Below are 53,747 nucleotides of genomic sequence, written 5' to 3'. Positions count from 1 at the left end.
GATGTGTCTCAGGAAGGGAGAAAGTATTCCACTTTCTACAGCCACTTTCTGGCAGTCAATGCAGAATATTAAACTTGCAGCAAAAGGCATATTTACACAAGAACAACAGTAACAGGTGCAGGAGTCGGCTATCCGGCCCGTCGAGTCTGCTCCGCATTCAATAAGATCATGGCTGATCTGGCCGAGGTCTCGTCTCCACCTACTTGCCTTTTCCCCGTAACCCTTAATTCCCTGATTGTGCAAAAATCTTCCTAACTGTGTCTTAAATACATGAAATGAGGCGGCCTCGACTGCTTCCTTGGGCAGAGAATTCCACTGCTGTCAGGAAGAAGCAGCTCCTCCTCATCTCTCTCTTAAATCTACTCCCCTGAATCTTCACACCTTGTCTTTGACTTCCCGTCTCCCCTGGGAGTGGAAACCACTTACCCACCTTTATCTTATCCGATCCCTTCATAATTTTATATTTTTCTATAAGATCCCTTCTTATTCTTCTAAAGTCCTAGACGACTCAATCTCTCCTCCTCGGCTAACCCCCTCACCTGAAGAATCTATCAGGTGAAACTCCTCTGCACTGCCTCCAAAGCCAGTCTATCCTTTCTCCAGTAAGGAGACCAGAACTGTAAGCAGTACTCCAGGGGCAGCCTCTCCAGTCCCCTGTAGTGTTGCAGTAGAACCTCTCTGCTCTTAAATTCACTCCCTCCAGCAATGAAGGCCAATGTCCTAGTGCCTTCTGTGACACCTGCAAACCAACCTTTTGGAATTCTTGTGACCTTGTGATTTAATGAATTATGCTTGTTTAAACTTAGATCCAAGAATGGAAAAGATTTAATTTAAACATTATAATCATTTCCTTTACATTTTGAATTTGTACTTCAGTGAAACATGAAAAGCTGCAGATGCTGCGATTGTAGTAAAAATACAGAAATGCTGGAGGAACTCAGTTGGTCTTGCAGCGTCCATCGGAGGTAAAGGAGTGACACAGTAGTGTTGCTGTTAGCTCCCACAACCCTGTTTCAAATGCAGCCCTGGCTGTAAGGAGTCTGTACACTCCGTGACTGTGCGGGTTTCCTCCGGGTGCTCTGGTTTCCTACCACCCATTAAAACATATGGAGGACTCAGAGGAAACTCACGCTGACACGAGGAGAATGTACAGACTGGGGTCATTGGTGCTGTCATTAGGTATTTGGGCAACATGGGCTCGTGGGCCGGAAGGGCCTGTTACTGTGCTAGAGGTCTAAAAAGACGTGCATGCTATCATCTTTATTCAAATGTTCTGCAGCTATTTAAATTTAGACAAATAGCACAGTAACAGGTCCTTTCAGCCCGTGCCCCCCAACGACACCTAATTGACCTACAACCCCCGGTCCATTTTGAAGGGTGGGAGGAAACCCATGCAGACACTGGGAGAGTGTACAATCTCCCTACAGACAGCACCGGTCACTGGCTCTGTGACAACGTTGCACTATCCGCTACACCAGCTGTGTTGCTGATCGGTGGAGATTTAGGCTAAAAACAATTTGCATTTATGTATCATCGTTTAACGTGGCATTGGTTCCCAAGACCCGTGAAAGAAATTATAAAGCAGCATAAAGTCAGAGCCTTTTCCCCAAGAGTACAAGAAAGGTAAGAAGATGTAGGTTGAAGGTAAGAGGTGTGTCTGTGTGGAACAAGCTGCCAGAGGAAGTGGTTGAAGCGGGGCAATTGCAACATTCAGCCGACGTTAGGACTGGTCACATACAGGAAAGGTTGAGGGTCGAACGTGCACAAATGGAACTCGCTTGGCCAGCATGGATGCTGTACTGAAGGGCCTGCTTCCTGCTGGGCTGTGTTGCTGTGATCTGAGCTAATTACTGGGTGATGGATGAGTAGAGTGGTTTAAGTGCCAGCAATCCACAAACCTAATCACTTGCTTTGGGAGCCACAGAATTGCATAAGGTCTGTCTCACAGCCTGGAGGGTGTTTGATGTAGGGCAGTGATGATGCTCAGTCAGGTGGGAATGGAGCTGGTTTTGAGTGGTGATTGCCCCTAATACCAGTGGGACCTGTTACGGGATATATTAGTATAGTTATGGATAAAATATGACTTTAAAAGAGAGAGATTGTGGGGATTACAGGTCTGCGCATCAATGAACATTCAGAATAAAAAACGTGGCCAAATCGATCGTGCTTCTCCGTAACTTGGATCCACCACACCTGTACAATGGAACAAGACTGACTGTTAAGAAGCTTATGCCCTATGTTTTTGAGGTGGCAATACTTTCTGGATGTGGCAAGGGAGAAGATGTACTGATTCTGAGAATTCCATTCATTCCCACTGATATGCCATTTGAGCTCAAGAGACTTCAATTTCCCATGCGCCTGACCTTCGCCGTGCTCATCAACAAATCCCAAGGTGAGACATTGAAGGTAGCTGGACTACAATTGGAGAGCCGTGCTTTTCCCATGGGAATCTCTGTGTTGGATGCTCGCGTGTTGGAAGCCAGAACAGTCTTTATGTAAATGTTCCAGATGGAAAAACTGAGAACATTGTTTATTATGAAGCCCTGAGTTGAGAATGCTTTGTCTATTTTTTGCCAGGAGTCAACTTTGTTTGAACCGTCTATCTCTCTTACAAAGAATATAAGTGTTGTGTTTCAAAAAATATATTTACGCAGAATTACTGTTGCGCGATCGATGACCACTCGGAGACACGAAGCAAGAGTCAAAGGCTTTATTGATCAGGAGACTCATGCATGCCACTACATGTTGCTGGATCATGTCCAAGACAGGTATGAGAGAGGAGTCTAGGGCTTTATTAGGGGATCTTAAGGGGAGGGGCTATAGGTACAGAAGATGGGCCAGCCAGGCTGGCCCGGTGAGGACATGCCTGTAGAACCATGTTCCACCACAGTTACCATGAGGTTGTTTTTTGGTGTTTTGTTTCAACCATGTCGTCAACAACTGAGTGTTTTATTTCCTGGACAACGCCGGGGTATCCTGCTAGTTTAAAATAAATAAAATAGTGCAAGAAAAAGAAAAAGTGAAAGTAAGATAGTATCTGTGGTTCATTCAGAGGGGAAGAAGCTGTTTTTGTGCCGCTGGGTGCTCGGCTTCAGCCTCCTGGACCTTTTCCCCGATGGTAGCAGAGTGAGGAAGGAATTGTCTGGGTGGTGGGGGTCGTTGAGGATAGAGGCTGCTTTCTTAAGAAATCGCCTCTTGTAGATGTCCTCGATGGAGTGAAGTCTGGTGCCCATGATGTTGCAGGCTGAGTTCGCAACATTCAAGAGTAGGTCAGATTTGGCCCTTGTGGCGAAGGGGATCAGGGGGTCTGGGGAGAAGGCAGGAACTGGGTACTGATCAGCCATGATCATAATGAATGGTGGGGTAGACTTAAAGGGCCAAATGGCCCACTCCTGCACCTATTTTTCTATGTTTCAACCCTCTGGAGTTTTTTTTTACCAACTCTGGAGTTGGTAACACCTAGATTTTTATTCAAACTTAGAAGATACAGTGTTTTGGGTGATAGATTTGTTTGTATTGATGACAGGTGAAAGGACAAACCAAGGTAAGACATACATGGTAAATGGTTGGGCACTGAGGAGTGTGGTAGAATGGAGGGATCTGGGAATACAGATGCATAATTTCATGAAAGTGGCATTACAGGTGGATAGGGTTGTAAAAAGAGCTTTTGACATATTGGCCTTCAGGAGTTGGGATGTTATGTTAAAGTTGTATAAGACATTGGTGAAGCCACATTTGGAGTATTGTGTGAAGTTTTGGTCACCTAACTACAGGGAAGATATCAATAAGTTAGAAAGAGTGCAGAGAAGATTTACTAGGATGTTGCCCGGACTTCAGGAACTGAGTTACAGGGAAAGGTTAAACAAGTTGGGACTTTATTCTCTAGAGCATAGAAAAATTAGGGGAGATTTGAAAGAGGTATTTAAAATTACGAGGGGGACAGACAGAGTAAACGCAGGTTGGCTTTTTCCACTGAGAGTAGGTAAGATACAAACCAGAGGACATGAGTTAAGGGTGAAAGGGGAAAAGTTTTGGGGGGAACATGAGAGGGAACTTCTTCACACAGAGAGTGGTGGGAGTGTGGAACGAGCTGTCAGCTGAAGTGGTGAATGTGGGCCCAACTTAAACATTTAAGAAGAATTTGGCCAGGTACATGGATGAGAGGGGTATGGAGGGCTATTGACTGGGTGCAGGACAGTGGGACAAGGCAGAAAAATAGCTAATCCAACACAGACCAAGGATTAGGTGCTTCTGCACCATTTTCCAAGGCTCTGTGTCAGAAGAGAGGGTAGGCATTTTTATGAAAGTGGCATGGGTCTAAAAACTGTGCTCTTTACACGGGCGTATGAATGTTAGTCTGCTCGCAGAAGAACCCTTCTCAATATACTAGGTATAAGCTGACAAATAAACTTAAATGTAAGAACTTTAACAGTTTGATGCTGAGTTTCCTTATTACCACAAGATGGCAGGGCTTCTCTGTTTAGACACCGGAAACTTGATCACCGGGGAAACTAATAAATCAGAGTTTATTCTCATGAACGTGTGTCACAAAACTTGTGGTTTCGCGGCAGCATTACAGGTGCAAAGAATTTCTTTTTTCATTCTGTTTATTGAGTTATATTGCGGAGAATTACATTACATTCATGTATTTACAAGTGTATAAGATAAAGAACAGATTGCTGTTTAATAAACCCATAAGTTTCTTCTCCTCTTGTAAAGCCAAAAGAAAAAAGAGATAAAAAAATATTTTTTTTGTTGCAAGATCCCCTCTAACTTAAAAAAAAATTGCTATAAATTACATTTTTAAAAATTAGTGCAAAAGAAGAGAAAAAAGTGAGGGGGGGGGGTTCGTGGACCCTTCAGGAATCTGAAATCTATTTCTGTACCGTTGGGTGCTCGTCTTCTGGCCCCTGGACCTCATTCCCAATGGTAGCAGTGAGAAGAGGCCCTGGCCTGGGTGGTGAGGGTCCTTAAGGATAGAGGCTGCTTTCTTGAGACACCGCCTCTTGTAGATGTCTTTAATGAAGTGAATATTCATGACCATCTGTAGCCTATACAGAGCAAATGCTACAACTGATCTTGCTTGAGTTGTTTTGTGAACATGGATATTTGATGAATCGGCATGCCTCGTGACGTAACAAATCTATTAAACTTTGTTCGGTGGTTGGTCTCATCAACAACAACAATGAATTGCACTACAGAGAAGAGGTAGAAAATCTTCTGATATGGTGTGAGAGTGACAACCTGAATCTCAACTGGACAAGACAAAGGAGATGATCATACATTTCAGGAGGACCAGGAACGACCGCCCTCCATAACAGATCAACAACTCTGCGTGGAGACACCAAATTCCTTGGAGTTCACTGAACTAGTGACCTATCATGGACACTCAACATCTCTTCACTTATCAGGAAGGTGCAACAGCGACTGCACTTCTTGAGAAGACTGAAGCGGGCAAGGCTACTGGTCAACCTTCTACAGGAGCTCTATCGAGAGTGTCCAGGCCGCCTGCATCACAGTGCGGTGCATGGCTGCAGAGAATTGAATCGGAGGTCAATCCACAGGATCATAAGAGCGGCAGAGAGGATCACTGGAGTCTCCCTCCCCCACCAATGTGGTCCCACCAGGCTGAGGAACAGCTTCTTCCCACAGGCAGTGAGAACGCTGAACGACCAAAGGAACTGCTCACACTGACCCTCATAGTCCTGAAGCAAAATGTATTTATTCATTTATTTGTATAGATGAAATACTTATCCTGCATATGTATTAGTCTGTATGTGTGCCCAACCAACCAATTTTCCCTTGCAATCGCTGCAACCGTGCCTGCCTGTCCCCCATTGGACTTGTCAGCCACAAACGAGCCTGCAGCTGATGGTGGACATTACCCCTCCATTAATCTTCATCCGTGAAGCCAAGCCAAAGAAAGAAGAAGAAAAGATGTGTTACGTCTGGTTGTGTGTCTGCATGTTTGGCACTGAGGACCGGAGAACACTGTTTCATTGAGTTGTACTTGTATAATCAGATGACAATAAACTTGACTCAAACTCGTTGACAATTGGGAAATTATTTCTGTTATTCCTCGTCTTTTGGTTGGTTTTGTGTAGCTGCAACGCTGGTTAAATGTTTTCAAAGAGGGTGTCACGTGAGGCAGCACAATGAATGACTTGTAAATGTGACTTCCTGAGAGTGTCTCAATAGTTATCATTTTATTTTGCTATGTTATTGTTAAAACTGCATTCTTAAAATTTTCAGAACAAATTTAATTTGCTACTAGTCCAAGTCATGGTATCTTAGGAACAAGAAAGACATTTTATCGCCCAATGAAGAAACAACCAGACCGTTATATTTTGCAAAGATGGTAACCGGCTCTGGAAAAGGGGGGAGTTTTCCCTCGAAAGAATCATTTGGGAAAATGAGGAAGAAATATTAACACGAATCAACAGAAAATTAAGTTAATTAAGTAGAACTGCATTACCAACACTAGCAGGCCAAGCGAAGGAAATGGAGGGGCGGGTATTGGCTAACATAACAGAAATCACCACCCACGTGGAGGAACTGGAGAAAAGGTGCAGCTGTTGAGAGACAAGGTCGATGACTTGTAAAACAGGAGCAGGCAGAATAATATTCAGTTACATAACTCCCTGAGAAAGCTGAAGGTCGCAATGAAGCTGGATTTTTGGAACAAAATCTTTGGTGTTGAAAACTTTCCTGCTCCCATTACCTGCGAGAGAACCCACTGCTTGGGAAAACCCCTCAACGGTGGTGACAACTCACAGAGCCCAAGACCTATAACCGTGAAGCTCCTCAACTTTAAGAACAAGGAGAAGATTATTTGCCTGGTCAGGCAAAAAGATACAGGTTCCATTATCGAGACATAATACTACATTCAGAATGTAACATACATGAAATTCTTGAACCTTAGTCTACTGTAAGAGTCGCCACTTTGTCCAGTGCCCCTCACAGAAACCTACAGCACCTGGTGTTCCTAAGCAGTCTCCCCTCCAAGTACTGAGCAGTCCTGAGCTTGCTCAGCTTCTGAGATCAAACAATCTCAGGCATTTTCAGGCTATTAAGTGCTGGAGAGATTCACTCTGAAAATAACAGTTTAATTTCCTGACTGTAGTCCGAGATTGTAGCACCTTAAGGACACCTTAAGGACACATATCCCAGATGTTAGTATCCATGGTTACTGAATGGTTCTATTTACTGCCTATACTTTCTGACCATAATCTCATGAAGATGACTTGGAGGAGGGATATTACACAATCAGCCATCTTGTAGTTGGAGATTTAAAACATGTATCTTAATGATCCCGAATTTCTCAGATTTATGAACACCACATTGATTTATTTATGGAATCTGTTACAGGCCCAGAGGACCCCAAGACCCAGTAGCAATAGAAATTCACCAAGACAAATGGTTACTTAAACAAAAGTAGTTTTTAATTTTCTTTAAGCATATAAAGAGGATCAAACTTTAACTTATTACTATTAACTTAAACCCCTTCTACTTCTAAGCCCACATGTATGTAATGTGTATAAGTTCAGAAAAGTTTTTTGATTCACAGTCCAATCTCACTTCTCACTCCTCCAAGTTCACCGATATCAACCAATTCTTATACTCCGCACAGAGTTTAACATTTATGAATTTTCACCAAGCTCTAGTGTTTAAAGGTAAGGTTCTTGTCAGTTTCAGAGAGAGATTCGTTGCTCTTGGACATCACACAAACTGATTCCCTCTGATCAGCCACTTCAGTTTCTTACCAAATGATAACCTCTACTTCTGCAGGTCACCACAGAGTTCCTTTTTGTTTCCCTTATTTCAGGTGAAACACTCTAGCCAGCCATTTCCTCTTGTATGGACCACAAGGGTTTTCAACAGGGTGAACTCAGAACTCACAACCCGTCTTCAAAATGGGGTTTCAATGAGCTGTCAACTTGCCATGCTGCAGAAACCAGTTCTCTCTTAGAGAAATTCTGCTTGGTCTCCTCTCCCTCTCTGCTTTTTTTCTTTTTATGTCTATCTGTTTATAACAATATGGCTATGTTGCTTCAATAAATATATCTATAAAAAATCCTTGTAGATGCTGGATACGAGGGGTTTTATCATAGATTGCTCATATTTTGACCTCACTACCAACTCTGACCCCACACAGATTGCTGTTTTAATCTGAGATATGCCCTATCCTTTCTGGGATTTTCTGTACCCCCACCCATCTGTGCCATTCTGCACTCCTCTACCCAACTAGTGATTATTTTAGTAACCCTGCACCTTTTGTACTCTCAGTGGCTTCACAGTTCTTTCTTTAACAAAAACTCCAAGCCCCTTGACATGCAGGGTTCATTCGACTTGGAGCCACGACATGGATACAGGAGCTCTGGTACTGACTTGTTGGCCTGACACTTCCTCGTGACGAAAAGTCACTGGGCGTGAACTCTCACTGTCCGTTCAAGTGCAGATTCCTGCAGGAAGCTGTTCCCATTCCAATTTTGTCAGGACTCTGCCCACTAGCCGATTTGCTCATTAACATTAATCCCATTTGACCATTTCAGGGCAGATCCTTCCATTCCTTGCTTATTCAAATCACCCATCAAAATACCTTTTAGAGGGTAGCGATTGTATCGAGTTCCACCAGCTGTCTGAGTTCCTGATATCAACCACTCTCTGTTTAAAAAAAACTTTTCCCCGCAACCCCTTTAAAACTTCTTCCTCTCACCCTAAACCTTTTGTCCTTTTTTTCCTGATATTCCTTCCGAGAGGGTAAACAGCCAACACCCTTTTCCTGGGGCAAGAGTAGCAAATACCAGAGGACATTTGTAAAAGGTGAGGAGAGGGAAATTTAGGGGAGATGACAGAGGCAAGTTTTTTTTTTTACACAGAGTAGTGGGTGCCTGGAATGCCTTGCCAGGGGTGGTGGAGGAGGCTGGAATAGAGACATTTGAAAGACTCTTAGGTAAGCACATGAAAAGAAAAGTATTTAGTTTGTGATATACTCTATCAATGACTCCAAAGTCAGTGAGTGATGAACGATAAGCTTTAATACACTTAGATTGGCCCAATTCCATATGCTTGAATGAAGGTCAGGGGGAGGTCGACCTTTATGGCTGCATCACAAGGAGAGGAGTTACTAGAGTCATCAGTGGGAGCTGGCCAGCTACCCATAAGGTCATATTTACATATCACCACAGTTTACTGAGTAGATTATATGGGTCGGCCAACATCATGGGATGAAGGACCTGTACTGTGCTGTAATGTTCTATATTTTACATTCCGAGTGAAAAAAAGTTCTGTTCATCTTTCTTAGTGATACTGCTCATAATTTTATAAACCTCAGTCAGTTCACCTGTCAGCCTCCTTCACTCCTGGGAAAATGAGACCATCCTTTCCCACCTCTTCCTGTAACTAAAGTCCGGGTGAGTCTCCTCTGGTTGCTCTTCAGCACCATCACATCCCTGCTCTAATGTGGCAACTGGAACTGTGCGCAATCGTCCCAAGGGCAGCCTAGCGCAGTTTTATAAAGTAGCTATGTGACTTCTCCATGTTTATGTTCTATGCTCTGACCTTTGAAGACAAACATGCCTGATGCCTCTTCACCACCTCATCCACAGTGTTACCACTTTCAGGTGACCCCGATGTCCCCCTGTTTAAGAACATCCCTCAGAGCTCTATCTTTTACTTTTTATGTCCTATAGAGTTTAAAAGAAGGTCAAACTTTTCTCTGTGTCCACCACACCACTAATTTTCGAGTTATCTGTAAATTCACTCATCAAAGCTGCATTCACATGGAAAAGCTATTACTGTATATCACAAATAACAAGAGTCTCAGCATCAATCCCTGCAGTACACTACACAGTGTTCCAATCAGAAAAACATCCTTCCCTGCCTCCAATTACCAGGACAATTCTAAATTTAAATTTACATTTAGACGTACAGCACAGTAACAGGCCCTTTCGGCCCATGAGCCCGTGCCACCCAATTGACCTACAACCCCCCCCCGGTATGTTTTTGGAAGGTGGGAGGAAGCCGGAGCTCCCATGGAAAACCCATACAGACATTGGGAGAATGACAGCGTGTGAGTCGAACCCTTGTCCTGATCACTAGTGCTGTAACAGCGTTGTATGCTGCCCTGGATCCAATTCATCAGCTTGTCTTGGATCCCATGCACATTAACCTTCTGGACTAACCTACCATGTCAGACCTTGACAAAGAGAGCAGGGTGTGGTGTTACCAAGACGAAGTGCAGGGCATAGAGGGAAGTATCGTTGAAGTCAAGACCACCAGTGTAAAACCCTGATAACTTGCTGTTGAACTATAGAAATCCCAATGTTACTGATCTCACACACAGGGTGATATTTGCCACACTCACTTTAAACTAATGGGGTTGTCGATCCCCTGTTCCCCTTCTGTTCTCTGAGGAAAATTCATTTTAATATTTTGTAACATTTCCAAAAAAGTGACTTTTCCCAGTGTTGGGATATTAATATCTAATGGTCCAGAAAATTGGCTGGTTCAGCACCATGAAAGTCTTGGGCAGGCTGGATTATTGGAATCTTATTTTATCTTCCTATGCTTGCTGAAAACTGAGGAGAACCTATCCCTGAATCTCTCAGGCATGAGTTTAATGAGATGTCTTCAGACCATTTGTTTCGCAAAAATATCACAAGCACCATTGCTTTGCAACTCCCAACAATTTCAAACTTATCGTCAGCAAGTGGTGCAAGAGTTGGTGGCGTAAGATAATTGCTCTTCCTCTTGTTCTCAGCATCAACAAGACCAAATAGCTACTTGTGGACTTTAGGAAGTGGAGGCTGAGGGGCAATGCCCCTGTCTGCATCGATGGGAAGGGCAGAGAGGGTCAGAACCTTCGAGTCCACGTGTCGGAGAATCTCTCTTGGGAACCAGGATATTGAAGGCCCATGCAATACCTCTACTTTCGAAGAAATCTGAGGAGATTTGGCATGATGTCTCTATTGAACTTCTACTCTGCACTGTGGAAATTGCACTGACTGGTTGGATCACAGTCTGGTTTGGAAATTTGAGCGCCCAGGAACACAAAGGCATAGAAAATGACGAAACCCAGCCAACTCCATCACAGGCACCAACCTCTCATCCACTGAACACATCTATGTGAGGCGCTCCCTCAAGAAGACATCTAACATCATAAAGGACCCCGATCACCATGGTCACAACCTCTTCATGCTCCTATCTTTGAGCAGAAGGTATAGAAACAAAGACCAGCACCACAGTTTCTTAGTAAAGAAAAATGGTGTTATGGTCTTACCTAATCTTAGACTATATTATTGGGCAGTTAACATCCGTTATATTATTTTCTGGATCTACTATTCTGATCAATTTGAGCACCCTTATTGGGTAGATTTGGAATTGAAATGTGCGCCGAGGCGTTCAGTGGCCTCCTTACTAAGAGCAGCTCTTCCTTTTACATTTTCTAAGATTAATAAACATACCTTCTACATACTTAAACGTACATTACAGACTTGGTTTCAATTTCAAAAGTTCTTTGACATGAAAATTTTTATTGTATCTAGGACCATTTCTCTTAATTATTTTTTTCACCGTCTGTAATTGATCAAGCCTCATTTTGGAAAGTTAAAGGAATCGTTTCTTTTTCAGATTTGTTTATAGAGGGTCATTTAATGCCTTTTGAACAATTATCTAATAAATATATAATATACCCAATTCACATTTGTTCAGATGTTTTCAAATTAGAAATTTTCTGAATACTTTGCTACCTAACTTTATGATGTTAGATGCCTTCTTGAGGCAGTGCCTCACGTAGATGTGTTCAGTGGATGAGAGGTTGGTGCCTGTGATGGAGTTGGCTGGGTTTCGTCACTTTCTATGTCTTTCTGTGTTCCCGGGCGCTCAAATTTCCAAACCAGGCTGTGATGGAACCAGTCAGTGCAATTTTTTTCATTTGAACCCTTCACATAAGGGTTTAATAGGTAACTTTTATAATAAGTTATTAAGATTGTAATCAAATTCTAATGACAAAATTAAAAGGGCCTGGGCAGAGGAACTTCAGTTACATCTTCCACAGGAATCATGGGAGAAGATCTTTGGATTGATTAATGCAGTGGTTCTCAACCTTTTTCTTTCCACTCACATCCCATTCTAAGTAATTCCTAGGCCATTGGTGCTCTGTGATTAGTAATGGATTGCTTAAAGTGGGATGTGAGTGGGAAGGGAAGGTTGAGAATCACTGCTCTAGACCCAATTGTTTCTGAACTATTTTGCTTGAGAAAAAGGATAATTGGCCCATTTCCTTTGGAGTTACGAAACCGTGCACATAACGAGTCTATTAGGGACGATTAAAACAGCGGTTTTCAACCCGTCTTCAAAATGGGGTTTTCAACATTGTGGCCATTTAATGTATATTATTATAGTTAGTGTACCTTATGTGCAGTACCTGTGTGGGTGCAGCAAGAAAATATTTTGGTGCATTTATACACTGTACTCAAGTGTATAAAAATAAACTCTAGTCATTGTCATCTGATTTCGGGCATCAGGCTTGGATGACTTGCCTTCCATGTTGCAAGAGAGACACTTTCAGATCCTGATTTTACCCAATCACCTGCTACAAAATGAACTGTTTGTTTGGTGAATTGCAGAAATACAAGCTCATTTCCTGGTTATAACATGCCAGTCACAGAGTCATGTGGGGAAAGGGAAGAAAAAATGAGGAATAGGACGTGATGAAATCTCTTCGGCAGTCTTGCGGCAGCTTCGAATGCTCCAGTTAGTGGACCCAGTCGCACCAACTCAAAGCCAGATGAGTAACAAACACTGAAGAAATGCTCAATAAGGGGACACTACAGAGATAATACCTTGAAAGAAAGATTCATTTGCTTCCCTTAGGTGTGAGGTCCCTTTGTCTACCTGTGGCCCCCACCTGAGATCTGGGTGGTTCAGTAGTGAATTGGTGAAGGAGGAACCATCAGGGCAACTGTGAATGGGATGCCTGGCTGATAGGTCTGAGGGGTAACCATTCAAGCATCAGAGCCTGGTGAAGATTCATAAATGTTAAATTCTGTGCACAGTATAAAAACTGCCTGATACCCGTGAACTTGGAGAAGTGAATGATTGGACTGTGAAATGACGAACTTTCCAGAATATTTACACATTACATACATGTGAACTTAGAATTAGAAGGGGGTTAAGTTAAAGATTGATCCTGTTATTATGTTTAAAGAAAATTAACAACAACTTTTGTTTAAGTAACCATTTGTCTTGGTGAATTTGTATTGCCGCGGGGTTTTGGGGTCCTCTGGGCTCGTAGTTTTGTCAGAGAGCTTTAGAAAATTTAAGGGAGATGCTATGTCATTACCCTTTGACAGACCATTTTCTTTAGCTGTGGATGTCAGTGAAGGGGCAGCAGGTGCAGTTTTGTTACAAAAACATAATGAAATTGACCATCCATTTGCCTGCCTTTCAAAAAATTCAATGTTCATCAAAGGAACTATTCCACTATTGAGAAGGAACTGTTGTCCATAACATTTGCTCTACAGAAATTTGATGCGTATCTCGGTACCTCTCATGAACCAGTTGTGATATTTACTGACCACAATTCTCTGGTGTTTTTGAATAAAATGAAGAATAAAAACAGAAGATTGGAGCTTAATATTAAAAGAATATAATTTGCAAATTAATCATATTAGAGGTGTAAATAGTGTGATAGCAGATTGTTTGTCAAGATGTTAAATTTGAACATGTAAATAATATAAACTCTCAAGATTGGGATACATTGTTATAACGTTATATATTGTGCATTGTTACACACTGTACTGATTGTAAATTCATTTAGTTTAGCAGAATTATGACTTGAGAGTTAAAATTCTTTTGTGGGGGAGAGTGTTATGGGATATATATATATATTTAAAAGAGATAGATTGAGGGGGATTTAGTGTAGGTTATACTTCACAAACAGAGGTACACCACAAAAGTCATCTCATTTAAAATGTAAGAGCTTTTCTGAAGCCGGACGTTGAGTCTCCGAGTGATTTTGCAGAGACAATGGAACTGCTTTGTAAAGAACTTAAAAAGGAGGTGCAAATGGAACAGAGTCCAGGCTCAAGTACTGATAAGATCTTTCAAAGATTGGGTTTGGAGCCTTGGGAGAGATTATTTAGTTTTTACAAGCAGAGAGAGGAATAAACAAACAGGATTCTTCAGAGAAAGAGAGAGAGGTGAGTTCTACAGTAGCAGTTGAGGCTGCAAAATGACAAGCTGGCAGACTTGTTAAAACCCCATTTTGAAGACAGGTTGTGAGTTCTGAGTTCAGCCTGTTGAAAACCCTTGTGGTCCTTACAAGAGGAAATGTCTGGCTAGAAGAGCGTTTCTCCTGAAATAAGGGAAACAAGAGGAACTCTGTGGTGACCTAGAAGAAGAGGTTGTCATTTGGAAAACCCATGATGGGGCAAGTTTCTTCAGAAAGACACTGAAGTGGCTGATCAGAGGGAATCAGTTTGTGTGTCCAACGAGCAACAAATTTCTCTCTGAAACTAACAAGAACCTTCCTGAGCGGCAACCAATTAAGCACCAGAGCCTGGTGAAAATTCATAAATGTTAAATTGAATGGCTGGGATTAACCGGATTTTATCTTGATTTGATGTTGCCAGGACAGCCCAGAGTTGGAAGGAGATTGAGACACTATCCTCAGGGCAGGCACTTGGAAGGTGGCTCACCACTGGGACACTGGCGGGTAGGCAGCGTGAGGGTCATGTGCATGTTCAGGCACCAGAGAATGGACAGCAGACTCTCTGAGCTGGGCAGTGACTGGGGCACAGATTCCTGTCATCCCCTCAGAGTCTCCACCAACACAGCAATGATGACAAAGCTCAGAGCTTTAAGTGAGTTGTGGGTTGATGTCCGACCTGGTGTGCGGGCTGAGATATGGAGGGGGCTGATGGGTGAGAGGGCCAGAGGAAGGAGGACAGGGAGAGGTAAGGGGAGGGAGGGAGAGAGAGAAAGAAAAAGAAAATTGTGGGGACAGAGAGGAAAGGTGGGGAGGGGGAATGGAGAGAGGGATGGGAAAAGAGAGAGGGTGAGAGAGAGGAAAGGGATTCAGCAGCAAAAGAGGGGGAATGATGAGGGATGAATGAAGAAGAGGGATGTAGAGAGGGAGGGGTGAGAAGGGAGAGGGAGGGGAACAATGGGTGGACAAGGGAGAAGAAGTAGTAAGGTGTGTTTGTGAGAGAGAGGGAGAGGCTGGCATACTGGACAAAAATTGATATGTCCTGTCAAGAACTAGGCTGAAGAAGGCTGGCTGAGGAGGTAGTTAGAATCGTTGGGGACCAAAGCACAAGACAGGACACTCTGGTCAAAAGTAAACTCCACTTCTAGCCCAGGGTCTGTCTTGCAGGTAAACACCCAGACCCTGTTCCCATGTAATGGCTCCCTGCCTTTCCTCCCCTCTCAGACCTCACCACCCTTTGGGTGATAAGAGACACCCATCATCTCCCTCAAAACCAGCGCACCTTAAAAGTGCCCTGACGTATGTGGTCATTCTCTCCTAACTCTGGGACAGTGGGCAGTTGGTGTTTGCTAACCATCTCCATGCTGATAATAGAGGGAGAGTGTGAGGGTGTAGCCATGTGTGTGTAACTGGGCATTGGTGCAGGATGTGGTGTAGTCAGCTGAGATATATTGCTTAAACGATTTTGTTATTGCACACTTCGTTGGTCCTTGGAGAATTTGCAGTTGTTGATTCATCTGCACTCTCCTTGCCCCATCTTTGCTGGCTTACTACGTTACCTTCCAGCACAGGTAACATCTCTTTCCTTTGAAGAAGGGCTCAGGCCCGAAACGTTATTTATATATCTTTATCTCCTGTGGTCGCTGCGAGATTTGCTGATATTTTCCAGCATTTTACTACAATCACAGTGTCTCCAGACTTTCGTGTTCCACCTCTTTCTCAGGATTTTGAAATCAACAGCAGTCTAAGAGGGAGCCTGGTCCCACAAGGAGATCAGCAGAACTCCCCATCGGGGATTGCCTTGGACTGGAGGAGGACAAGGTGAGAACTGCTAATTCTCTCCACTGCAGGATATTAGCTGATAGCCATCCAGTAGTTCCATGATCACAGACATTGAAACGGACTTCTTTTAACTCTGCATTTATTTATTTAACAGAATTTAAATTCCCAAATTGCTGTGTGGCAAGATTTGAACTTGCACCTTTGGAAAAGTAAATTATGTAGAAGACACAGAGAGTTTGCAGAGAGATACCGATAGGTTAAATGCATGGGCATGGATCTGGTAGGTTAGAACACAGTGTTGGAAAGAAAAACAGTTGATGCGTCTTTAAAGAAGTGCTGAAAAATTGCAGTGGACTATTGTGCAGAGACCTGGATAAAATACAAAAGATTAGTTTGCAGGTGCAAAGGGTAATCAAGAAGGCAAATTGCTGGAGAAATCAAATCTAATTCTCTTGCATCTGTACAGGGTACTGGTGAGGCTGCACCTGAAGATCTGCATGCAATTCTGTTCTCCTTACTTGAGAAAGGGCAGACTGGCTTTGGAGGTGGTGCAGAGGAGGTTCATCAGGTTGATTCTCAAAATGAGGGGGTAGCCTTTGAGGAGAGAGAGTGTAGTCCACAAATGGGTTCAGAAGGATGAGTGGGATTTTCTAGAGACGTATATAATTGTGAAAGAAATAGTTAAGATAGAAACAGGGAGGTTATTTCCAATGGCAGGTGAGACTGGAACCTAGTTTCAAGATTCAGAGGAGTAGATTTAAGGCATATACAGTACAACTCCGATTATCTGAAATTGGATGATCCAAAATCCTCAGTTATCGAAATTTTTTGGACCTGGAAGTGACGTCTGTTCGGCTCTGAAATTTTTTTTGGATAATTGAGTATTTCAGAAAAATCTCATTTATCTGAACAATTTTGAAGCCAAAACATCGTCAATTTTTCTCCAGCAAATTTTGGATAAATGAGGATATCTGAAGCAATCAGAAATCCTCAGTTATCTGAATTTTTTCAGAGCTGAACTGACATCACAGGTTTGGAATTTTGGAAAAACCTGAGTAGAATTTCAAGTTTTTGGTGTTAGATTTATCTTATTTTGTTCAGGTTGTTCTTTTTTTGGGTGAGAATTAAATATTACTGCTTTAAAAGCCTTCCCTCGAAATAAGCCCTGTCCCAACCATTTCGGATAATTGGAGTTGTATTGTTTAAGGAGGATTATGGAATAAGTTAATAAAATTATGATAAAATATATCTTAAAAGGGTAAGATTGTGAGGTTTAGTTATCAGGTCACATTTCACAAACAAACATATCATTTACCATGCAAGAGCTATGCAAGAGTAGACTTCGTGTCTGCAGTTGACTTTGCAGAGACAATGGGAAGTGCTTGTGAGAGTTTCACAATGAACCAGCATGTTTGAACAGTATCCAGGCTCAAGAACTGAGAAATCTTTTTGCTAATAAATTGGAGTCAGAGTTTTAAATTTCTTGTTGAAGTTTGTTGTCCTAAGATGGGCCACGTGGTTTTGCAAACAGAGAGAAAACATCCATTGTTTGGGAGAGTATTCTGCAGCAGTTTTTGGTGAAGGCTGCAAGTTGGCAGACCTGCTGCATAATCCTATTTCAAGATGGGTTTGAGTTCTGAGTTCAGCCTGTTCTAAACCTCTGCAGCCAATTGCAGAGGTTGTGGCTGGTTATTGTGTTTCTCCTGGAATAGGGGAAAAAGAAGTACTCCTTGTGGTAACCTGGAAGAAGAGGTTTTCTTTTAGAAAGACCAAAGAGGGGGCAAGTTTCTTCAGTAAGACACCTCAGTGGCTGATTGAAGGAGACCAGTTTGTGTGTCCAACAAACAATGAATATCTGAAACCAACAAAGACTGTCCTGAGTGGCAACATCTTCAGTCAAAGCACCAGAGCCCTATGAATATAATAACGACTTAATTCTGTGCACAATGTGGAAATTGCCTGATACCAGTAAACTTCGAGAAATGAAAAGTGAATGACTAGACAGTGTAAAAGAATTTTCCTGAAGACATACACATTACATACATGTGCGCTGAGAATTAAAAGGGGTTAAGTTAATAGTAATAAGTTAAGTATTGATCTTATTATTATGTTTCAAGAAAATAAACCAGTTTTGTTTAAGTAGCCATTGCCTTGGTGAATTTCTGTTCCTGCTGGTTTTTGAGTCCTTTGGGCTCATGACATGAGGAGGAATGAATCTGTGCTATTCTCTGTCCAAGGAAGCAGTTGAGGCTGCCTCATTTTTAAATAGTTGAGACATAGACGGATGGATTTTTGAAGAATAGGGGAATTAAGGGTTATAGGAAACCCATAAGAGGCGGAAAGTCTGCGTTCAATCAGCCATGATCTTACTGAGTGGCGGAGCTGGCTTGACGGGCTGGATGGCCAACTTTCGCTTCTGTTTCTTATAGTCATATCTGCTGGTGCAGAACCTTGGCCACTATCACTTTCGGGAATCAGAGGGTGCAGGTTCAAGGTGATTGCGAAAGGAACCAGAGACAACACAACCCAGTTCTTCAATCCATACTCCCAGGAAGGGCTGAATCAGATTCAATGGTAACCTTTAGTATAGACATTATAACACTAACAGTGGCATGGGGAAGCAAGCAGAGGAATGGTATCTCTGGTGCTGAATCACAATGTGGGCTAGTGTGATTCAAATTAGACCCAAAAGACGTAAAAATGGGATCTTGGGGAGGTTATTGATTCACTTGGTCAGATTAGCAATTGCAGTTCATGTTGATGAAATCGGCCTCAGTGTTCTTTGCTTGATCTTGATAAACATTCCACTTCATGAATCAAACCACAATATTCCATTTACTAAGGAGAACACCAAGCCTGATATGAACAAAGCAAACATTCTGCTGGTACCTGCTGCTTTACTCATTGAAGGTTCTGAAATCTTGATACAATACAGCTAATCTCGTTTTAAGTAACATTCGCAGTTGACTGTCAGTGGAGGGGCGGGGTAGAGGAGTGCTAAATGGGCCACGTGGCAGAGGGTCAACCCTGACACTCACACTATGCTGCCTTTTGTCTCAGGGTAACTCTCTAACATACGAGACAGATTTTCCCCAATGAGGTGTCTGGATGTAATGGTAGACCAGATTAGGGAGAGTACCACCTGATTCTGATCTTCCGAAGTTCCTGGAACCTCAGGGGAGGTATTGTGATGAGTCCTTAACTATGAACTCAGTGACTCATTTAAGGACTCTTTCTTGTGCACTTTATTGATTAAAAAAAAATTCTCTCTGCATTGCACAGTCAGTTTGTTTACATTCGTTATCGGTTTACAGTTTTTTATTTGTTTACATATATCCATTGTGTACAGTTTTATTTTGCTCTACCAATAAGTGGTAACTCTGCGTCACCCATAGGAAAAAGAATCTCAGGGTTGTATGTGATATCGTTTATGTTCTCTGATAATAAAGCTGAAATCAGAGTGAACTTACCCTGGCTGCACCTTAAGCTGCAGATTCAAAGGTAGCTTAGGCCTTAAGATCTGTGTCCTTGGTTTCAACCCCAGTGTTAGGTATTCCACAACAGCCTTGGAGGTCAGTGGAGGAGGGAGGGGTTGTATTTGTGGGGCGGGAAAGGGGGGGGGATGTGTTGTGTTGCATAACAGGCACAGAATTGGCAGGCTCATGTGATATTCTACGTGAAGCCTTCTTCTGGAAACAATTATGAAATATCGTGGTGTTGGTTTATATAGGTAGGCACAGAGTTCAAAGTTCAAATTTGTTGTCAGTTACAAGCCACTTTCAGGTGTTCTGATAGAAGATTAGGCACCTGCAGGCATGGCTAGAGGAGTTCATCTGGCACGTTTAGGTGGCCACGGAATGGAGGGATTTCTGACACCTAAACGTGCCAGCTGACTGCTAGCTGTTTAGCAGTGATAGCCAGCTACTCTGAACAGATGCCTAGTCCCGCCCACGCTGACCTCACATCATAGTAGCGCGTCAAGGCATGACTGACAAACAACTCAGGCATGACTTGACTCCTGCTGCCGGTCTCCCCCCCTCGCCCACCCAACATCCGCTGCTGGTCTCCACCCCCACCCTCGCTCGCCCGACTCCCACTGCTGCTGCCAGTTTCCCCCCCACCCGAGGGTGGGTGTGGAGAAAGGCAGCGGGAGTCGTGCAGGCAAAGGGTTGGGGAAGACCGGCAGTGGGAGTCGTGTGGGAGAGGGTACAAAATAAAATTTGAAGAAGTCTGCTTTAGTCTGGCTTCCTTGTCCATGGAGTCGATGGCTGACGATGTCACCGCGACTTCATCAGCCCACCCCCTGGCAGCCTGCCACTTTCAGCTGCCACAATCGATAAGTTATACCTCTCGGAGAGGGGTTAGGTAAGTAACCCTCCTGGCTGGCTTTTCCGGTTTCAGATGGCCACCTGACAGCTGCACACCTGAAAACGGTTATAGACATGGCATCACCTACAACCCTGAGATTCTTTTTTACGGGCCTGGTAGAATTTTTACTTATCTGTAGTGTAAACCGTACTCTAGAAGAAATATGTAAACAGAGAGAAATGTAAACAAAGAAGGACATGTAAATATACTGTCCATGCAAATACAGAAAAATTAAATATTAATGAATAAAGTACACAAAAATGAGTCCCTGATTGAGTTTGTTGTTGAGGAGTCTGATGGGGGAGGGGTAGCAGCTGTTCCTGAACCTGGTGGTGTGAGTCTTGTGGCACCTACACCTCTTTCCTGATGGCAGCAGCGAGAACAGAGCGTGTGCTGGGTGGGGTGGATCCTTGATGATTGCTCTCCGACAGCAGCGTTCCCCGTAGATGTTCTCGATGGTGGGAGAGTTTTGCCTGTGATGTCCTGGGCTGTGCCCACTACCTTTTGGCTTTACGCTCAGGGGTATTGGTATCCCCCATATCAGGCTGGTCAGCACACTTTCCACCACACCTCTAGATATTTGCAAAGTTTTCCAATGTCATATCAAACCTCTTCAAATTCTTGAGAAAGTAGAGACAGTGATGTGCTTTCTTCACGATAATATTAGCGTGTTGGGTCCAGGAAAGATCCCTCCGAGATAGTGACTCCCAGGATTTTAAATTTGCTCACCCTCTCCACCTCTGATCCCCAATGATCACTGGATCGTACTCTTCTGGATTCCCTCCACCCCACCCCCAGAAGCAGGACTGACCCACCAGAGAATTTCAGGAAGAAGGTGGAAGTAAGTGATCGTTCCTTCCTCATCCAACAATGATCTGAGAAGATGACCTTCAGCTCAGGCCTTGGGTGCACTGATGTCATGGTTAAGTTACTGATTTAGCAACAATTCTACACCATTGATCTAGAGATGACCCAATCCCACCATCGTTGGGGAGTTTCATATATCCGATTTCCCATTGCAAAGGGGACCATTTACTTATCTAGCTCTTACTAGCACCTGGAGAAGCCCCTCTTTTATTTCCGTGATTTATTTTGTCTCCTGTTCCCATCAACTCCTCCCAGAATCTATGGTTCACTTGTACTTATGGGAGCTTACAGCAAATAGAACTACCAGCCTGCACGTCTCTGAGATGTGGGGGAAAACCACAGCACCCAGGGGAAACCCACACAGTCACAGGGAAAACATGCAAACTCCACACAGACAGTGCCTGAGGTCAGGATCAAACCTGGGTCACTGGAGCTGTGAGGCAAAGGTTCCTTTTATTGTCATGTAACATGTAACATGTATGACATACCTCAACTTTTGTCTGCCATACAAACAAACAAAGCATTGCCGTGAGCCCCTAACAATAGGAGAAAGAGAAGCAGAAGGGAGTCCCTTCAGAGCCACTGAGTGTCTGTGGATTCACCTTCTGCAGCCGCACAGACTCTTGTTCGATCCATCGGCCGCCCGAGTTCCAGAAACAAACCCCCAACGTGGTCAGAAAGTCTTCAACGCCCGAGGCCCTTTGGGTGCCCTAATTGCTCTCGAATCCCAGGTCCAATACCTGGTTCTCGTGAGCCAATGTCCAGCAGCCTGCAGCCCGTGTGGATGCCCCAACCACAAATCTCCAGCAGCCTATGGCCCGTGTGGATTCTTCAGCTGCTTGAGCCCCTCACTGATCTGCTACAGAGTGTAAGGTAAAACATCATGAGATGGGAATGTGTAGGGAGTTACCCTGTACAGGGCAGTAACAAGAAGGGGAGGTGTCCTTGTACTCCTGTTAGGTAAAACATCATGAGATGGGACCGGAGAAGGAGTCACCCAGTACTAAGGAGTAACAGAATGCATCCTTGTACTTACAAGATAAGAGAGACATTGATGGATTGAGAGGCAGGAAGCTAGCAGGGAAAGGATAGCAACAGTTTTAGTCATTGGACAAGTAATGATATGATGATGTTCTAAGCATGTATCCAAGGGTATAAAAAATCACCATTTTGCTGATAACGGCAGAATGCATTCTCCGACTAACTTTGTTAGTCGGAAGTGTTACAATCCGGTAATAAAGAACAAAGAACCCTGATTTCGACTCAGTCTGGTGTTTGTCTCACTCATTCATGAACAAAGCAGACCTAACAATTTGGTGACCCCGACGTGATGGGTGAGTGAACACTGGACGACGGTTTCTGTTTTTTCTGACAATCATCTCAGCCGGCTGATAAAAAGGTCCAGAGAAGCCTGTTTTAACAAAATTCTCTTTTTTTTAAAAAAATCTTTATGATTGTCAGTAAGAACTGGAGATCGGACAAATTAGACGACCACAATTGAAGGTCGCATGCCAGGATTGTAACACGTAAGTGATTACAGACAAGATAAAAGTCCTTAAGGTGTTTGAATGACATTTATTAAGTGCTTCGCAAGAAACTACTAGAGTTTAAAAGTCTTTATTGTGTCGTTGCAAAGTCCAATAGAGTGAGAAGGTGGTCTATAAACAATTGAGGACCTGAGTTTTCTGCCCTAAACTGGTTATTAAGAGGAGAAATCTCCCACGTGAAGGTTGGGCTTTGAAAGAAAACAAAGGTTCAGGCTTATTGGCCTCAATTGTATCTGAGAGACTGACTTATAAATGTCCGGTAGGTATGATAATGTCTGTACACTTGAGAAGTTAAGAATTTATTTCCCCAATTCGCCGTGGTGGAATACCACAGCAGACACTAGAGACCTTGAGACAACAAAAAAAGTACTCAGGGACGCCTGCCTGGTGAACAAGAACGACGACAGAAGGCTGCGACAGCTGTGTCCGGATCAGGTAGGAGATATTAATGAAAAAGTTGACAAACTCCTAAGAGTCACCCAGTTTATTCGAAATACTTTTGATAAGTTAAATGAGGGTATTCCCAACATCACCAAGGAGATAAAGTTACGTAAATTCATAGATTGGTACAGGGAAACAGGACAAAAGTATAGCCCAAATATTTGGTTTTCTAGTTGTAATTTAACTTTCAGACCCCTTTGGGAAAACAGAGAGTGGAAAACGAGCAATCAGAGTATACAGGACAGTCTGAAGTCAATTGGAGGACAAGACTTCGAGACTGTTCTTTTAAAAGATATTAGTCATCCAGCTTGCAAGGGGACATTTTTAAAAGCAATTTTCGTTGACATAGATCCCCTAAACAGACAAAAACCTAAATTAAAACAGGCATTAGAAAGCGGTCCCGCAGCTATGGCTGTACAGTTGCCTGCTAAGACTTTTGACCAAGTTATTAAGGAAATTAATCAGGAATTAGAGGAGCGAAATACCAGTAATGCGGCATTGGAAAAACAAAAAATGCTCCGAAAATGTGTAGACCGCTGGAGGAAGAGGGGTTGGTTACCCGGGGGCACTGAGATGTTCCTGACAGGTGAGAGAAAAAAAAAAATTTTAAAACGTAGTGTCTTAGATAAGCTGGAAGAAACAAAACACAGAAGGGAAAGGAAAAGTGCCTGTTTCCAGTTTCCAGCCACGAAGTGTCCGGGTTTGCTCTCTCCCTCCCTCCTTTCACCCTCCCCCCTCTCTCTTCTCTCCCCCTCTCTCTCTTCTCCCCCCCCTCCTCTCTCACCCACTCCCCCTCCCAATCCCAATCTGTGGCGGTGCTGCCCTGAAATCCCCAGGTTGGGCAGGGCAGAGAAATACAATTTGGTTTTAATTTTGTGCCCACAATTCCAGCTCCGCATCAAATGGGATCCTGTTTTATCCTCTCTCCCTCCCTTTTTCCCGCACCCCCACCATTGCGGGATCAGGGCAGACATTGTGGGCTGACGTGTAGCTCACTCGAGGTGGGAGGGAAGGAAGGAGTGATAGTTCCCAGTGGTGGGAGACCCAATCTGATCCAGACCAGTGATCACAGGATGAGAACCTTTTAAAACCTTTGAAACGAAAGTGTTAATCTGAAGACTTTTCTCCCAGTGGGGCCAGTGCAAGGCATTTTCTCTCTCTATCTCTTGTGCTCTGTGTATCTGCCTCTCTATCTCTTTCTCTCGCTATGCTCTCTCTCTCTCTCTCTCTCTCTCTCTGGCACCCCAGATGGGACACTGGAGTCACGTCCCTTATATTCAGATATTGAGACACTGGGGTGTGACAAGAACCACGGGAATAGGGACACATCAGACGAGGTACAGGCCCCTTTAATAAAAATAGAAGGGGGAGTAATAGATGTAGAGACCCCTCTGGAGTCCAAGAAAATAGAAAAGGAGTTAGAGATACAGAAATGGAACATGAAAAAGGTTCAGGATAACATTAAAAACTTAAACAGAGATATTAATGTGCTGGGGCAGATCAGTGAGGATCAAAAAGAATTAATGGTAGGTGTATTTAAGGAAGTGGAAAAGATAACTACAACACTGTCAGGAGAAATTAAAGCTGAAGGAATGGTAATAGGAGTAAAGGACGAAAAGTGTAGTACAGATGAGGAAACGAGATACGATCCACCATGGGAGGAAAGTAAAAGGAAAAGACTCGGGAGGGAGAAAAATAGACATGCCTACCTGGACATAGTTAGAACAAAAGAGAAAGATGTGAAACAACTAAACTATGGCCGAAAAGATTATCTTAGAGATGAACGTGACCAATATACCTTTGACCCTGAGACATTGGAAGCTGATAGGGACAGTGACAGTGACGAAGAAGAGTCAGAACAAGGTGGGATAAATAAATGCATGCCAAGAGTAAAGAAGGAGCAGAAATCCCCAAAATTGAGATATCAATGCCCATTACTGATCACGGGACGGGGAACTCAAAAATATGTACCCTGGTCACAAATGGACTTAGAGAGTTTAATGAAAAAACTACCTCCGTTGAGTAATGGGGCTAGTCCATGGATTTCTTGTTTTGAGCGAGAAACCTGCCAAGAACAATTAGCACTCGCAGATGTCAGAACTATCATGATAAAATTAAAGGCAGAAGGGGCCCTGAAGCAAATAGAGAGAATTGTAAGAAGCAGTAAATTGGGGGATGAAATAGAATTTAACCCACTTCGGAATAAATTTTGGGAAGCACTTAGAGAAACATTTCCTACACCCTATAGTTTGGATGCCTTGGTAACCCTTCAACTAAAGGAAGGAGAGACTGCACACGAGTATTTCACTCGAGCATGGGACTTATGGGAAACAGGGACTGGAGAAAGACCCGACCACAGCCCCTTAGGAAGGGCTCACTTTCGTAATGGGATAATAAACGGACTACCTGCTACGGTTCAAGCAAAATTAAGGGACATTGTGGGAGTAGAGACAATGTCAGAGGATTTGTGGAAAAGACACCTGACACATGCAATCAAACGACATCGTCAATCAGAGCATGCTAAGTCAGAAAGTGCGTCCCAGAAGGAGGTGGACAAAACAACCGATAAATTGGTGAGAGCCATAGAACATATAGGGGTTAAATTAGCGGCCCAACAGATAGTCCCACAGGTCATGGGGCCAGTGATAAATCCGGGACCCCAAGTAAGAAATGGTTGGGAAAGACAGCTAGGTACAATGTATAGAGGGGAACATGCAGTATGCTGGTACTGCCAAAATCCTGGACACTACCAGCGGAACTGTCCGGAGGCTGGGAGAGCAAGGGGAAAAAGATTACCCTCTATGAGAGGCTATCGGGGAAGAGGAGGAAACTTAAGAGGACAAGCAAGGGGTAGGGGTGGACATATTGATGGGCCCCAGAGAATCGGGGGGTGGCAGAGTGATCAACAAGTCCAGGCACCTCAGTGTAATGACTATATTGAGGAAGGTGCTGAATTTGATTATTGAAGGTGCCCAGGAGAATCAAAAATCACGCCTCCCTGGGAGCCACCAAAAATTTGGGGGACGGTAAATGGAGAAAAAATTGAATTTATGGTTGACACAGGGGCAGCAGTTACGACAGTGATTAAAAAACCCCCAGGGAGCACATTTTCGGGCAAAACATTATCTACAATAGGATTCTCCGGGATAAGGGAAACACAGCCCTATACAGATAACATCGACATGACATTTGGACGACAAAGGGTTAAAACGCCTGTCCTGGTTGTGCCAAGTTGCCCCATTAATTTATTAGCAAGGGACATTCTTACCAAACTAGGAATAACCATACAATGTTCTGAGAAGGGCCTTCGGTTAACATACCCAGGGGATACAATAAGAAGGGGAGGACAGTTTATAGTAATGACCCCATCTAACGCTTCAGAAGTATTTTCTGGAGTCGGCTACTGTATGATGAACCAGGCCCAGGGCTGATTAAACAGTTTTTTGAGTGGAGGGCCAGTATTCCTCGGTATGGGGATTACCATTATCCACTAGATCCTATGCATGTTACATTAAACTACACCATCCACCCGGACCAGGAATATGAGGAGAGGTGGGACTCTCTAAAAGAAGGGAAGACAGAAACGATACATTGTCCATTTATCTTTGTAGGTAAGGAGGGAATAGCTGCTATGGTTGTCATGACAGAAGAACAAATGGAGTGGTTCTGCTTAGGAGTAGAAAGTGTGCCTCATGTGACCTTGGGTATTGCCAAAGATCATCACGCTCGACAGCTGGGTCCGATGGTAAAGGAAGCGATAGGGTGTGAATACAGGCAGACAGAAATCCTGGGATATTCCACCTCGGAGGGAGGAAAATTTGTCAGACTGAATATTGAAGCATGGGACCAGGTAGTGAATGAGAAAGTAGAAAGAGACCGAGCCATAGAAGGAGAAAATATTGATCACAGAGACTCAGACAAATATCTTTCTAATCTGAGTCCACATATATGGACAACGGGGCCCTATGATGTGGGAGTAATAAAAGGAGAGGTATTTCTAGAATTGGCCAACCCCGGGCAGAAACCAATATGGAGAAAACAATACCGCTTGTCGCCCAGTCAGGAGGAGGGTATTAAAGGAACGATAGAAGGGTTAATGGAGTCAGGGGTTTTAAGGGCGGCACCTGACAGTATGTGGTACACGCCCATCATGCCTGTTCCCAAACAGGGTAGAAAAGACTGGAGGATGGTACACGACCTCCGGGAGATTAACTTGGCTACCAAGACCATCGGGAGACCAGTCCCAGACCCATATGTAGCACTTAGGGCTCTGAGTCCGGAGCACGAATACTATACTGTCATTGATCTGGCAAACGCATTCTTCTGCTTGAAATTAGCTGAGGAATGCCAAGACTGGTTCACTTTCACTTACCAAGCACATCGGTACACATACACTAGATTACCTCAGGGTTATAAGGACAGTCCAGGACTGTTCAATCAGGCCCTTAGCGAAATCCTAATGAAATTAAAGCTCCCGGAAGATGTTACACTGATTCAGTATGTAGACGACCTACTATTAGCAGGGAAAACGCCACATGGGTGCCTGACAGGGCAGCCAAACAGGTTACTGGTTATCATGAACATATACAGGGGATGATTTTGAGGTCCCATAACAAAAAAAATGAATCTGAAACTAAGGAGACTTGTAGCAGATTGAATGACTACACAGATGAGTTTTGTGGAGGAAGAGTGCTGTACAACTGGCTCCCCGCTAACTGGGATGGTCGGTGTGCTCTAGTAACCCTTAATGCGCCAGTGCTGATTGTCAAAAGGCAGGAGGGAGACGAGGATTCCCTAGAATTGCGCCACACAGAGAGTTGGCTGTGGAGAAAAAGGAGGAGTGTTGGACTCTTGGGGCCGGGAGGAAGGAACCCTGATGGGGTATGGATTGATGCCATTGGCCAAGCCCGGAATATTCCGGACGAATTTAAATTAGCCGATGAGATTGCAGCTGGGTTTGAAAGCTTTCCTGTTTTTAGTGCAATATTTCCCATCACTGTAAATAAGAATATTAATAGGATCAACCTTATTCACTATAATGTCCAGCGCCTTGCAAATTTGACCAGGGACGTTGTTGAGGCAATACATCAACAACTGTCAGAAACTTCCCTTATGACACTTCAGAATAGGATAGCGATTGATATGGTCCTGGCAGAGAAAGGTGGAGTGTGTGCTATGTTTGGAGATCTATGCTGCACTTCTATCTCTAATAACACAGGGCCAGATGGATCACTCACTAAGGGGTTAACGAAACTTAGGGCATTGGCGAAAGAATTAAAAGCCCAGTCTGGAGTCTCCAATCCTGTTTTATCCTGGTTACAGGGAGTGTTTGGGAGATGGAGCACATTGTTAGGACAACTTTTGCTGGGTTTGTTCATTTCTGTATCAATTTTTATCACTTGTGGCTGTTGTTGTATTCCATGCATTCGAACGCTGGTCACGAGGACCATAGAGAGAGCCTTTGCTGACCGTGATGAACTGCCTCCGAAATATCAAGCTGTGCAGGCTGTGGAGCAAGACTATCTCACATTACAGGAGGCGGAGAAAGTTGCTGAGATCGATCTGGAGTCTGAAGGGGAATGTGATGGGAAGGAGGGATTGTGAATTAGATTGTTACACATATAATTTTAACCTTGCTTGTAACCTAAATATTATAACCTTGATTGTAGAACAAATATTATAACATTGATTGTAACACAAACATTATTAATCAGATTGTAGAACAAGTATTATGAATTAGATTGTAGACCATATGTTAACTTGGGAATTTACTAATGTACGGGGGGTTAGCTAGTTTTTTGCTTGGGGGCAAATGGGATGAAACTTGTAAACGGGCAATGGGATCGGGGTGACGGATGGGGGGTGTACGCAAAGGAGGGTTGGGGGAGCCCTCGCCCACCAGCCGAACTGCCCTGTGAACAGAACCCGTATAGAGCTTGGCAATAATAGGCGAACTAATGTAACGCGGTGGTAGCATAGTCAGGGCGAGATTGTCCTCTAAAGAGGACAAAGGAGGGATTGTAAGGTAAAACATCATGAGATGGGAATGTGTAGGGAGTTACCCTGTACAGGGCAGTAACAAGAAGGGGAGGTGTCCTTGTACTCCTGTTAGGTAAAACATCATGAGATGGGACCGGAGAAGGAGTCACCCAGTACTAAGGAGTAACAGAATGCATCCTTGTACTTACAAGATAAGAGAGACATTGATGGATTGAGAGGCAGGAAGCTAGCAGGGAAAGGATAGCAACAGTTTTAGTCATTGGACAAGTAATGATATGATGATGTTCTAAGCATGTATCCAAGGGTATAAAAAATCACCATTTTGCTGATAACGGCAGAATGCATTCTCCGACTAACATGGTTAGTTGCAAGTGTTACAATCCGGTAATAAAGAACAAAGAACCCTGATTTCGACTCAGCCTGGTGTTTGTCTCACTCATTCATGAACAAAGCAGACCTCAATTTAAATTTTGTTTCTCCATCAAGTTCCAACAATCTTTATCACAGAGCCAGGCTTCAGATTAAAATGAAGATTGTGGTCATTATTAATCTTTAGGATAAAATATATATATCAGTGACATTACTGGATAGGTTTGGACAGGGAAAGGGGCACATTACATCATTTTAAGGCAGATACCGAGGCTCCATCAAGCCTTATCATTGTTCATTTGGAAGTCTGTTTGCTCAAAGAGACAGCTTGACTGCTACTACTAGAGCATTAAGGAGTCTGGTTATAGTTCTCCCTTGAAACCTGGATCAATGATATTTACTCAGAAAGCCATCTGGTCAAACAGAAGACCATTTGCTTGTTGACTCATCTTTCTGAAGAAATTAAACTTCAAACGTGATAAAGATATTTCAAGAAAGCATCTTTAATATTATGAACCTGATCATCTGAGGTCAGAAATTCTTTAACATTCTGTGAGAAAAGAACTCCTTCGTATTTTCCTTGTCAAGGGAGAAATACAGAATCAAAGTGACTTCCAAAAAAAAGGCGACTTTGTCTTTCTTTGTTAAGAGAGAGGAGTGTTACTGGGGCCATTTGTCATGGTAATTTATCCTAAAACCCTTGCTCGGGTTTGTGAAATCATCGTGGAAATCAAAATTCCATAACCTCCATTCAAGAGAGGGAATTGTAAAAAAAAAAGTCAATTGTATGAAGAGATTTTTCTCTGAAAACAACTCTACAAGAATTTGTGAGGTTTGAGAACTCTTGAACAATAATTTAAAGACTCTGAAATTCAACACAAAAGATATCGAAGACTGAACTTTAAATTTGAATCATCTTTTCAGAATTGCGCCTGAACTGTAATGAGTTGGGATCACACACCTACATACATTTGTGTATAGTGGGGTGAAGTTTAGAGTTCAGTAAGATTTTATATTATTAATAAAAATTATTGTTTGACCTGGTGAATTTCTGTTACTGTTGGTCTAGGTCATAACATTTGCAATCTCATGACATTGCTCAGGGATCAAGGTGTTATTTAAGAGAAATTAAGCAAGAGCTTAAAAGGGCAAAATAAACATCATTATTTTCCATTTGTAAATAACAGAAGGATCATTGTCGCCTCCCCCCTTCCTGGTGATAAAGTGAATTACGTACATCTCATGATAAGCTCATTGAATAAAAGGGGGAACTGAAGTTCATATCCACCCAGTGGCAGGATGGCAAAACTTCTTGAAACAGGTCAGTGTCTTTTGTCATTTAATTCATTTTGATATTGTGATATCTCTCTGGTCTCGGATTAAAAGAACTTAAGGCAAATGCAACCGTTTCTCAAGATACACAATTTATTGGTTAGATTCATCAGAACCAGGTTTACTGCATTGAAATGTGGAGCTTAGCAGTAGCAGAATTGTGCAAAATAGGTACAAAATTACGGTTCCGTAAATGCAAGATTTAAAAAAAAAGATATAATTAGTGCAAAGAAAAGAAAGTGAGTTAGTGCCTGTGGTTCGTTGTCCATTCAGAAATCTGATGGCAGAGGGGAAGAAGCTGTTTTTGTTCTGTTGGGTGTTTGTCTTCAGGCTCCTGGACCTCCTTCCTCATGGTAGCAGAGTGAACAGGGGATGGCCTGGGTGGTGTGTCTTTGAGGATAGAGGCTGCTTTCTTGAGACACTGACTCTTGCAGATGTCCTTAATGGGGTAAAGATTGATGCCTGAGATGGCGCTGGCTGAGTTCACAACTCTCTGTAGCCTGTTCCTGTCCTGTGCATTGACACCTCTGTACCAGACAGTGATGCAACCAGTCAGAACGCTCTCCAAGGTCCTCCTGAAGAAAATTGCAAGAGTCTTCGGTGACGTACCGAATCTCCTCAAACTCCTATCGAAGTATAGCCACTGGCAAGCCTTAGTCATGATTGCATCTCCATGGAGGCTCCAGCACAGATCTTCAGAGATACTGACACGCAGGAATTTGAAGTTCTTAACCCTCTCCCCACTGACCTCTTGATGAGGACTGGATTGTATTCTCCTGGTTTCCCCTTCCTGAAGTCCAGAAAAAATTCCTTAGGTTTGCAAACGTTGAGTGCAATTAAAAAATATATTTCAAATACTATTATAATTAAACTCTTTTCCTTTACTGACACTGCAGGAGTTCTGAAAAAATTCTGAGAATCTTTGAACATAGGCCCTTCAGCCCTGAAATACTGTGCCGACCTAAATATTCTGACCAAATGAAAACAAAGCCCTTCCTACCTGGTGAAATGCTAGTGTAAATTCCCAAAGGGCCCCGTCTCCCCACTGCTTTCATTTCGTTGGGAGAAGGTTGGCCTGTGACAGTCACCAGGAAGAGACTGTTGGCATGTTTGGGGGGTCATCAGTCTCGGAAGACCACCGTGTCTCCCCACTGCTGAGTCAAAGAAGTGTCATAGCCCATCAGGGTGAGCAAGAGACGTGAAGGTGCAGAGGTGGCTGGTGGTGTCAGACAGTGCCGGGGGCATCAGTCGAGCTGTGGTCACCTGACTGCTTGTCTTTAGATGGGGCTGTTAGGGTTTAAGGAAGCAAGGGGAAAGAATTAAAAGAGACCTGAGAGAAGCCTTCTTCACCCAGACTGTGGTGGGGACATGGAACGAGCTGCGAGAGGAGTTGGGAGGACTGGAGACAATTGCCATGTTTAAAAGGCATTCAGATAGGTGCATGATTAGGAAATCTATGGGCCAAATGAAGACAAAGGGGGAGTAGTTTGGTCGACATAAGAAAAATGGGCCGAATGGCCTCCATGCATGGCAGAGGGAAAGGTTAAGATGAATGGGCTGCCAGAGGAATGGAGGGTAGCTCATGTTGTTCCATTGTTTAAAAAGGCTCCAAAGGTAACCCTGAATATTAAAGGCTGGTGAGACAGACATAGTAGGTAAATTATTGGAAGGTGTCCTAAAAGATTGGATATACAATTATTTGGATAGTCAGAAACTTATTAGGGATAGTCAACATGGCTTTGTGTGTGATAGGTCATGTTTAGCCAATCTTGTAGAGTTTTTGAGGAAGATACTAGGAAAGTTAGTGAAAGAAAAGCTGTGGATGTTGTCCACATGGACTTTAGTAAGGCCTTTGACAAGGTTCCATATGGGAGGTTAATCAGGAAAGTTCAGATGCTCGGTATTCACCGTGATGTAATGAACAGGATTTGACAATTACTCTATGGGAGAAGCTAAAGACTGGAGGCCTGTGACTAGTGGGGCCTCAGATCAGGGCTGGGACCATTGCTATTTGTCATCTATATCAATGATCTGGATGATAATGTGGTAAATTGGATCAGCAAGTTTGCAGATGAGACTAACATTGGAGGTGTTGTGGACAGTGAGGAAGGTTTTCAAAGCTTGCAGAGGGATCTGGACCAGCTGGAAACATAGGCTGAAAAATGGCCAATGGAATTTAATGCAGACAAATATGAGGTGATATATTTTGGAAGGACAAACCAAGGTGGGACATACGTAGTAAATGGTTGGGCCACTAAGGAGTGCGGTAGAACAGAGGGATCTGGAAATAAAAGTACAGGTACACAATCCTTTATCCAGACATTTAAAATCCGGAAAGCTCCAAAATCTGGCATTTTTTTCCTGGTGCTGGTACAGCGGAGGGAGAGAGAGAAAGATGGCAGTGCGATTAGGTTGTGGGGAGAGGGAGACGGCAGCGCGACTCGGGTGGGCGGGTGGGAGGGGAGATACGGCAGCGCGACTCGGGTGGGCGAGGTGGGAGTGAGACTGCAGCGCGACTCGGGTGGGCGAGGGGGGAGTGAGACTGCAGCGCGATTTGGGTGGGCGGGGGGAGAGACGGCAGCATGACTCGGGTGGATGAGGTGTGGAGAGACGCCAACACGATTGAAAGGGGATGGATACGGCAGCATAATTCGGGTGGGCTTAAATCTGGGGCAGCTGGGTTTTGTTCTGAAATCTGTAAAAATCTGAAATTCGGAACACAAAGTCACCCAAGGGTTCCGGATAAAGGATTGTGTACCTGTACATATTTCCCTGAACGTGGTGTCACAGGTGGATAGTGTTGTAAAGAGATCTTTTGACATATTGGTCTTCGTAAATCAAAGTATTGAGTACAAGAGTTTGTAAAGTTGTATAAGACATTGGTGAGATCAAATATGGAGTATTGTGTGCAGTTTTGGTCACCGAACTACAGGAAAGATATCAATAAAATAGAAAGGGTGGAATGAAGATTTACTAGGATGTTGCCAGGATTTCTGGAACTGGGTTACAGGGAAAGATTAAACAGGTTAGGACTTTGTTCCTTGGAGCGTAGGAGAATGAGGAGAGATTTAATTGAAGTATTTAAAATTATGAGGGGAACAGACAGAGTAAATGTAGGTCAGCTGTTTCCACTGAGGGGAGGTGAGATACAAACCAGAGAATATGGGATAAAGATGAAAGGGAGAAGATTAGGTGGAACCTCTTCTTGCAGAGAGTAGTGTGGAACGAGCTTCTAGCTGAAGTGGTGAATGGAGGCTCAAATTTTTAACATTCAAGAAGGATTTGGATGGGTACGTGGATGGGAGGGGTATGGAGGGCAATGGACTGGGTGCAGACAGTGGGACTAGGCAGAATAATAGTTTGGCACAGACTAGAAGGGCTGAAAGGCCTGTTTTCTGTGCTGTAATATTCTATGGTTCTAAGATATGTTTTTATAGCTCCCAACAGCTTATTGTATTAAGCAACATTGCAACAAAAGTTGGCCGTATTCTGTTCTCTGTTCCAGCTGTGGTTCTCCTGGCGTGTCTGCAACTGGGTGAGTCCTTGAGCATTTCAAGCTTTGCTTTACCTTGTCTGTTAGATCGGGACATTCTCTTGACTCCTGCTTCCTTCCCCGCAGGCTCTGGCTACAGACTGGTTTGTTACTTCACCAACTGGGCTCAGTACAGGACAGGAGAAGGGAAGTTCACGGGCCAGAATGTGGACCCCTTCCTGTGCACTCATATCATCTACGCTTTCGCTGGGATGAAGAACAATCAGATCACCACCTACGAGTGGAACGACCCCAAACTCTACCACGAAATCAACAGCCTGAAAAACAAGTATAGTTGCACAACAAATGCTCACAATTTTTCTGAAGTGCTGACCATTGTATGGGGCTTTCACATTTTGTTTCACATACCAAAGTGAGATCTATAATCCCAGAGACACAACTTGGCCGTTTGGGTCTGGTTGGCCTGATTTCAACCACACATTCTCTAGTTCTTGCTGCAAGCAGAAATAACACCCTGCACTTACCTTGAAAGCTCTTTGAAAAGGTTGATCAAGCAAATGAATTGGCTTGAAGAATTTTAAAATTTAGATGTAACAGGCCATCCGGCCCAATTAACTTGCAACCCCCATTTGTTTTGAATGGTGGAAGGAAGTCAGAGCACCCGGAGGAAACCCATGCAGATACAGGGAGAAGGTACAAACTCCTTATAGATAGTGTGGAATTACAACCCTGGTCCTGGTTGTTGGTGCTGCCACAGCATTGGCTAACCACTACACTAACTGTTCCCCCACTTTGGTAGCAAGATACCAGATGTCATAGATACGGTACCTTCGTGAGGACACACTGTGTGCCTCGGGTATGCTGGATGCTCCCACTAAACACAACTCAGATCATGCTTCTGAGATGGTTTTCCCTGCTCAGATGGTCCTCCTCCTTTATCACACTTGGCCTTTGTGATAGACCCTCCTTTTGGACCGCGCGCCTCCCTCATTGGAGAAGAGTCTTGCTTCATGCATGTTTCCAGAGGGACGTGACGAAAACTGTTTAGCTTGCAGGAGAGTGGCCCCAGGTGACGCGACCATTTAGTCGCAGGTCACGGAAATGGGTCTTTCACTCCCACGAGGAGAAACTGGCCCATTGCTTCTGAGCATTGTTGTATGGGGTTGACTCTCACTCTCCACGATACCAACACAAATCCCTCTCATGCCAAAGTGAACCCGATGCCAAAGTTTCTGAAAATGTCTGTTATTCTAAAACAATGTTCATTTTCAAAATAGGAATAAAGACCTCAAGACCCTCCTGTCCATTGGAGGATGGAACTTCGGAACTCAGAAGTAAGATGGAAATGTTTTATTGGGATTTGAATTAAAAGTAAACATCTTCCAATTACTTTTGATCAGACGAGCATTGGGAATTTTTGGGAATGATATCCACGTAGTCTTAGATCAATACAGGAGGGATTCTCTGACTGTGTCCGGTTTAAGGAATATGATTGAACAGACTAGTTTGACCAATAAAGGTGATTGTCTGCCCAAAAGTACAGCAAAATGGAGCAAGTTATACAGCACTTTGAGCCGCTAATAAGCACGAGTGAATCTGTGGCAGTCACTGCATTAATGAGCTCGAGTTCAGAGGGAGTTCCCATTGCACCTGAGAAATTGTCGTAAACACTTACCTGCTTCCTTGATGTTCTTCACGAGACTGTGGCCATGAATGCTTGATTGATTCTTAAGAAAATGCTAGAGATGGATATTGGGCGGTCACCATGCCAGGAAGTTGTATTCCAAAACAAATAGGTTAAAAAAATCCATTCTCCCATCCATAAGAACATAAGAAATAGGAGGAGGAGTCGGCCATCCGGCCCGTCAATGAGATCATGGCTGATCTGATGATCGGCTCATCTCTACTGACCTGCCTTTTCCCCATATCCTTAATTCTCCTACTTTGTAAGAATCTATCCAACCTTGTTTTAAATATATTTACTGAGGTCGCTTCCACTGCTTCAATGGCCATCAAATTCCACAGATTTACCCCTCTCTGGGAAAAGCAGTTCCTCCTCATCTCCATCCTAAATCTACTACCCTCAACCTTGAGGCTATGTCTTCTAGTTCTGATCTCCCCCACCAATGGGAACAACTTTCCTAACCCTATCTTATCTATGCATTTCATAATTTTATATATTTCTACAAGATCCCCTCTCTTAGTTCTAAATTCCAGCGAGTACAGCCCCAATCTCTCCTCATAGGCCAACCCCTTCATCCCTGAAATCAATTTAGTGAACTGCCTCTGCACCACCTCCAAAGCCAGTGTGTCCTTCCTCAAGTCAGGAGACCAGAATTGCACGCAGTCCTCCAGATGCGGCCTCACTGGTACCTTATACAGTTACAGCATAAGCTCCCTACTCCTAAATTCAATCCCTCTCACAACGAGGGCCAACATTCCATTTACCTTCCTGATAGCCGGCTGCACCTGCATCTGCTACATCTCCATATTCCAAATATCTGCAACTCTATTGATCTCTGTTGACAACCAAAACAAAAACTTCAAAGTCTGTTAATCTGCTGAGTGAAGTGAAGAACTATTTCCTTATTTCAGTGGTAAACAAGAACTCGGCAGATCATTGGGCCGAGTGCAGTGCACAAAAGTGCTGGAGAAACCCAGCAGGTAACGCAGCATCCATGGGAAGGAAAAGGCAGTCAATGTTTCAGGCCTGAGCCCATCATCAGGAGTACCCTAAATCAGGTCTGAATAAGAAGATGGGGTGGGACGAGTGGGGGGAGGGACGAGTTGGGGGAGGGGGGAAGGGGAGTAGAAGTGGCTAGCAGATGATAGGTACAGGTGTGGTCAGGCAGGAGCTAAGTGACAGGGGGAGAGAGCAGAGAGCTAAGAAGGTTAGCTCTGATAGGAGAAGGAAGAGGATGGGGAGCTGGAGATAGGGGGAGGGGATGAGAGAGTCTGGGGGTGGTAATTAATGGAAATTGGGGAAGTCAATATTGAAGCCATCTGTTTGGAGAGTGCCGAGGTGTTGCCACTCCAAATTAGTGGAGTTGAAAAATGCAATAAATACCAATTGTCATTTTGAATTGTCATTTTGATAAGATAGCTAATGTAGTAAAGGCCATTGGACATCAGTTCTGAACCCCTTCCTTCACCTCCTTTCCCCTCCAGGTTCAGTGCCATGGTTTCCACTGCAGCAACTCGGCAAACGTTCATCAAGTCAGTGATCAGTTTCCTGCGTGGATATGGTTTTGATGGGTTGGACATAGACTGGGAATATCCCGGGTCCAGAGGGAGTCCATCCTCTGACAAGCACCTTTTCACTCTTTTGGCACAGGTAGATTCCAATATATTTAACTTCACTTTGTTAACTAGTTGCGCTGAAAAGGCTTCCAATATTCACTAAATAAATGATACTGTTTAATGTTTTACACTTTGCATGATGTACATATCCCACAGAACAGGCCAATTTGGCCCTACTAATCCATGCCGGAACAAATCCCCACCCTCCTAGTCCCACATATAACCATATACAGCACAGAACAGGCCAATTTGGCCCCACTAATCCATGCCGGAACAAATCCCCACCCTCCTAGTCCCACATATAACCATATACAGCACAGAACAGGCCAATTTGGCCCTACTAATCCATGCCGGAACAAATCCCCACCCTCCTAGTCCCACATATAACCATATACAGCACAGAACAGGCCAATTTGGCCCTACTAATCAATGCCGGAACAAATCCCCACCCTCCTAGTCCCACATATAACCATATACAGCACAGAACAGGCCAATTTGGCCCTACTAATCCATGCCGGAACAAATCCCCACCCTCCTAGTCCCACATATAACCATATACAGCACAGAACAGGCCAATTTGGCCCTACTAATCCATGCCGGAACAAATCCCCACCCTCCTAGTCCCACATATAACCATATACAGCACAGAACAGGCCAATTTGGCCCTACTAATCCATGCCGGAACAAATCCCCACCCTCCTAGTCCCACATATAACCATATACAGCACAGAACAGGCCAATTTGGCCCTACTAATCCATGCCGGAACAAATCCCCACCCTCCTAGTCCCACATATAACCATATACAGCACAGAACAGGCCAATTTGGCCCTACTAATGCATGCCGGAACAAATCCCCACCCTCCTAGTCCCACATATAACCATATACAGCACAGAACAGGCCAATTTGGCCCTACTAATGCATGCCGGAACAAATACCCACCCTCCTAGTCCCACATATAACCATATACAGCACAGAACAGGCCAATTTGGCCCTACTAATGCATGCCGGAACAAATCCCCACCCTCCTAGTCCCACATATAACCATATACAGCACAGAACTGGCCAATTTGGCCCTACTAATCCATGCCGGAACAAATCCCCACCCTCCTAGTCCCACATATAACCATATACAGCACAGAACAGGCCAATTTGGCCCTACTAATGCATGCCGGAACAAATCCCCACCCTCCTAGTCCCACATATAACCATATACAGCACAGAACAGGCCAATTTGGCCCTACTAATCCATGCCGGAACAAATCCCCACCCTCCTAGTCCCACATATAACCATATACAGCACAGTTATGAAGATAAACTAACAATGAAATTAAAAGAGAAAATAAGTAAGATCATAACATAAAGGATCAGAAGTTGGCCATTTGGCACATCAAGACCACTCCACCATTTCATGAGCTGATCCATTCTCCCACTCAGCCCCACTCTCCATCCTTCTCCCCATAACTTTTCATATCCTGTCTATTCATATACCCATCAATCTCTCCTCTACAGCCACCTGTGGTAGCAAATTCTAGAGGTTCACCACTCTCTGGCTAAAGAAATTTCTCTGCATCACCTTTTTAAATGGGCACCCTTCAATCCTGAAATTGTGCCCTCTTGTCCTTGACTCCCTGACTTTGCTCCATCTACTCTGTCCAGGCCTTTCAACATTTGAAATGTTTCTGAGGTCTGAACTCCAAGAGCCGTTGAACATCCTCATACCCTAATCCCTTCATTCCAAGAATCATCCTTATGAATCTTCACTGAAGCCTCTCCAACACCACCACATCTTTTCTTAAATAAGGGGCCCCAAACTGTCCCCTGTACTCCAAGCGTGGCCTCACCAGTGCCTTATAAATCTTCAACATTACATCCCTGCACTTATATCCTATGCCTCTAGACATGAATGCATTCGCCTTCTTCACCATCGACTCAACTTGGAGGTGAACCTGCATGAGGTCGCCCAAGTCTCTTTGTACCTCTGAATTTTGAATGTTCTCCCCATCTAATTAATATTCTGCCCATTTATTCCTTCTATCAAAGTACACGACTGTAGACTTTCCAACATTATATTTCATGGGTCACTTCTCTCCCTATTCTCCTAATCCATCTAAGTCTCTCTGCCCCTCCCCCTATCATCTGCAAACATGGCTACAAAGCTATTTATACTTCAACTAAGTAGTCTCAAGATGCTCACCAATGATAGTATTTCACACAGTACGTGAAAGCATTTAGAACTTGGAGTCCACACTGCATGAACATAGGCCCTTTGGGTTCGTGCTGACTTCCAGCCACCATTTCCACTAATCCTAATGTTTGTTCTCCCCTCATCGTCATCATCTCCCCCCAAAATTCTACCCCTCACCTACACACGAGGGAGCAATTTGCAGGGGGGAATTGATCGACCAACTCTGTCTTTGGCAGTGCACCCTCATCGTGCTGGAGAAACTTAGCAGGCCACGCAGTGTCCATGGAAAGCAGCGGACAGTTGATGTTTTGGGCCTGAGCCCTTCATCAGGTGATGCTGTTGACTGCTTTCTGCTTCCTGTGGATGCTGCATGACCTGCTGAGTTTCCCCAGGTTTATGTACTGCACCAGACCCCACCACCTGCAGATTTCTTGTTTGCCAAGCACGCCTTTGGGAGGTGGGAGGAAACTGGAGCCCCATGGGGGGGGAAACTACTCCAATTGGTGTGAAAATTCAACATTGACAGTGCCTGAGGTCAGGATCAAACCCAGATCTCCCACTGGAGGCAGTGGTGCTACTGTGTCGCCTGAATGGCCATCGATCAATGACAGCCTCATTAGCCATGGTGACAAGAATGCTTCTGGCCACTGTGCCCTAACCACCTGGACTTGCTGGCACCTGAGCCAGCATGGGGAAAATCCTGGTGTGAAGTAGCTCAGGCCAGGTTCTCCTGGCCCTGGTGGGCCCTCCATTCACTGCTTGTCGGCTCCCACACCCACCCCACCTTCAGCTCACCCAGTACCAATGATCAAGCACATTCAGAACTCTTAAGCAACATGCAAATAAAAAGAAATTAAAACATTTTAAAAATTAAATTAAAAACTTTCTAAATCTAAGTTAATTAAAAATGTTAACATTAATTTATTGGGTGGTGCAGTTAGTGTACCAGTTAGTATGATGCTATTAGAGTGTCAGTGACCCAGTTTCCACTCTGGTTCTGTGTGTAAGGAGTTTGAACGTTATCCCCGTGTCTGCGTGGGTTTCCTCTCGGGGCTCCGGTTTCCTCCTACTGCTCGAAACGTATCGGGGATTGTAGATGAATTGGGTGCAATTGGGCGGCACAGGCTTGTGGGTCGGAAGGGTCTGTTATCGTGCTGTATGTCTACATTGAAATGAAAACAGAGAAGAATATAAGCCGCTAACTTCATTGAGTAATTTCATGAATGCCAGCGACATGTTTGTGCCACAGTTTGATGCACTAGTTTTGGTTGTGAGAAACTGATCGTATCCAATCGTCAGTTCAGCCCCTGAATGTTTCTTGACTCAATGCTATACAACAAGAGGTCAGGCAAGCCTACACACAGGCCCAATCTACTGTATTGTGCAGGTGTGGAACTCCTGAGACAGAGCCATTGAGTGGAGCTGGGTGCTCAGCCTGACCATTGATGCGTTCGTCTCCCACTTGGTCATGGACTTCAGGAAGGGTGTTGGAGCTCACTCCCTGGTCTCCCTTCTCAGTCCTGCAGTGAGGACAGTCAGTAGATTTAAGTTCCTGGGGTCAACAGCTCCAGTGATGTGTCCTGATCCACCCACGTCAAAAGCAATGGCCAAGCCTGAGGGTATTTGGCATGTCCACCGCACCCCTCAGCAACTTCTACAGGTACACCAGTGAGAGCACACTCTGTCAGGGTGCATCACTGTGTGGGATGGCATCTGTTCCGCCCAAGACCACAAGAAACCGCAGAAGGTTGTGAACACGGCTCAGATCCCCCCCCCTTCCCACCCCCCTCCTGCTGCCTAAGAAAAGCAGCCAACATCTTAAAAGACTCATCCCGCCCCGGCCACACTCACTTCATCCCACTCTTGCCAGGAAGACAATTCATGAGATCTAACACTACTAGATTCAAGGAAAATTTCTTTCCCACTATAATCAGTCTCCTGAATAAACCTCACACCAGTAAAATGACATTGGCTGTGCTCTGTACTAACTGTTCTCTTTCTTTGAACTTGTGTACTCTGTCTTACTTGCAGTACCAGGTATGGGATGTCTAGCTGAACTTATTACAAATCAAACTTCCTCATTGCACCTTGGTACATATAACAATGAACTTCAACTTGGTCCGAGACGTATGTTATGGAGCGAAGCAACATGGTGATGATTAAATGGTTCCTTTCTCCGTGAACTGCTGACTAAAGGAAACTTTGATTCCTCTGTCCCCCCCAGGAAACGATGGCAGCTTTCGAGACTGAGGGAAAAAGCTCTGGGAGACCGAGACTGCTGCTCTCTGCTGCAGTTGCCGGTGGGAAGAGCTATATTGATGCTGCCTACGAAGTTCCACAGCTTGGGCAGTGAGTATTCTGCAGAGAGAAGCCTGCTTTTACTGGGCGCGCTCGCTTGGGAATTTAGTGAGTTTGACTGATTGTCTCTGTTGTTCGAAGGGCCAGAAGTCTTAATTGTTTACATTTAGTTTAGAGATACAGCACAGTAACAGGCCTTTCTGACCCATGAGCCTGCGTCACCCAAATACACCCATGCGACCAATTAACCTCGTACATCTTTGGGCTGCGAGGTTATAGCGCCAGTGTTTGGGACCGGGCTTCGAATCCCACGCTGTCTGTAAAAAGTTTGTACATTCTCCCTGTGTCTACATGTGCTTTCCTCGGGGGCTCCGGTTTCCTCCCACCGTTCAAAATGTATTTGGGGGAGGGGGTAGGTCAAACAGGTGTAATTGGACAGCATGGGCTTGTGGGTCGAAAGGGCCCGTTACCATGTTGTCTGTCTAAATTTTAAAAAGGTGGAAGGAAATTGGAGTCCCCAGAGAAAACTCACGGGGTCATGGAGAGAACAGACAAACTCCTTACAGACAAAGGCGGATTCAAACCCAGGTTAAGGGCACTGTAATAACATTACTGATTGACATATTCACGTTAATTTGGTGGGGAGTAACAGAGCGAGCGACTCAGATGTCCTTCCTTTCAGGGTTCTGGATTTCTTCAATGTGATGACCTATGATTTCAATGGTCCCTGGAATCACGCAACGGGAGAAAATAGCCCCCTCTACCCCCTCCCAAATAGCCAGGGTTATAACAATGTGGTAAGTAGTCAAGAAAAGGCTATCCTGACAATCTTTTTAAGTCACGCAGCATCCACAGGAGGAAAATGCAGTCGTCGTTTTTGGTCTGAGGGTGCTGAAGCTCAGGAAGACGACTGAATGAGAAGGTGGGCGAGGAGGGCAAAGAGAATGGGGGAGGAGCACAGGTCAACAGGGAAGTGGTAACAGGAGGATACAGGTGGAAAGGTGGAAGAAGCTGAGAAATGATGGGATGGGGAAGAGAGCAGAGGGCGAAGGAGAAAGAAGGGAAGGGGGAGAGATGGAGAAAGGAGACAGAGGGGCCAGTAAACTGGGGGAGGGGGGGTTCATGTAAATTGGAGATGATATTGATTCAGTGCCTTTTGAAAAAATGGGCCAATGGCTTTTAGCAAGTGTCGGGTGAAGTCCTGCTACATGACCCTGAATCTGCCTGTCTCCGTAGGACTATACAATGAACTACTGGAAGAATAAGGGAGCTCCAGCAGAGAAGCTAAACGTTGGCTTCCCCACGTATGGGCACACCTTCCATCTGACCTCAGCCAATACCGGGATTGGAGCCCCAGCAGGAGGGGCTGGGCCTGCCGGGACGTACACTAGGCAGGCTGGGTTTTTGGCCTATTATGAGGTATTATATGGCCACAGTTACTGAATGTTATCTGCTGTTTTAACAGGCTGAGTAACCTTGTATTACATCTTCCAAAGAAAAATCCCTTGAGCTTTGCAATGGAGATATCTGTGTGACTATAATTCAAGGAATGTTCCATAGGAGTAGAAATAGGCCTCTGCCCTATTGAGAATGACTCGCTATTTAATCATGAGCTGATCCATTCTCCCACTCAGTTCTTCCCTGTCCTTTAATACACCGACTATTCTGCCTTAAGTACACCCAACGACCTGGCCTCCACAGCCGCCCATGGTAGCATATTCCAGAGGTTCACCACTCTCTGGCTAAAGAAATTCCTCCACATCTCTGTTTTAAATGGACGCCCTGAAGTTGTGCCCTCTTGTCCAAGACTCCCCTACCATGGGAAACAACTTTACCATATCTACTCTATCCAAATCTTTCATTATTCAAAATGCTTCCATGAGGTCCTCCCTTACTCCTCTAAACTCCAAGGAGTCCACTCCAAAAGCCGTCAAAAGTTCCTCATGTGCTAATCCCTTCACTCCAAGAATCATTCTTGTGAATCTTCTCTGAACCCTCTCCAATACCAGCCCATCATTTCTTAAACAAGGAGCCCAGAACTGTATCCATACTCCACACGAGGCCTCACCAGTGCTCTATAAAGCCTCAACATCACATCTCCTCTGATATCCTATTCCTCGAGACAGGAATGCTAACATTTCATTCGCTTTCTTCATCACTGACTCAACCTGGTGAACCTTTTTTTTTTAAACATTTTATTAAAAAATTTAAAAAGCACATCCACGTTGAAAAGGTCAAGAAGGTTGAAACCCACTGTTTTAATCGTAGCTAATTGACTCGTGATGTGCACGGTTTCTTAACTCCAAAGGAAATGGGCCAATGACAATTTTTCTCAAGCAAAATGTTTCAGTAACAATTGGGTCTAGAGCAGTGATTCTCAACCTTCCCTTCCCACCCACATCCCACCTTAAGCAATCCCTTACTAATCACAGAGCACCGAAGGCCTAGGGATTACTTAAAGTGGGATGTGAGTGGAAAGAAAAAGGTTGAGAACCACTGCTATAACCACTTTGATATAACCATATAACCATAACCATTTACAGAGCGGAAAGAGGCCATGTCGGTCTTTCGAGTCTGCACCGGTTCACTTGAACAACTCCACTAGCTCAATCCTCTCGCTCTCCGCCAATATCCCTCCAACCCCCTCACCTCCATGTACACATCCAACCTTCTCTTAAATGACAGAAGGGACCCTTCCGCAATTATCTCATTTGGAAGAACATTCCATTCTGCCACCACTCTTTGAGTGAAGAAGCATCCTCTAATATTTCTCCTAAAGTTTTGCCCTCTTACCTTTAACATGCCCTCTTGTTCCAACCGTCCCTGCCCTCAGGGGAGTCTGTTTATGTCAAGACTATTTATTCCTTTCATAATTTTAATATGCATGCATGTATTTTCTTGCCCTATATTACTCTCGTGGCCTAAATATTCATAAATGTCCATGCTTCTCTATTAATTTTACAGTGTGCCATTACATACCTTCCAGCTTGATCAATCAAGGTATCTTCTATTAACACTGGTGTATTTTTATTAATTAGAATAGTCACCCCTCTTGCCTTTGAACCAAAGGAAGACAATATTTTTTGTCCCATCCATCCTCTTTTTAATTTATCATGTCCAATTTGGTAAGATGTGTTTCCTGCAAAAAATATTATATCCACTTTTAAATTCTTTAAGTATGCCAAGACCCTCTTCCTCTTCACTTTTCAATTTATCCCATTAATATTAAGACTAATAAAATTTAGTATTTATGCATACCATTTTTCAAACAGATATTGTACAACAATAAAATATTACCCCACAAAAATAACGTTGGATCCTGTGGGAGTTTTCCCTCAAAAAGGTTTTACTCTAGGACATTACCAAGTAGAATGCAAAAATGAGTCAACTTCCTGACCACATCTAAAACAAATCTGATAATGTTAGGTTCAGCTTTTTTAATTTTTGAGGAGTTAAATATGATTTCTGTAAAAAATTATATTGAACCAGTCTATACCCAACATTAATAATTTTCATCATATTTTCTTTACATAAATGCATCCAGTCATTTTCATCTATTTATTCATTTAAATCAACCTCCCATCTTAATTTTGATTTATGAATTCTTAACTTAGGAGCTGCTTTTTGAAGTCATTTATACATCTCCAAAATAAACTTATTTGAAGTAAACCTTTAGGGTTCACCTGGCACCCCTTCCTTAAACTCTCACCTTTAAAATACATCCATTGGCGTGAGATGCTTCTACCCTTAGACCAAGAGAACAGTGTAGCACAGAAACAGGTCCTTTGACTCGTATAGTCTGTACCAAACTACTCTTCAAACTCATCTCGTTGTACCCTGGGGTAAAGATTTGGACTGTCCGCCCTTTCAATGCCTCCTGAATTGTTGACCTCCCCTCAGCCTCTGAATCTGCCCTCTTGTTTACCATGAGAAACCAAGGCAGAGCCTTTGACGTCAGTCAGCTCTCCCACCTCACCAGGCTGGTGTTGCATGAGGGTCGAGCCCGCAGCCTCTTCTTCATTTTCCTGAGGAAGCCTGTGCCTTTTCCTCACCTTGGCGAAGGTCCAAGTCTCCAATTAGGTCCCCCTTTCCCTCACCCTGGGAAAGGGCAATGAACGGACAGATAAAGATGAAAGCCCTCATCTCCCCTGATATTTGTTTTGTCTGAGTTGTGTCCTGATATTTTCCTCTTCTGCCAGATCTGCACATTTTTGAATGGTGCCACCAAGAAATGGGACGCTCCACAGATGACTCCGTATGCCTATAAAGGACAGATATGGGTTGGATACGACAACCAGAAGAGCTTTGGAGACAAGGTACCTTTGGTGTTCAGCCCTCTGTGGTACTGATTATTGGAATAATTTTCTCATTATACCATTCTGTGCGTACTCATGTAATATTTGAGCTTTGGGGTCTAACTTTTGGGTCAAATTTTGGGGGCGTCAACAGATAGTACTTTTGACTGTGGTAATACCTATGTCGTTCAAAGCATTGGGAGCTCTGATCGTGGTTAATCTACATTCAGGGCTTTCAGAGCTCAGATGGATGGGCGGCTGGGGCAAGGATCCATGGTCAAGGTATCAGGAGGACGAGGATCCGCAATCAGGGCATCGGGAGCTTGGATGGGAGTGTGGCCAGAGTGAGGATCCTCACTCAAGGCATCAGGAACTCGAATTGCTGGGCAGCTGGGGCCAAAAGTAGGGGATCGATTTTTACATAGGTTTGACTATAATATATGGTATATATTATACCAAATATTATAATATTGTAATTCCGTAAAATTGATTTTATGTCCTGCACCTTCAGTTGGATATTTACAGAGTGAAGACAGTGCATGTTATGCAGTTCATATTCCAGAGAGAGATGGGCAATATATCTTTTCTAAAAAAGTTTTAACAACAATAGTTTTTGCTTTTGATTCTGACATCAACTCTGTAACTGTGTAATTCACACATCTCCCAATGGGCCGGTCAGAAAGGCATGAGGCGTTACCCATTGGAGAAGGCATGAGGCGTTACCCATTGGAGAAGGCATGAGGCGTTACCCAATGGGCCGGTCAGAAAGGCATGAGGCGTTACCCATTGGAGAGATACTGGGTTATTTCTTCATTTCTGGAGAACTCTCTTTGTGTTCAGCGGGACTGAATTGTAGGCCCTTCATTATATTTTGGGAATAAATGAACATTATTGGTACAAGTCTGTGAATAATCTTTTCCAGGTTGATTGGCTGAAGAAGAACAAGTTTGGAGGAGCTATGGTCTGGGATCTTGCCCTGGATGATTTCTCCGGTACCTTTTGTCACCAGGGACCCTATCCCCTCATCAACACCCTGCGCTCTGGTCTTGGGGTTTCTGGAGGTAATTAACAGAATTCCTTAAAGTTCTAGAGGGTGGTGAATCTGTGGAATTAGTTGCCACTGGCAGTTGTGGAGACTATGTCGTTGGGTGTATTTAAGACAGATATTGATAGGTTCTAGATTAGCCGGGCATCAAAGGTTATGGGGAGAAGGCCGGGCAGTGGGGATGAGTGAGGAAATGAATCAACTGGTGATTAAATGGTGGGATAGATCTTAATGGGCAGAACAGCCTATTTCTGCTCCTATGTCTTATACTTCAAATTGAAGATTTTAGTAAATAGCGGGAATTTGACTGCTAAAATATTTCTCAATATTCCTTTAAAATAAATTCCTTACATAGAATTCAGCATAAAGTACTGAAGCCATGTACGTGCCACTCTAACTGAGGTCGCACAAGATTGAATGTCTGGTGGCATTTATTAGCAGTCAATATATGTGGAATCGATGAGCTAATACATGCACTCTGCATTGGGCAGAGTGAACATAATAAAGCTGCTTTGTTTGGTGGGTAAAAGGAAACAAAATGGATTTGATCAAGGTGTGTAATTCTGGGAGACTTGGACACTTCCCTCAGCAGGGGAGGACAGCAAGTTCAGGATTAGAGGGAAGATGAAATTAATGTTTGCACTCAATAAGTAACAAGAGTCTGGAACGAAATGCAGACGTCTGATTGTAGTAAAAACAGGGATGCTGGAGGAACTCAGCCGGTCTTATAGGAGGTAAAGATATTACCAATGTTTCTGACCTGAGCCTTTCTTCAAGAGTATGGAATTCCTGACCTCACAAGGGATAAACAGAGTTCATTTCCTGCCTCGCTGATGGGACGAATGAGTATGTGCAAGAAGGAAGGTTATTGTCATATACATGAGTACAGTGTACAGGTGCGCTGAGATTCTTACTTGCTGTAGCCACACAGCAACACAGAGATGCTGAAGGAACTCAACTGGTCTTGCAGCGTCCATAGGAGGACATGGCTTGGCTTCGCGAACAAAGATTTAGGAAGGATTGTAGACATGGGCATGTCCTTTGAGCCTGAGCAGTGGATTTTTTAGGGGGAGTGCAGTGTGTGCAGTACTGGCCCCACCTTTTACACCTGGGGCTTATCTGCCACAGCATAGCACACTGGGAAGGTGACAACCAGTTCCTCGGGTCGAAGGAGTTACGTCAGAGTGTCCTTCTATTAGATAGATGGCCTGATGAGGCTAACGAGCCCCTTCTGCCCAGGTTTAATATCAGAATTTGCCTCCTCTTTGGCTGGCTGCCGACCAGGGCTAATGACCCCAGCCCCCTTGTCCAGTTATACCGCCGAACACTCGGTCATGCCTTGACGTAGTTAAATCGGAGAGGCACCGACGAGAAGGTCGCTATGGTCGCAGTAATGTAGGAGAAGCTCTTTTCAGTGAGCTCCTGCCTGGCGAGCCAGACAGTGGCTACACAGCGATCACTACACGGAGAAAGGAGAGGCAATGTATTACGTGTGCACTTTCTCTGGGGGCACGGGATATCAGGCCCAGACCTCACCTGACGTAGGAGGTAAAGATATATAATAAACATTTCAGGCCTGAACCCTTCTTTCAAAGAGCCCTCCTATGGACGCTGTGAGATCTACTGAGTTCCTCTAGTATTTCTATGTTTTTACTGCAATCACAGCGTCTGCAGACTTTTGGATTTCATTCTTTCATTTTGCCAAGTGGATGTTCGTTTTGAATCAGGCAATGAACTAAAACAGTTTGTTTCCTTCCAGCTGGTGTTCCATCCAAGACCACGCTGGGACCAGTGGTGCCTCCTACAGAAGCCCCAAGAGGCGGTGGTAGTAGCGGTGGTGGGGCCAGCGGGTTCTGTGCTGGCAAAGCCAATGGCATCTACCCTGATCTGAAAAACAGGAACAAGTTTTACGAGTGCCACAATGGAAAGACCTATCAGTTATCCTGTGCCAGAGGGCTAGTCTTCGACCCTTCGTGTTCTTGTTGCAAATGGGCGTGAGGAGAAGGCAGCAGGTAACATCCTTCTCAGCCTTGCACTCTGTGCTGTGTTACGGGCCCAGAGGACCCCAAAACCCAGCAGCAATAGAAATTCATCAAGACAAATGGTTACTTAAACAAAATTTACTTTTAATTTTCTTTAAACATAAAAACACGATCAAACTTCAACTTATTACTATTAATTTAACTTAATCTAACTCAAGCCCCTTCTAATTCTAAGTGCACATGTATGTAATGTGTACAAGCTCAGGAAAGTTCTTTGATTCACAGTCCAATCATTCACTTCTCATTCCTCCAAGTTCACCGGTATCAGGCAATTCTTATATTGTGCACAGAATTTAACTTTTATGAATTTTCACCAAGCTCTGGTGTTAAATTGTTACCACTCAGGAAGGTTCTTGTCAGTTTCAGAGAGAGATTCGTTGCTTGTTGGACACACAAAATGATTTCCTCCAGTCAGCCAGTTCAATGTTTTGCCGAAGAAACTCGCCCCATCAGGGTTTTCCAAATGATAACCTCTTCTTCCAGGACACCACAGAGTTCCTCTCGTTTCCCTTATTTCAGGTGAAACGCTCTAGCCAGCCATTTCCTCTTTTATGGACCACAGGGGTTTTCAACAGGTTGAACCCAGAATTCAAACCTGTCTTCAAAATGGGGTTTAAACTCTCTCTCTCTCTCTCTCTCTCTCTTTCTCTCTCTCTCTTTCTCTCTCTCTCTCTCTCTCTCTCTCTCTCTCTCTCTCCTTCTCTCTCTCTCTCCCTCTCCCTCTCTCTCTTATCTGTTGCTTTCAAAAAAATTATCCATTCACACCTGCTTTTGAAGTTCCTTTGCAAAGCTTTTCCAAAATAGTTTTTATTGTCTTTCCAAAGGCTCTTGGGGCCTCAATGTCTCACTTTCAGCAAAGCTCTTGCATTTTAAATGAGATCTGTTTTGTGAAGTGTTTGTGACCTACACATTAAACCCCCACAATCTATCTGCTTTAAAACATTTTTATATATAATATCAAATATAATATCTCCTTCACAACTGGCTGTTGAGTCTTAGATTTGTATACCACAGGGAAGGCCTTTCAAGGTTCCTTTTATTGTCACCTACTGATACATTAAAAATGTTACATACATACTTTAACCTTTTCCTGCTGTAAGGCAAGGAGTTGCCATGAACATTGCCTGGCGTCCCTTATAGTGCAAAAGAAAGATAAACTAAAGGGAGTCCATTCAGAGTCACTCTGAAGCCCGTGGATTAATCTCCAGCCCTCCTGCAGCCGCACAGACCCCTGTTTGATCCATCGGCCACCCGAGCTCCAGGTTCAAACCTCCCACACGATCAGGAAGCCTTCAGCATCTGAGGCCACTTCAGGAGCCCTTCTTGCCTTCAGCACCCTTTCAAATCCCAGTTCCAACATCTGGTTCCCAAGTGCCAGTGTCCAGCAGCTTGATTGCGTTGCCTGCAGCCTGTGTGGGTCCCTGAGCCGCTGAGCCCCATTCCGGTCTGCCACCATGGTCATCATCCTGTAGGGTCATCTGCTTCTCCTTCTGTAACGGTAGGGTGTTGTTCCCCATTTCTGAAGCCTTGTGCTGGTCCGCTGTAACCCCTCGTGGCCCCCGCCATCTTGGACACTACAATCTTCAACACTGCTGTGTTCTGATGGTGTCAAATCTTGGGGCTGGTGTGACTGGACACCCCAAACAAACATTGAACAAAGTGGGCACAAGGAGAGTAGTCAGTAAAACCCCCACCTAACAGCTCTAGTGACCCCAATTTGCTCCTGACCTCCTTTCTGTCTGTGTGGAGTTTGCATTTCTCCCAGCGAGTGCCTGCCTTTCCTCAGGATGCTCTCATTCCCTTTCATGTTCCAAAGAACCATGGGTTGCTAGGCTAACTGGCCATTGACCTGAGTGAACGCTTGGACTTGTCTCTCCCCTGGAGGCTGAGAAGTGATCTGTCATTGTAAAAGATATTGTAGGAGTAAGTCTCAAGCAACCGGAAAATACACTTGCATGGCATCCACCAGTCCCCACAGGTGCCAGATACTGGGGGTAAGGTAAATAGTCACAGTCCTTTATTTCCCCAGGGTAGAAGAATTGTAAATGGAAGGCATAGTTTGAAGATGAAGGGGTTTAAGGGTTTAAAGGAGACGATGTTCTAGGATGCCTTGGCACGATTAGCCTTTACAGCGCCAACGCCTGGGATTGGGGTTTGAATTCTGTGCTGTCTGTAAGGAGTTTGTATGTTCTCCCCATGCCTGTGTGGGTTTTCCCCAGGGGGTCTCCAGTTTCCTCCCACTGTTCAAAATGCACCGGGGGTTGTAGGTCAATCGGGATTAATTAGGCAACACAAAGCTCGTTGGGTCTGTTGCCGTGCTATATGTTTACATTTTTAAAAAATGAGCAGGGAAGAGGATTGCTCTGTTTGCCCACAGACTGGGCGAGCTGAATCTGTATCCGAGGGGAATGTGGAAGTACAGACGTCGCTGACAGTGTCAGCCACATTGTGTTGGTTTGCCTTCTGCCTCGACGAGACTTCGAGAAACATCTGCAGTGACCCATTGCACAGAAGCAATGTGCATTACTCCAGGCCACAGTGTTCTTCCAGAAAGTGATTTCCAATTAAGTTTGGAGACTTTTTGAGAAAGTTTAGTTCAATCCCATTGGGATGATGAAGTTGCAGTCAAGTCAAGTTTATTGTCATCTGATTGTACAAGTACAACTCAACGAAACAATGTTCTCCGGTCCTCGGTGCAAAAACTTGCAGACACACAAACAGACATAACACACGTACAGACTCATGAAACATATGCAGGACCATATTAACTCTATAAACATAAATAAATAAATATTGTTTTGTACAAATGAGAGTCTTAGATGGTCAGTGTGAGCAGTTCCTTTGGTCGTTCAGCATTCTCTCTGCCCTTGGGAAGAAGCTGCTCCTCAGCCTGGTGGTGCTGGCTTTGATCCTCCTGTATCTCTTCCCCGACGGGAGCAGCTGAAAGATTCTGTGGAAGGGGATCTCATTGATTTTGTGTGTCCACTTCAGACAACAATCCTGGTAGACCATATCAGTGGGAGGGGTGGTGGGGGGTGGGTGGTTGAGACTCCAGTCATCCTCTCTGCCACTCTTATGGTCCTGTGGAATTGACTTATTAAGGAGAAGAAATAACATAAACTCTTTTTCAAAAGTTATTTTTGGTGCCACTGATCTTGAGAAAGCAACCTCTATCCTCAAGGACCTCTACCTCCTAGGCCAGGCCCTCTTCACTCTGCTACCATCAGGAAGGAGGTTCAGGAGCCTGAAGACAAACACCTAATGCTACAGATTTGCACTTTTTCTCTCTTTTCTTATTGTTTTAAATCTTGTATTTACGTATTGTAATTTTGCACCTTGTTCTGCCCGATGCCACTACCACAAAACTACAAATTTCAGGACATATGTTCTTGACAATAAACCTGATTCTGATCTGATATTAAAACTTTCTTCTTGGCTTGCAGATTGCCATAAACTTCGCTGGATGACGATGACAAGGTTTCGTTGACTGTCAGCTGAAGAGCAATGCGGCCATTCAACCAACAAAATAAAGCCTCATTTCATCACAGTTTGTATTGTGTTTGTTGATGAAGCCAACAGAGCAAATCTATAAACTGCTAGAGGAACTCGGTGAGTCAGTCAGCTCTGTGAGGTAGTAAACACACTCAGATGCTGGAAGACCTCAACAGGTCCTGCAGTGCCCATCGGAGGTAACGATACTGTGTGTAACTAGCTGCTGGCTGGCTTTCGACTAAAAACCTTGGGTAAGAGCTCAGGTCCAAAACATCAGTTCTGTACCTTTACCTCCTATCATCACTGCTCGACCTGCTGAGGTCCTCCAGCACTTCTGTATTTTTACGACAATCACAGTGTCTGCAGACTTTTGTGTTTCACAGCATCTGTGCGGAGACACAGTCAATCAACATTTCCAGTCAGGACCCTTTATCAAGACTAAAGTTAACAGGGGTGATAATGTGTCCATGTGAACCATGAAATTCTGCATAAATTCCAACTGGATGGCATTAACATTGAATTCTCTGGCTTATGTTAACCACCCCACCCCCCCCCACTTCTTCCCTGTCTCCTTTTCCCCCAGCTCTGTCTCTCTCTCTCTCCCTTTTTCCCTCTGTCTCCTTTCACTGAGCCAAAATCAATTCTCACCTTTCCTCTTATCATATCCTTTTGGCTGT

The 53,747-nt window shown here is 44.1% G+C and overlaps 1 protein-coding gene across 3 annotated transcripts; it reads left to right on the top strand.

The window, feature by feature from the left end:
* The first annotated feature begins 15,678 nt into the window (after window positions 1-15,678).
* LOC138765228 (acidic mammalian chitinase-like) lies at window positions 15,679-53,125 on the top strand. 3 transcript variants are annotated; one of them, XM_069942207.1, is made up of 15 exons: window positions 15,679-15,783; window positions 15,936-16,033; window positions 23,111-23,211; window positions 30,774-30,907; window positions 34,424-34,453; window positions 34,538-34,739; window positions 35,689-35,745; window positions 37,580-37,745; window positions 42,123-42,247; window positions 42,879-42,993; window positions 43,433-43,615; window positions 46,396-46,512; window positions 47,414-47,552; window positions 49,296-49,548; window positions 53,022-53,125. In XM_069942207.1, exons 4-14 carry the CDS (start codon window positions 30,886-30,888, stop codon window positions 49,532-49,534), a joined length of 1,395 nt encoding a protein of 464 aa, XP_069798308.1. In that variant the 5' UTR covers window positions 15,679-15,783; window positions 15,936-16,033; window positions 23,111-23,211; window positions 30,774-30,885; the 3' UTR covers window positions 49,535-49,548; window positions 53,022-53,125. The 3 variants fall into 3 exon arrangements, with proteins under 3 accessions (XP_069798308.1, XP_069798306.1, XP_069798307.1); XM_069942205.1 differs by having other exon boundaries at window positions 15,680-15,783; window positions 34,535-34,739; XM_069942206.1 differs by lacking the exon at window positions 23,111-23,211 and having other exon boundaries at window positions 15,680-15,783; window positions 34,535-34,739.
* Window positions 53,126-53,747: the final 622 nt, after the last annotated feature.

This window comes from Narcine bancroftii, chromosome 5 (assembly GCF_036971445.1).
Source record: "Narcine bancroftii isolate sNarBan1 chromosome 5, sNarBan1.hap1, whole genome shotgun sequence".
NCBI lineage: Eukaryota > Metazoa > Chordata > Chondrichthyes > Torpediniformes > Narcinidae > Narcine > Narcine bancroftii.
Note: the sequence above shows the minus strand (reverse complement) of the source record. Positions and strands in the feature narration are given on the sequence as shown.

Bases quoted from the DNA above. Each gene is read 5' to 3' on its own strand.
- LOC138765228 (XM_069942206.1), top strand. From the start codon at position 30,886: ATGGCAAAACTTCTTGAAACAG. The intron at 46,513-47,413 runs GTACCTTTGGTG...AATCTTTTCCAG, and splicing joins AGAAGAGCTTTGGAGACAAG to GTTGATTGGCTGAAGAAGAA. The intron at 47,553-49,295 runs GTAATTAACAGA...GTTTCCTTCCAG, and splicing joins TGGTCTTGGGGTTTCTGGAG to CTGGTGTTCCATCCAAGACC.